The sequence below is a fragment of the Myotis yumanensis genome, unplaced genomic scaffold, assembly GCF_028538775.1.
Source record: "Myotis yumanensis isolate MYYU_CA2020_CCGP unplaced genomic scaffold, mMyoYum1.0.hap1 SCAF_15, whole genome shotgun sequence".
Taxonomy (NCBI): Eukaryota; Metazoa; Chordata; class Mammalia; order Chiroptera; family Vespertilionidae; genus Myotis; species Myotis yumanensis.
In genome coordinates this window covers 11,096,472-11,166,631 of record NW_027223766.1, presented here as the reverse complement: position 1 = coordinate 11,166,631, position 70,160 = coordinate 11,096,472, and the positions used below count along the sequence as shown (strand labels likewise).

The window sequence follows — 70,160 nt, the reverse complement described above, 5'->3', positions numbered from 1 at the left end:
AATCCAGTCCTGGAAGGTGTGCAGCTGGGGGTTCAGCAGAACTAGAAGCAAAGCCAGTGTCCAGGTTCTCCATCCCATGGCGGAGCTGGACCCGGTGCAGCATCAGACTAGTTACAGTCCATTAATCCACTGTGTGTGGGGTCCACATGGCTCTGTGGGTGAATGCAGGAGTGTGAGAGCCCCGAGGAACCAGGAGCAGAAGAGCACAAAACAGCAAACTCCTTCGTTTAGAAGCTTACATATCTCAAATCTTCTGGTGGTGCTTGCATTGGCCACGCCTACTTTGGCCAATGACCTGTTTCCAGGGGTGATTAACAAGCAAGTACCTTCCCTATGTCACCTAGACTTTACTGGACATGCGTCTGAACTGCAGCTTCCTGACATGCCTGTATGATTTGGCCTCCCCCGAGCTTGTCCGGTTCAGCATGTGGCCCCTTTTCGGCCACACCACTGACAGCCTCGCTAGACTCAGCCCTTACTGTACATGAGGCATAGTCATCAAAGTCACACTGCAAACTTCGTTGTGTAAACTTGTTTCTTGACTCGCTGGTCATGTTGTTTCGACCCTTGGTCTGCCTTTCATATCTACTATAGGTTGTTCTAGCCTTGGAATCAGAAGGCCTGAATTTAAGTCTTGATTCTGGCCTACCAATTTCTCTGTAAACTGTGGACAAGAATGCTCACTCTGCTAAGTTGGTTGAAAACTTGTCCTGTCAACTCTCCAAGGGTAATGGCCTTGCTCATCTCATTCATCACTGCTTCCCTAGTCTATACATATAAAAGGCTAATATAAGTATCCCTCCGCCTGTCTGACCAGTAGCTATGACACACACTGACCACCAGGGGGTAGACGCTCAACGCAGGAGTTGCCGAGCTACAGTGACTTGGCAGCGGTGGTTCTCGAGTGATGCACCCCTGAACCAGAGAGGAGGGAGCCTGATTCCTCACGGGGCCACACGATCCCACCTTCTGCCGTAGGTTATGTTGTTGCTGGGGCGCTGTCGGCCCAGCATCTGGTTTACTGCACACTTGCGTTTGCATTCCACACCCTGTACAACAGCAACTTTGCAGAGTGCCCTCTCGCACTCCGGGACCCCTAGGGGGATGTCCGAGAGTTGGTTTCGGCTCAATCCCCGCAGGCCAGGCCGAGGGACCCCACTCACTCTGCAGATGCCCTTTGAATCCTGGCACCACCCCACGTGCAGCCGCCTGGGAGGGACAGCAGGAGGTTGGCTCCAGGGCGTGTCCGGCGCATCTCGCCCAGTCCTGCCCTGGCGGCCACCTTCTAATTAATTTCCTTTCAATGTGCACAAATCCATGCACTGGGTCACTAGTGTCTTATAAAGAGCCAGAACATCCAAGTACTCAACAAATGTGGTTGTCCTGAATGAATGATTAAATGTCTATCAAGTTCATTATAAATTGTACAATGGCCTAGATATGTTAGGAGCTTTAACTACTGATCTAAAAATAGATGAAATGTTTATTGTTGATGGGAGTCGTGTTCTACCCCACAAGTGAAGACTACCCAGCACTTTCTGTTTTGCTCATGATGGAGCAGGAATCCCTTCTTAGTGCCTAGCAGAGTGTGGGCATGGTGAAACTGCCTTTCAATCTTGTTAAGCAATTTCTTTAAAATGCTAGGCAAAATAGTGGTTTGCTATTTTTGGTAGTAAATACTTTCTGACAGCTAATGACAACTTGAAAGCCAACATTGATCTTTCTTCAGATTTCTGTTGTCCTGGAGGGCTCATTTGCATTTTTATGTGCTGTGTTTTTTATCTTATTTCACGAGAAAAGGAAATGCTTATAAACAATGTATCTGCCTTTTGTTACGTTTTTCTTTTCTTTTTTTAAAAAATATATTTTATTGATTTTTTACAGAGAGGAAGGGAGCAGGATAGAGAGTTAGAAACATTGATGAGAGAGATAAACATCAATCAGCTGCCTCCTGCACAACCCCTACCGGTCATGTGCCCGCAACCAAGGTACATGCCCTTGGCCAGAATCGAACCTGGGACCATTCAGTCCACAGGCCAACACTCTATCCACTGAGCCAAACCAGTTAGGGCTTGTTACATTTGTCTGAAGGGCAAAAATACCTTCATCTAATGCCTTTCACCTGTAATGAGTTTTCTGTTTCATTTCTTAAAAAATATATTTTATTGATTTTTTACAGAGAGGAAGGGCGAGGGATAGAGAGTTAGAAACATCGATTCAGCTGCCTCTTGCACGCCCCCCACTGGGGATGTGCCCGCAACCCAGGTACATGCCCTTGACCAGAATCGAACCTGGGACCCTTCAGTCCACAGGCCGACGCTCTATCCGCTGAGCCAAACCAGCTAGGGCTCTGTTTCATTTTGATTTGATTTTCTTTCAGCTCTGCTACATCAATAGTCAGAGCTTGAAATATTATATTTAGGATCCCTTTGCTGGAAGAGCAAACTAAGCATTTCATTTCGTGCTATAGCCCCTGGAGGACCCTGGGGGACAATGTCACTATTTCCGTGCTCATGACTGTTAGGTGCAATAGTCCTTTGTTATTAGTAAATCTTCTGAATGTAATGTTTCTGGGGAAGAAGAGAAAGGTGTAAATATTTGAGTGTTCCCTGCATGTAACAATCCAACCATGTCACATCAGTTCAGTACCTCTATGCATCAATCCATTTGCACAGAGAATAAGGGTACTGGGAAGTAAAACTGCAAAAGTGTCAAGTCTGGGTAGAAGAATGATATTCGGAGTTTAAAAATATATATGCAAAAATGGAATTTACTCACATAGAGCCTCAAAGATCGCTCTGAATGCCACTAACGTTGTTATGCTGGGACGGACTTATGGAGTTTTATAATTGGAGGCTCTATTTTTACTCTCATGAAGAAATGGAGGCCCAGACAGGCTAGTCACCTGTCAAAGTTCAGGCAGCTAGCGAGTGGCAAAGGCAATGCAGAAACTAGGATGCCTTTTAAGGATTGTTGATTATTCAGTTTGGAAATTACCCAGGGCCACTGCTTTTCCTCCTAGGTCTCACCTCTATTTTATTTTATTTTATTTTTTTTTTAAATATATTTTATTGATTTTTTACAGAGAGGAAGGGAGAGAGATAGAGAGTTAGAAACATCGATGAGAGAGGAGCATCGATCAGCTGCCTCCTGCACATCTCCTAGTGGGGATGTGCCCGCAACCCAGGTACATGCCCTTGACCGGAATCGAACCTGGGACCTTTCAGTCCGCAAGCCGACACTCTATCCACTGAGCCAAACCGGTTTCGGCCTCACCTCTATTTTAAAACATTTACTAATTGTACCTGATAGGGCTGGCAGGTAACTCCTCAGCCAGTCAATTTTGTACTCTTTAGAGGATTTGGTAAAGTATTAATGGGAAGGAAGATAAAAATAAACTTTTTAGTCTATGTCTTCATGGTTTCTTCTTAATTAAAATATTTCAATGCATAGATGTCTCTTCTTTACCATATCAACATGGCCTCATATCAATGTATTCTCAGAAATCTGGTAATAATCTGGTTCCGGATAGCATTATTAATTAATGTGCTACATCCTATGACATAAACAGAAGAAATAGAAAATGGTATTTTGCAATCTGGTTAAGTAGTCATACATGGATTGCAATAAACAATGCATGTCAGCAAAAGTCATATCACATTCTTTGGAATAAAATTAGAACAAAGTTAAAATAAGAGATGGGTTAGAGATATTGTGACTTATGGCAGAGGTAAGACTGATGAAGAGAGATGTTTTAAAAGTATAATGTGAAAATGTTTCTGTTTGTTGAATAAAATTGTTTAAATTTTATTACATATGTTGTAGAGTAGAGGCAACAACAAGAATTTCTCTGGTTTTGCATAAGATATTTTCCTTCTTTTCTTTTTCTCAAGGCAGCCAGAGAAAAGAAGAAAACAACCTTTAAAGGAAAACCCAATAGGTTATCAGCAGAGTTCTCTGCATAAACTCTACCAGCTAGAAGATAGTGGAACCAAATATTCAAACTACTGAAAGGGAGAAACTACAAGCCAAGAATAATATCTCCATTGAAGTTATCCTTTAAATATGAAGGAGAAATAAAGACTTTCCCAGACATACAGAGGCTGAGGGAATTTGTCCCAGAAGACCTTCATTATAGGAAACACTCAAGGGGGTTATTCTACCTGAAACAAAGAACAGAAGATCACAAAACTATGAGTAAGATCACCAACAAACTTACAGCATAAACAGGGACAACAAAAACATAAAAGGAAGGAGGGAAAGTTCTGTTTGCAAAGGAGGACGGAAATCAGATGCATTCAAAAGAAAAAGAACTACTTTATATATGAAACTTTCTTTTTCCTAGCCTAATGGTATCCACAAACAAAAAAACAAAACAAACTGAGACATATAGCTAAAGAAAGAGAAAAGAAGTATGAAATACCATCAAATGAAAACAACAGACAGAACACAAAGGAAAAAATCCAATAGAGGCACAGAGCTACCAGAAAACAAAATATAAAATAGCTATAGGAAATCCTCATACAGCAATAATTACTTAAATGTAATGGACTGAATTAACCAATAAAGTGGCACAGAGTAGCAGATTGGATCAAAAAAACAAACCAAACCATATGTTGTCTTCAGGAGATACATCTAAGCTGCAAAGACAAAGTTAGACTCAAAGTGAAAGAGTGAAAAACAGCATTCATAGAAAAGCAGATGAAGACATACATATATCTGACAAAATAGATTTCAAGATAACAAAGGTAACGAGAGGTGATGATGGACATTTTATAATGATAAAGAGGACACTACATCTAGATATAGGCTAATTGTGGGTTCTTTTCTTGATAAACCTTATTAAAATTTTGTCAGCCTTACTGTTTCAACATACATTTTTTGGCTTGTTGATTTTCATTATTGTTTACTCCTCTCATCTCCAAGCACAGTTCTCACCAGGTACTCAGGGAATGTTTCTTGAAGAAATTTCTCCCTTTTGTAATACAGAGATACTTGTTTCCCCAGATGCTCTCTGCATTTTTATGGGGGACATGTACGTATTTCTTATCTTCTCCCATCGATTATAAGGTCTTTGAGAGCAGAGCTATTCACTCAGGGGGAGAAATAGGTATGAAGTAGGTGGGGGCCTGGGAGCCTGGTTGGTAAGAAGTTTCTTCCAAAGGGTGCTGCCTAACAATGAGTAAACTTCATCTGGATCTGGAGTGAGAAGATGGGATTTTTAGAAGAGTCCACTAGACTGTAACCTATGTAGACATTTAGTTCACCATCACATTTTCAGCCTTTCAAAGTAGGTAGCTTAATAAATAGGAAGGAAGGAAGGAAGGAAGGAAGGAAGGAAGGAAGGAAGGAAGGAAGGAAGGAAGGAAGGAAGGAAGGAAAAACAGCATGATTTGTACAGAAAACTACCAGTCTTTTGGCGGTGTGATGCTTGAAGTGAGCCTGGAAGCAGTTCCTGTCAAAGAGGCATTGCCTGCGGCTAAGCTGCCCTGACAGAGTAGCTGGTGCCACACCCTGGAAGGGTGGCTGAAGGACAGTGGCAATTATGCTGATGACTCTGGGACTCGTGTGAAGGCCAGAGCTGAGCAGGACAAGTCTGATGGCCGGAAGAAGGATAATAAAGCCTTTGTGGTAGATCAGGCCTGAGCGTAGGTAGTTTGGTTGGAGAGAAGACAAGGAATTTGAGAAAATCAGCCTGCCCTGGTAATTGATCAGATGTAGATGTTGGGGGGAGTAAAGGAAACAAGAATCATTTCCATGGTGGTTTCATTGAGTTGAAAATATAGAAAGAAGAGCACTTTTATGGGGGAAGATGACAAGATTGTCTGTTGGGATATGTTCATTATATCTAAATAAAATAAAGAGTGGGAGTTGGAGAAAGAGACCTACCTAGTCCAGCAACCACAGTATAGTGAGTGCTCAGTAAGTGATGGTGACTTCAATTAAGTTACAATGGAGAAGCCAGTTTTCCTCTACCTTTATTCATCTGTGACTCACTTGAAAACGGTTAAGTGACGGAGATGCTAAGGCCAAAATGTGCCCATTAAAATAAGAACTTTGAAGAAAGTTTTGATCAAATTAATGACAGGATGTTGTAGGTAACACCTTTAAAGTAAATGTCAAGATACGGGCTTACAAGTAGTGACCTAAAGGACGAGAGATGAAAATGCTGTTGGCCAGACCTCTCCCTGATTGTTTCCAAGCTGCTCGGAAGGTCAGTAGCTAACCAGTCAAAAGCCTGCGTGATGAGGAGGGCACGTTAGTTACCTTTAACTGTCTCTTTACAAGGCAGGTCGGTTGTCATTAAAACTGGCAAACAGTCTCACTTTCCTTTTGAGGGCTCATTAACTTTATTTTTAAGAACTTTTCACTCTGTAACCTTCAGAAAAATGCCAGCAATTATAGAAAAGGTGAACCCACAGACCAAATGATCTGAAAACTATTAAACACTTCACCTTCAAATCCTTTGGTGGCATAGAATTTATTGCAACTTAATATAATAATTTAAACATATTTCCATGTAAAGTGTAATGTATTTTGCTAAAAACTTTCAAAATCGAGGTGTCAATGTCACCTGCCTTCCTGCAAGAGTAAAATTTTTAAATATAAAATTGCTTTCCAAGTCTACAACTATCTATAATAATAAAAGCATAATATGCTAATTAGACCAGACAGCTGAACGACCTTTCAGACATCCTTCCAGGCGTCCTTCCGGATGACACTGGGGCTGCCAGGCTGTGAGGACTGAGCCCCTTGCACGATTTCAGGCATCGGGCCTCTAGTATGATCATAATTGAATACACAGAAACGAATATATTGCTGATCATTTCAACAACTATAAAATGAATGCTGCCTGGGCTGGTATGGCTCTATTGTTGAGCATTGACCTATGAACCAGGAGGTCACAGTTCACTTCCAGTCAGGCACAGGCCCGGGTTGCCCCCAATAGGGGGCGTGCAGGAGGTAGCCAATCTATCTCATCGATGTTTCTATCTCTCCATCCTCTTCCCTTCCTATCTCTCTAGAAATCAATAAAAACAAATTTTAAATAAATAAATTGGTTAAAGCAGTACAAATTGCAATTGGAAATATCTGTTTGGTAATGTGGGTAGACTTCAGAATATATAAGGTATGTTTTCTATGTAAATATATATTTTACCTATCTATGTATTCACTATTTTTTGTGATTATAATAATTTCACAAGTGCTGAAAGAACTAACATCCTTATCTATAGTTAATTTCTTTTCAGTAGTATTTCATGACCCTAGTTTTTAGAAAATTTTTTTAAAATATATTTTATTGATTTTTTACAGAGAGGAAGGGAGAGGGATAAAGAGTTAGAAACAATGATGAGAGAGAAACATTGATCAGCTGTCTCCTGCACACTCCCTACTGGGGATGTGCCCGCAACCAAGGTACATGCCCTTGACCGGAATCGAACCTGGGACCCTTGAGTCTGCAGGCTGATGCTCTATCCACTGAGCTAAACTGGTTAGGACTAGAAATGTTTTTTACTATTACAAAAGTAATATATCTTCATTATACAAAAGTTTTGGAAAGGCAGAAAAGTGCAAAGAAAATGAAATGGCCAAACCCATATCCTATTGAAATACATCTTGATGTATATCCTTTTATAATTATATACACTTGCATATAATTATGTCTGTGGAAACATACATATACACATATACTTTTTAATATGTTTGTATTGATTTTAGAGAGAGAGAGGCATAGACAGATACATTGTTGAGAGAGAAACATCAATCAGCTGCCTCCTGCATGCCCCCTTCTGGGGATCAAGTCCACAACCCGGGCATGTGCCCTAAACAGGAATTGAACCTGTAATCTCATGGTTCATGAGTTGACACTCAACCACTGAGCTATACGAGCCAGGCTACACATATATTTAAAATACATATATATATATATTAAAACATATATATATACTATATTTTTATTGTTGTTGTTGTTGTTGATTTCAGAGAGGAAGGGAAAGAGAGAGAAGTGGAAACATCAATGATGAGAGAGAACCATTGATCAGCAGCCTCCTACATGCCCCACACTGGGGATTGAGCCCTGACCAGGAATCCAACTGATACCTCCTGGTTCATAGGTCGACACTCAACCACTGAGCCAGGCCAGTTGGGCTATACTTTTTTTTTAATCTTCACCTGAGGATATTTTTATTTAAATTAAATTAAAATTTTTCATTGATTTTTAGAGAGAGGGAAAGACAGAGAGAAATATCGATATGAGAGAAACACATCAATTGGTTGCCTCCTGCACAAACCTCAACCAGGACCCCGGCAGGGTACGTGCCCTTGACTGGATTCGAATCTGGGACCCTTCGATCTGTAAGCCGACACTCTGTTCACTGAGCCAAACCAGCTAGGGCACTTTTTAATTTGGTATTGTACTGTACAGTAAGTCCTCAAGGACGTCAATAGGTTATGCAACTTTAAGTGAAACAAGGTATACCAATTTTATCATAGGTTAATTGATATAAATGGCATCTCATCAATATTGAATGAAACAGTGTTATTCAAGAACCCACTGGATAGAAAACTTTATATATTAACTTCTGCTCCTGATTATGAACTATGATTAAAACTGAGAAAAAGAGTGAAACAGCTATTTGAAGGTGCTGGGAAGCAACCAAAAAAGGCAGGATTTAGGGGATCAGATTGAAGTACAGAGAGAAAAAGGATGGGAAACACACAGAAAAGATAATGAAGGTCTAACACACATGTAATAGGACTCCCAGCAAGAAAGAAGAAAGAGAATGGGTCAGACCAAAACTTGATGAAAGAATACTGAAAATTTCCCAAAATTAAAATAAAATATAAGTCACAAACTTTAGAAGCTCTAAAATTCAAAACTGGATAAGCAGAAAGAAAATCTCCCCCTAGGCTGTCATAGTATAGCTTCTAAAAGACACAGTCAAAAACATGATTAAAGAACAATTACAGCCCTGGTGTGGCTCAGTTGGTTAGAGCATCCTCCGATACACAGAAAGGTAGCTAGTTCAATCCCCAGTCACGGCACATAGTTGCAGGTTTGATCCCAGGTTGGGATGCATGGGGTGGGGGAGAGGGGAGCAACCGATTGACGTTTCTCTCTCACTCAATGTTTCTAAAATAAACTCTTTTAAAAAGAACAATTATAGAAAAAAAGGCAAATTACTTTCAAAACAGCTACAGTAAGACAGAAAACCACATCTCCAATAAATAACAATGGAAGCAAAAAAGTAGAAAAATATTAGGACTGTTGCAATAAAACAACTGAAAGTTTTGAATTTCATATCCAGTGAAACATCCCTCAAAAAGTGAAGGGGAGCCCTGACCAGGTGGCTCAATTGGTTGGAGCATCGTCCCATACATCAAAAGATTGCCCGTTCTATTCCCAATGAGGGCACATACCTGGTTGCAGGTTCAATCCCTGGTGGGGGCACATAAGTGGGTAAAGGAAAGTTTGTATTTCCATCCCTAGAGGCTTCTTCTGCTGGCTACTTCCAGTCAGAAGCCCAGACCCTCTCCTCTAAAAATGCATCATAGTCCTAGCTGGTTTGGCTCAAGGGATAGAGCCTTGGCCTGCGGACTGAAGGGTCCCAGGTTCTATTCCAGTCAAGGGCACAAGCTCCAGTTGCAGCTCAATCCCCAGTGGAGGGCGCGCAGGAGGCAGCCAATCAATGATTCTCTCTCATCATTGATGTTTCTAATTAAAAATAAATAAATAAACCCTATCTAATAAAGAGGGGGTATGCTAATTGACCCTCACACCATCACAAAGATGGCAGCTCCCACAGCCAATAAGGAGGGAATATGCTAATTGGCTGCCCTGCCCTCAAAGAGGGCAGTGCCCACAGCCAATTAGGAGGGAATATGCTAATTGGCTGCCAGGCCCTCAAAGATGGTGGTGCCCACAGCCACAAAATGGTGGTGCCCAGTCCACTCAGCCCCGCCGGGGCAGCAGGCACATGGCAAGGCCAGGCCCACCCCCAGGCAGGCTCGGCTGCTCCCCGCCTGCCTCTGGAGTTCAACAGTCCCCTCAGCCCCCCAGCCACCCAGAGCCACCCGAGGCTCAGGTAACCAGGGCCTCCCGAGGCTTGTGCTGCCGGCAGTGGCAGCAGCAGAGGTGTGATGGGGCATCGCCTTCCCCTGATCGCCAGACTGTGTGCTCCCGCCCTGAGGGCTCCCAGACTGTGTGCTCCCGCCCTGAGGGCTCCCAGACTGTGAGAAGGGGCAGTCTGGGCTGAGGGACACCCCATCCAGTGCATGAATTTTCATGCACCGGGACTCTAGTAAATAAATAAAAATGCATCATAAATGACTAAAAATGCACTATATTGGAGCATTTGCCTGATCTTGTGAAAGGAAAATAAAAGGAAACTGGGTAGAATTCTGTGGTTTTAATTGCTGACTCTCCCAAAGGAAAGGTGGAGGAAGAAAATAGGAATTGGAGAGAACTATTATTTAGTTTATTTCACTCAGTCCCCAAGGGGGAGGTGCCTAGGCGAGTTCCGCTTAGAGAGTAAGAAGTCAAAGCTCCTGAGTCAGAGGTTGGAGCCCAGGCAGGCCCCTGCGCTGTCACTGAGCAACACCCCTGAGACTGCAGGGTGGTTCTCTTAGGGCAGCGGTTCTCAACCTTCCTCATGCCACAACCCTTTAATACAGTTCCTCATGTTGTGGTGACCCCCAACCATAAAATTATTTTCGTTGCTACTTCATAACTGTAATTTTGCTACTGTTATGAATCATAATGTAAATATCTGATATGCAGGATGTCTTTTCATTGTTACAAATTGAACATAATTAAAGCATAGTGATTAATCACAAAAACAATATGTAATTATATATGTGTTTTCCGATGGTCTTAAGCGACCCCTGTGAAAGGGTCGTTCGACCCCCAAAGGGGTCTCGACCCACAGGTTGGTGACCCACAGGTTGAGAACCGCTGCCTTAGGGGGAGGTTCAGGCAGTGTTTGAACTTGCAATGTTTTAGGAAACACACCCTCCAAGGCTATCAGAAGCAGTTTGCCTTTGTTAATCAAGTCCTTGCTTACGTATATTTCTAGAAAAGCCTAAAATATCTCAAATTGGGGACCATTCTTTGACACTAACAATCTTGTAATTTTGAGAAGACCAGAGTATTAGAAAAACAGGGAATTTGCATTTTACAATTGCGGTATGACATTTAAAAAATAGAATGGAAGCATCAACTGCATTGTTCTCCTTTCACAAAACACTCCAACTATGGCTTTCTTAAAATCTTAACAGGAGAGTTTTTACCAATTCAAATGGGATGAGATTACACTACTGGAAGAAAGAAAAGAATGCTGTGATTTTTTAGTAATCTTCTCTATTCCATAGCTGTTTCACTTGGGCTTGGGGTGGTAGGGGAGGTGGCGGTGATGGATGTGGTGGGGGTGATGGATGTGGTGGGGGTGATGGAGGAGGTGGGGGTGATGGAGGAGGTGGGGGTGATGGAGGTGGTGGGGGTGATGGAGGAGGTGGGGGTGATGGAGGAGGTGGGGGTGATGGAGGTGGTGGGGGTGATGGAGGAGGTGGGGGTGATGGAGGTGGTGGGGGTGATGGAGGAGGTGGGGGTGATGGAGGAGGCGGGGGTGCAGGGTGGCGGTCGGGTCAGCAGAGCGCATTGAGGCTGCGCCAATTCTAAGCTTCCAGGCGCACCGGCGGGAAGAGTTGCCGCCTCCCAGCAGCGCCAGGAGACTGACACTCAGCGGCCGGCCCCGCAGCCTCCGCACAGCCGTGGCCTCCGCTCCTGACCTCTCCAGACAACAGCGACCCGCAGGTGAGGCTGAGACTGGCTGAGCTTGCTGTGTCCCAGGCGCCCGGAAACCGGGGGACCGAAGCTTGCCATTGCGGACTTCACCCGGGTCTGCAGGGCGTCCCAAAACAGGGGAGATGGGTCTCTATTTTTCCCATGAAAATATTATTTTCGCTCTATCTCTATCACTTCCTCTCCTGTATTCAGCTGATTAGACTATGATTTCAACAGGTGGCAGAGAGCGATCACATGGAACAAGCAGGTTTGGGGAGCCGCCCCCCGACCCCGGCCCCGCACTTCTAACCTAAAGCCGCACGCCCAGGAGCCGCACCTGTGCTTCCATTTGGCTTTGCAGCCCCTGGAGTCCGCGGCGACCGCGGGCTAAGAAGGTGCCGCCCCGGAAGGACCAGAGCAGGGCTTGGAGTCCCGCGGGGCGGCGGTGGAGCAAACGGCATCAGCCGCACCCCTACCCTCGCCGAGATGCACAACGCGTCATCCTGGGAGCTGGAGCTCCCCAACGCGTCGTCCCCCGGCTTCGCGCTGGGCTGCCCCAACGCGTAGAGCCCGCCGCCGCCGCTGGCCGTGGCCGTGCCCATGGTCTACGCGCTGATCTGAGCCGTGGGGCTGGCGGGCAACTCGGCGGTGCTGTACGTGCTGCTGCGGACGCCCCGCAAGAATGTCACCAACCTGTTCATCCTCAACCTGGCCGTCGCCGACGAGCTCTTCACGCTCGTCCTGCCCGTCAACATCGCCGACCTGCTGCTGCGGCGGTGGCCCTTCGGGGGGCTCATGTGCAAGCTCGTCGTGGCCATCGACCAGTACAACACCTTCTCCAGCCTCTACTTCCTCGCCGTCATGAGCGCCGACCGCTACCGGGTGGTGCTGGCCACGGCGGGGTCGCGCCGGGTGGCGGGGCGCACGTACGGCGCGGCGCGCGCGGTGAGCCTGGCGGTGTGGGCGCTGGCGACGCTGGTGGTGCTGCCCTTCGCGCTCTTCGCCAGACGAGGAGCAGGGCCGGCGCCAGTGCGCGCTGGTCTTCCCGCAGCCCGAGGCCTTCTGGTGGCGGGCGAGCCGCCTCTACACGCTCGTGCTGGGCTTCGCCATCCCCGTGACCACCATCTGCTCCCTCTACCTCGCCCTGCTGTGCCGGCTGCGAGCCATGCGCCTCGACGGGCAGGCCAAGGCCCTGGGCCGCGCCAAGAGGCGGGTCACTCTTCTTGGTGGCGGCGATCCTGGCCGCGTGCCTCCTCTGCTGGACGCCCTACCACCTGAGCACCGTGGTGGCGCTCACCACCGACCTCCCGCAGACGCCGCTCGTCGTCGCGGTCTCCTACGGCATCACCAGCCTGAGCTACGCCAACAGCTGCCTCAACCCCTTCCTCTACGCCTCCCTAGACGCCGGCTTCCGCAGGCGCCTCCGCCAGCTGCTGGCCTGCCGCCCCGCCGCCTGACTCCCCCGCGCGCCCCCTCGGCACCGCCGGCCCTGACCTGCCACCTTCCAGCCCCCGCCTCTTCACACCTGCGAGATGCCGATGCTCGGGCCCGGACCTAGGCGCGCCCGTAAGTTGAACTTGCCTGGTCCCCTGGGTGATGCTGGAGCAAGCACACCCAGTGTCAGGGCAGCGGCGGCTGAGAACTCACACGCTGGCTTCCTAATGCCGAAGGGCACCCCCCTGAACTAGTTCGGGGAGGGGAGCGAGGGGAGGAAGAAGTGCTGGGAACTTCCTTCTCGTTCCGCAACTCGCTTTCCGGGCCCCCGCGTCGTGCGCAACCCCGGCTCTAGGTGGAGCCCGCGGCGCGACCTCTGGCGAGGTCCGGGCGAGGTCCGGGGACGCAGCGGCTCGTGGGCTGCGCACTTGCCTCTGCACTTCGCCGCTTTGGTTTCCAGCAGCGACTGGCTGTGCTTCGGCACAAGCGGCAAACAGCCTGCCCATCCCCCCTAATCCGCCCCAAAGTTCTAACAACAGGAGAAAAGGGTCAGGGCGCGTGCGCTCCGCGCCCACCTCTCCCAGGTGCGCGGTGATGGTGGACGAGGCCCCTTTGTCCTTTTCGGGGTAGCCTCGGGGACAGAGAGAGGGAAAGAGAGAGGAGAGAGAGGGAGAGAGGGAAACAGAAGAGAGAAGAGAGAGAGAGAGGAGGCGTATGGGGAAGGAGGCTGGAGCTTGGCTGTGACACTACAACAGGGCTGAGACTAGTAATAATCCCCCTTCCTGATCCAGCCCCTTCTTTCTTTACCAGTCCCCCAGCCCCGCCCCACCCTACTCTCACCTGAAAATGCTCCAGGACTCTTGGGCTCCGGGAGACTCCGCGGGCTCGGCTCAGGACAGGCCGGGAGCCGGAGTTGCCCAGGCGCGAGGCTGTGGCGCCCCCTGGCGGAACCAGCTGCCCAGCGCGCGGCGTCCTAAAATGGGTCGCGAGCCTGCTAACCTGCTACCTACGCCGTCTGTTCAGTAACTATCGCTTCTTTCTGCAGAGGACTTCATTTCCCTCACGCTGCTTTCTCCCCGGGGACCTCTCCTAAAACTCGGACCAGTTCATTGCAGTTTCTTGTGTACTGCTTTTCAGGATTGAGAACTTTATAAATATACTAGAGGCCCGATGCACGAAAATGGGTGCAGGAGTAGGCCTTCCTTCCACCGGCTGCCTGCAGGCACCCAGATCGGCTGGTGCGCTGGCTTCCCTCCAGCACCCCGGATGGGCTGCTTCCCCCCTCCGGCTGCCCCGAGGCACCCCTACCGGTCTGGCTTCCCTCTGCCCCAGCTTGGTCAGGAAGGATGTCCAGTCTAATTAGCACATTACCCTTTTATTATAGATAATGTCCCAACCTCATAAATGTCTGTGAGGAGCAAATGAGGTAAAAAGAAATGCAAAATTATTCTTTATTTTTGCTCATATTCTTCATCTCTTTCGCTTAGGGACCACCAGGAAGCTGAAATGAATCTGCCCTTATATTTCTCTCTAATGGATTTCTTTCCACTGGAAGCTATGGATTCCACGTGCTTTATTCCTTAGTCCCAGACAGCACCTGGTAGTTAGGTGAACCTGGTCAATACCTAGTTCTGGAATCACAAGAGAGTGGGGCCGGCAACCTTTATTTCATGTCCACGGAAGGGAGATGAAAGTGGAGTAGGAGAGAGGATGGACACTTTGTCCAACCATCTGCAGTGTGCCTCTCAGACAGGAGGGCAGAGCCTTCACCAGACCATGGTCATTGACTACTTTTTTTCTTTTTCTTTTTGTGGGGGAAGTTTATTATTTTTCATTAAAATACATTATTTGTGTTAATATATCATAGAGCTGTTATTTTTATTTATTTATTTTTTTGACTACTTTTTTAAAAAGGTTTGTTTTTTTTTTAATTTGGGATGAATTCAAAACAGGAATGAAATTTCTACAAATACTTGTTTCCTATGGCTTGGCGTTAAGTGTGAGGAAAAGTATTAGTGTCACCATCAGGTTTTGTTTACTTAATTTAATGGGCATTAATCAATTTCTCAATTACTTTGGTTCAAAATACATTTTTGAAAATATGTGGAAGGGGAAAACTCTCTCTTGGGTGGGGCTATGCAAACTCCCTCTCTGATTTTGGTGAATGAGAATTGCTTCTTTAGCTCTCAAAGTTATTAGGGGAAATGGGATAATACATAACTATAAGTTTAGAAAATGTAAATTTAGAAACCTACCTTGGTGACCAATAATAATACATTGTTCAAAATGCAGTTTTTCACCTCCAGTACATGTCAGATGATGGACATTGTGGCATTTGAACAGTCCTCTGCCAGTGGGCCTCAGAGGGCCTCTTGGAAATCATCGTAGTATTTCTCAGGTTTCTTGGAAACATTTTATTGATTTTTTTTATGACTCAAAAATTCTTTTATGAATTCTCAGTAATTTTTTAAAATATATTTTTATTGATTTCAGAGAGGAAGGGAGAGGGAGCGAGAGAGAGAGAAACATCAATGATGAGAGAGAATCATTGATCGGCTGCCTCCTGCACGCCCCCTATGGGGGATCGAGCCCACAACCTGGGCATGTGCCCTTGGCCAGAATCAAACCTGTGACCTTTTAGTCCACAGGCCTATGCTCTATCTACTGAGCCAAACCAGCCAGGGCTCTCAGTAATTCTTAAAAATTGAAGTTTTAAGCTTAGAATAGTTGCTAGACCATCTAAGGGGATGAACACAGAGTAAAGTGGTCACAAACAGACCCAGGTACAAGCATCTGGATTTGAAACTCATCTGCCTTCATAAACTCAGTAACTGTACTCTGACATCCTGTAGGCCCAGATGGGGAGAGCTGCGTGATCCATCTGTCCACTGTGTCAGCCCCGCACAGGCCGATCTGGAGCTGCCTTGGACCTCTGGGTAGGACTGCTGGACAAATATACAAACATCACTGTGTTGTGTTGCATCCTGTTATAGCTCGTGATTGATTGAACAGGACTCACTAGTTCCATTTCACCCTGGCTTTCTAAATCAGTGGCTAACTGTTGTATTGTTATTTCTAGGTTGTAGCCTTCAGATTAACATGTAGAAGTCCAGAATATATGTCTCAAACTTCCTTTTTATGCTGCATCTTCAGTAGAATAAAGATGCAGGTAGCCACATTAAAAGTAGAGTTTATTTACCTCATTGTATCACAGAGGTTTAACTCGGTATTGAATTCTTGCAATTTTCATGTAAACAGTTATTTGTTTAAAAATGTCTGTTTGGTCTTTAGTTAAGTTGGTCAAGTTATGTAAGACACATGTTTAGGCTTTCTCTTGTGCAATGCAGACTCTGTTAGTCCACCCTGAGAGAAGCGCAGTTTGAAATAAAAGCTGATGCATTCTGTGTCATACGTGAATACTCTATTGTCGGAGAACACTGGAATCCATATTCAATCACTTTAATGTATATGCATTCTTAATTTTTAAAATACTGCCTTCATGCCCTACCTCAATAGTTCTCAACCTTCTGGCCCTTTAAATACAGTTCCTCATGTTGTGACCCAACCATAAAATTATTTTCATTGTCACTTCATAACTGTAATGTTGCTACTGTTATGAATCATAATGTAAATATCTGATATGCAGGATGGTCTTAGGCGACCCCTGTGAAAGGGTCGTTCAACCGCCAAAGGGGTCCCGACCCACAGGTTCAGAACCGCTGCCCTAGCTGGTTTGTCTCAGTGGATAGAGTGTTGATGTTCAGACTGAAGGATTCCAGGTTCAATTCCAGTCAAGGGCACATACCTTGGTTGCAGGCTCAATCCCTGGCCCTGGTCTGTGTTCATGCAGGAGGCAACCAATCGATGTGTCTCTCTCACATTGATGTTTGTCTCTCTCTGTCTCTCCCCTTCCCTTCCACTCTCTCTAAAAATCAATGGAAAAATATCCTCGGGTGAGGATTAACAAAACAAAAATAAAATAAAACACTGTCTTCATGAACAAGTTACTCAATGGCCCTGTTGGTTTGGCTCAGTCGATAGAGTGTCGGCCTGCAGACTGAAGGGTCCCGGTTCAATTCCAGTCAAGGGCATATGCCTAGGTTGCAGGCTCGATCTCCAGTATGGGCTGTGCAGGAGGCAGCCAAACAGTGATTCTCTCTCATCATTGATGTTTCCATCTCTCTTTCTTTCTTCCTTTCAAAATCAATAAAAAAATATTTTTTTAAAAAAGTTATTCAATGGATAAGCAGTAAATAAATAGGAGTGATTTGACAGGACAAGGTTAAGAATTAAATACTCCCTCTTGGTTTTGGTTAATTGTGAAAATGATATATAACTGCTGACTAGCACAGAAATTCTAGAACATATGCTGGGGCAGTAAGAGGATGTTATGTTATCATATAATCACAAACCCCATTTCTTGAATATTTGAGCAGCTTGTGTGGTGAGTGATTGCGTATTAGCACCACTAATTGCATATTAGCAGACATGGCTCAGATGTATGCAAGGCAGAGACTCTAACTGACACCACAGCAATTTAACCTAGTGAGGAATAACTGGAAAGGAGCCAGGGGAAGACCAAATATTATAGTCACCAGTCTGTCCGCTGCTGGGGAAAGGGACTGGACAGGGGGAAGAACAGACCCATGCCCAGTAAAGTCTGGGTGACATGGGGAAGGTACTGGCCTGTCAGTCACCCCTGGGGACAGTCATTGGCCAGGGTAGATGTGGCCACTGCAAGCACGGGAAGATTTGAGATACTTAAGCTCCTAAACGAAGGAGTTTGCTCTCTTGAGTCCTGGCTTGCAGAGCTCTCACGCTCCTACATTAATGGACTAATGGACTACAACTAGTCTGATGCTGTACCCGACTCAATTCCCCCATGGAATGGAAACTTCGGATAATGGTTTTGCTGCTAGCTCTACTCACTCCCCAGCTACACATCTCCCAGGACTGGATTAAGGGAAATGGGACTTTGAAAACCCAGAGATGTAACTCCATGCAAATAAAAATCACTCACCTTCCCTCGATATCGTACGGCTCTGGCCCCCAGCACCCAGTGGGGAGAGGGATACCCCCCTTTCACCAATAACATAACCAGAAAAACCCTCCCACTTACTGAAAACTCTCCTTTCCTCAGCAACATGCTGGGAAAAAACAGCAAACAATATCCTACCACACACGGCAATCAGCTATGCTTGTCCACATTAAGGAAGAGATCAGAGAATGCTTCACATAATTGTCTTAGATTGAGCGGATTTGGGTCTGGCACTTTGGTCTCCACTGTATATACAGAGAAGTGAGACACAAGGAAGTGGATCGACTTGACCAGACCCACAAACACCAATCAGGACCAACCAGAGCCACCTGTTTCCTCTTCTAGAAATTGCTTCAACCTATTCCAGCGGAGAGGAAATTGGTTGCCAGGTATAATTTGATATTACTAGATCATAGAAATCATGGATGTCTTTGAAATATTTAATGGATCAGGCAATATATACTTAATACTATGTCATGTGGTACAAAGGGAGGAAAAGATTTGATAATAAAATGTCAGCCCTATCTCAGAGAAAGTGGATGGCATTGTTAAAGATCTTTTAAGAATAAAAATTCCTTGGCCAGGGCTGGCTGCACTCAGAGCTGAACTACAAAAGTACCACATTCATTATAATCTGCATGTTCTATGCACGTGGGGTTGTGCACCAGGGAGTACCGTTTATGTAGAACAGAGCTAAGGGTCTCTCTGTTTCCATAGAACAGAGTTTTGTCTTGGGTAACATTGTCCTTGAATTTAGGGCAAGATACATCTATTCATTTATACCATAAATCATAAAGTTACATGAAGATATATCAACTAAAATTTATTTTTTTTAAAAAAATATATTTTATTGATATTTTACAGAGAGGAAGGGAGAAGGATAGAGAGTCAGAAACATCGATGAGAGAGAAACATCGGTCAGCTGCCTCCTGCATACTCCCCACTGGGGATGTGCCCGCAACCAAGGTACATGCCCTTGGCCGGAATCGAACCTGGGACCCTTCAGTCCGCAGGCTGACGCTCTATCCACTAAGCCAAACCTGTTAGGGCTATCAACTAAAATTTAAAAAGGGAAGAAAAGTTAAAATGACATCTCTGAGAAGCTCTTAAAATGGGTGAACTGCATGTTCCCCACAAGCCAGAACTGGATTAAAGGATTTCTTCAAATACCTACTGGCAGTGAGAGTAGATTGCATTCCACAAAGGCCTCAAGTGAGTCCTGTACACACAGGTGCCCAGGGAGGCAGCTGTGCATCTTTCCGTGAAACCTGGATCATCTGAAGAAGACTGCACGGCCAGAAGTGGTGCCTGAGGGTGAGTCGATGACTGCACTAACCAGGCCGCTGCACCCCGCGGAGAGTGGGTAGAAGTTCACCGTTAAATTGCATGTGGTCAGCAATGTAGGAGAGATGGTTAGTGTTCCCCAAAACAGGGGCTTACCATTTGTGGATACTAAATAGTAACAAAAAATAGATGTAAGTGGCTCATCCATTTGACAAGTTATTTTGCTTCAAACAGCAGTGAATTATAAGAGACTATTGAGTATAGGTGATATGAATGAAGCAATCACATTAGAAAAGGTACCTTTACACCTGTAAAGGTACCAAATGTATTATCCATATTCTCCTACACCAGTGGTTCTCAACCTTGGCTGCACATCAGAATCACCTGGGAATCTTTTTTTAAAATCCTGATTTCTGGGCCTCATCCTCCGGAAATTCTGTTTCTTTGTTATGGGGTGAGGCCACAACATTAGTAACAAAGAAACAGAATTTCCGGAGAATGAGGCCCAGAAATCAGAATTTTAAAAAAAGATTCCCAGGTGATTCTTATGTGCAGCCAAGGTTGAGAACCACTGTCCTATAGGATGTTGTTTTTAAATCTGTAACTCCTGTCTTTCACACAACTGATATTCTTTAATATATATTAAAGAGAAACATAAAATTGGTGTCACTAATAAAAGAGAAACATGCAAATTGGTGTCACTCCGCTATGCCCACCAGCCGATCAGGAGGAGTTTGCAAATTAACCCAACAAAGATGGCGGTTAATATGCATACGCAGGCACAGAGGGAAGACTGAAGACAACTGAAGACTGAAGAGGCTTGGCTTCTCTGCTGTGGTCAGAGCGAAGGCCTGGATCCCAGGTGCCAGAGGAAAACTGGTGCCGGCAGCCAGGGAAAGGAAGGCCTATTGCATGAATCTCTTCATGCAACGGGCCTCTAATATTTATATATATTATATATATATATATATAATATATATATATATAACATATATATATTATATATTATATATATATATTATATATATATAATTACATATATAATTTTTATTGATTTCAGAGAGAGGAAGGGAAAGGGAAAGTTAGAAATATCAATGATGAGAGAGAATCATTGATTAGCTGCCTCCTGCACATTCCCTACTGGGGATCAAGACCATAACCTGGGCACATGCCCAGACCAGGAATCAAACTGTGACCTCCTGGTTCCTAGTAAACACTCAACCACTGAGCAACACCAACTGGGCGTAACTGACATTCTTATTGCTACATTTTTATTTGTTCTCTTTACTGGAGAATCCCAGGGACACTATTTTAAAGGGAATTTCTTACATACTTCTGAAAGAAATTGGATCTAAGCTTTATTATTACCATTTGTTATTATAGTTAAAATTTATAGTACACCTTTAAACGTATTTATTTATTTTATATATTTTTATTGATTTCAGAGAGGAAGGGAGAGGGAGAGATAGAAACATCAATGATGAGAGAGAACCATTGATTGGCTGCCTCCTGCACCCCCCACCCCCCTCACTGGGGATCAAGCCACAACTTGGCATGTGCCCTTGACCGGAATTGAACCCAGGACCTTCAGTCCGCAGGCCAACGCTCTATCGACTGAGCCCAACCAGCTAGGGCTAAACATATTTATTTAAAATGAAATGTATTTAAATGTACAAAGTATGTTAAATAATGAGATTTCTTGTGATTTTTTAAATACTACCAGTTTAAAGCAGGAATGCACTTGCTTCACTTTCAATTGAATGTTTCTGGAATTGTTATCAAATATCACATTATCTCACTTAGTTTTGGAATCTAATAGACGAAATGAATTGACCAACAAAATATGGCCTGAAGCACAGAGGCATGGAACAGACTGACACACCTTGCTGTGGGGGTGGAGGGATCAGGAGAGAGAAACCAAAGAGCTTATATACTTATATGCGTAGCCCATGGACACAGACAATAGGGGGTGAAAACCTGGGGTGGGGGGCAGTGGGGGCTATGTGGAGGCAGGTAAAGGGAAAATGGGAGACTTCTGCAATACTGTCAACAATAAAAAAAAATCTGTATATATTTAAAAAATAATTTTTTTCTTAGCCAGAATTTGGGTGAGACAATGTTAAAACTAATTAAAATGATAATTCTGGTTAAAAAAAATAAGTGAAGTATAAATTCAATGGTTTTGGTATATTATGGTATTATTATTTTTTAATTGTGGTAAAATATATATAATAAAATTTACCATTTTAAGTGCCCTATTGAGTGGTATTCAGTACATCTGTGGTGTTGTGCAACTATTGTAACTGTTCCCAAACCTTTTCATCCACCAAGCAGAAATTCTGTACCATGGAATAATCCCCAAGCCTCTGGTGGGCTCTAATAGACTGGGTATGAAATTGCTTATCTAGATAGTTCACAGAAATGGAAGCACGCAATATTTGTCCTTTTGTGTCTGGCTCATGTCACTCAACATGTTTTCAAGGTAAGCATGCATTTTTCTTGCTCAGGGGTGTGTGGGTCACTGAGCTAGCGCTAGGCTGAGGTTGGGTTCAGCTCTGCTCATCATGGCTTCACATTTCTCTGCAACCAGCCATTTCCCAGGGTCTATTCTTCTCACTGAAGGTCACAACAGCCCAAGAGACCAAACTATGCCAAGGAAGCACATTTAAGGCTTCCACTCTGTTACCTCCATCTAAATTCATTGGCCAGACCAAGTCACCTGGCCAAGCTCAACATCCATGGGGCAGGGAAATATACTTGGCCCACACTGGGAGAGGCTCAAAGCCAGGGCAAGGCAGAGAGTGAAGAATTGAGGATATTCCAATCTGCCACACATACAGACATACACAAGTAAATAAAGTCCCCGTCATCCCACCCTTGCCCCTCGTTCTTTGTAACCACAGCAGAGATACACAGAGGAACAGGGGAAGACGATGGCCATCTACAAGCCAAGGAGAGAGGCCTTGGAAGAACCCAACCCTTGCAACACCTGGATCTTGGGCATCCAGCCTCCAGAGTGGTGAGAGAATGCATTTCTGTTATTGAAGTCCTCGGTGCAGTCCTTTGTTATCTCAGCCCAAGCTGCTCCAGGTCTTCTTTAGAACATCTCATTCTCCCCAGTTAGGAATACATACTGTAGTGAACATTCTCGGGCATTTGTTTGACAGTGGAAGTCTGACGATCTGTAGGAAACCAGAAAACATGTGTCCTAGATTCTGGCAGATTTGCCGTTGCACCCCCAAAGGACATACATAGGGAACTTTCCATGTGCCTATGTGGAGACCAGAAGCTGCGGGATTTGTCTGTGCTGGGGCATTCACAGTTGCCGGAGCCAGGACTTCTCTTTTCACCCCTGACCTCTCCCTCCACTCCCATCCCGCCCACGGGTCATTGTCTCCATCTGCTTGCAGGGATCACAGCCAGATGGTGTACAGCCTGGGCTCTAACCACAGCCCACAGCCTGTCTTTCCTCAAAGGTTCCCAGCAATCACTGCTCCATTTAGAGGAAGTCAGGATGAGTGCGTTCCAGACCCAAAGCTCAGGAGCATGTGACCTGGCAGTGGAGCCCCCGGGGGAAGCTGTGCTGGCCAGGGCTGGGCTGGTGGCAGTTGTAAGAGTGGGGGCCCCAGCTAGGGCAGCCCCGGGCCTGGTGTGGTGGTGTCAACAATGCAGGGACCCCTGGAGGTTGGAGCCAATGAGGGAAGCCTGCTTGGCCGGGGGGGGGGGGGGGGGGGGTGGGGGGGTGGGGGAGGGCTGGACACGGACGAAAGGGGGGCGCACTGGGTCAGGAGCGGGTCGAGGAGAAGACTCCACAGTTGGCCCCAAGGATAGGTGCAGAAGGGGCAGGCTGGGAGCTGTCCTTGGAGGGCCTTGGGCGGTACCTGGGGGGAACCTGGGCAACACGCTTGGGCTGAGGCTGCCCCGAGGCTGCAGCGGCCTCCACAGTGCCCTGAGGCTCAGACTGTGGTTGGCGGAGCTAGAGCAGGTTCTGTGAGGAACTAGCCTGGTCCTCCAGAAGGGGGCTCAGCCCGGGCAGTGCCTGCTATGCCCCCAACTCACCTTTCTTGAGCTCCTGCCGTACAATCTGCCCCATTCTGTTGAGGAAGCCCTTCTGGTCATAGGGAATGAGGCCCATGAAGGTCTTCTTCTTGCGGGACAACAGGAGCATATATATGCGCAACTTGCTGTCATCCATGAAGAGAAAGTGCACAAAGCCCCCACAGCCGTTGCCTATCATGCGGTAGAGGCTTTTGTGGGACTCCAGGTCCAGGTTGGTGAAGGAGAACTGGACCCTCCTTGAGTTCCGGATATAATGGCCCAGTGGGATCAGCAGCTGCGAGGGGAACAAGTTCATGATCAGCTTCTGAGGCCACAGGTCTGTTTTCAGGTTCTCACCATGATCCACGTAGACCTGGCAAGGCAGTGACCGCATCAGCGGGATGTTGGTGCCTGGTTTGAACTTCTCCTTCCACTCGAGGACCCCGCTCCAGGCCAGGGATTTTTTGGAGATTGGCTGCTGCTCACTGAGGACCAAGACCCCTAGCTGGGCTGGTGAAGGGCCACTCTCCTCACCTTGGAATACCATGCCCACCATGGATGGTGACCCAGGCTGTGCCATGCGGGGCAGGCCCTGACCAGGGGTCACTGAGAACTGGTTCTTTTTTACGGTTTCTGTGTCCTTTTTTATGGTTTCCTTGTCTTCTTTTATGATTTCCATGTCCTCTGTTATGGTTTCCACGTCCCCTTTTATGGTTTCCCTGTCCCATTTTACGGTTTCCCTGTTCCCTTTCATGGTTTCCGTGTCCTTTTTCATGGTTTCCACGTCCCATTTTATGGTTTCCGTGTCCCCTTTCATGGTTTCTGTGTCCCATTTTATGGTTTCCACGTCCCCTTTCATGGTTTCTGTGTCCCATTTTATGGTTTCCACGTCCCCTTTCATGGTTTCCGTGTCCTTTTTCATGGTTTCCACGTCCCATTTTATGGTTTCCGTGTCCCCTTTCATGGTTTCTGTGTCCCATTTTATGGTTTCCACGTCCCCTTTCATGGTTTCCGTGTCCTTTTTCATGGTTTCCACGTCCCATTTTATGGCTTTCATGTCCCCTTTCATGGTTTCCACGTCCCCTTTCACGGTTTCCACGTCCCCTTTCACGGTTTCCGTGTCCTTTTTCATGGTTTCCACGTCCCATTTTATGGCTTTCATGTCCCCTTTCATGGTTTCCGTGTCCTTTTTTATGGTTTTCACATCCCCTTCTATGGTTTCCACGTCCCATTTTATGGTTTCCACGTCCCCTTTCATGGTTTCCGTGTCCTTTTTCATGGTTTCCACGTCCCATTTCATGGTTTTCATGTCCCCTTTCATGGTTTCCATGTCTTTTTTTATGGTTTTCACGTCCCATTCTATGGTTTCCACGTCCCCTTTCATGGTTTTCACGTTCCCTTCTATGGTTTCCACGTCCCATTTTATAGTTTTCATGTCCCCTTTCATGGTTTCCGTGTCCTTTTTTACGGTTTCCACGTCCCCTTCTATGGTTTCCACATCCCTTTTCATGGTTTTCATGTCTTTTTTCATGATTTCCATGTCCCCTTTCATGGTTTCTATGTACTTTTTTATGGTTTCCATGTACCCTTTTATGGTCTCCACGTCCCATTTTATGGTTTCCATATCTTTTTTCAATCCTCACCTGAGGATATATTTTTTATTGATTCTAGACTAAAAGGAAGGGAGAGGCAGAGAGAGATAGAGATAGAAACATCAATATGAGAAACATTGGTTCCCTCCCATATGCTCTCAACCAGTGTTCCATCCAACAACCTGGGTATGTGCCCTAACTGGGAATCGAACTAGTGACCCTTTGGAGATGGGACAATGCTCCAGACAACTGAGCCACTTTGGCCAGGGCTCCATGTCCTTTTTTATGCTGTTAAATTTTAAGTTCAACTATTGTTCCCCTAAGTTCACTGAGTACCATCATTATAAACAGTGTTTGGAACTAAGCATCTATTAGATTGCTTGTCTCCATTTTGTTTAGTTCTTTTTCTGGACTTTTGTTCTGTTCTTTCCTTTGGGACATGTTTATTTGTCTCCCCCTCTTTGGCATCTTCCCTGTGTCTGCTTCTGTGTACTAGGTAGAGCTGCTATGTGCCCTGGGCTTGGTAGAGTGGCCTAATATAGTAGGTGTCCTGTAGGGTCCAGTGGCACAGCCTCCCTGACCACCTAAGCTGGGCACTCCAGTTGTGCCCCCTACTTACACCATCATGTGCTCTGTACACCCTCCTACTGTAGTTGAGCCTCGATTGCTGTAGGCACCTCAATGGGAGTTATTTACCCCCAGGTCAATCAGCTGCAAGCACCAACCACTGTGGAAGGTCAACTGTTCAAGAGCGTACCCCACAGAGCTGGACTTACCTCAGTGGGGCAGTGGTGCCTGCTGAGTCCACCCCTTGAGTGTGGCCCCTGTGGAGGAAGTTGGTGGTGCTTCAACCTGGTCTGAAGCTGTCCACCAGGTGTGCTGGCTCTGGGGCCTCCTAGGAGGTGCTGGCCCAGGTCAACCACTACCTGTGTTCTGCCCAGGGCTACTGGGCTTAAGTTACAAAGCAATCTGCACAGGCTACTACTTGTGCTGGGCTTGGAGATGCCCAGGAGACGCCAAGCTGTGAACCAAGGCCAGATGCTGCTAGTGCTGAGCCTGGGGCCACTTTGTGAGAGGTACTGCATGCTGAGGCTAGATGCTGCTTATTTGAGTGATTTTAGAAAAGTCTGAAGCATGAGCCAAGACAGACCATCATATTAAAAGCCAGTTGGATGGGGCAGGGACTCAGATATGGCCCTTGCCTGTAGGCTCTTTGGAGAAGGGCTCATAAAAAAAAAAAAAAAAACCACACACACACACACACACACACACACACACACACAAAACACACCAAAAAAACAATGGCCCCGCCCTTGCCTATGATGCTCAGGGTAAGAGCTTCGGCCCATGCACTAAAAGGTTTCACTTCCCTGCACTGAATGGTTTCACTTCCCTGCCCCTAGTTGGGGCACATGTGGGAGGCAACCAGTTGATGTCTCTCTCCTCTCTCTCTCTCTCTCTCTCTCTCTTTCTCTCCCCCTTCTCCCTTCCTCCCTCTTTTCCATTCTCTCTGAAAAGCAGTAGAAATATCCTCAGGAGAGGATTAACAAAACAACAAAACAAACAATTCCATTTCCAGTTTCTTTCAAGCAGCTGCCTCAGCAATGGACTCAGAGGCAGTGAATCTGAATGAGTGCCCAGGCCCTGCTGGGACTCCAGGAGCCCTCCCTCCCTTTGGCCTCAATCCCCACTCATTCTACAGCTGGAAGTTATGGGGATTTCTCTTCCAGCCCTGGAACCCTGGGGTAGAAGGCCTGGTGTGAGGCTGGGACGGCCGAGATATCCCTCCCAATTTTCAGCCCGTTCCATGTCTGGGCCCCACATACCAGGCTCAATGTGGCTTCTTCTTTAAATCTCTAGTTGTAGGACTTCTCTTCAGTGAGATTTCAGGCAGTTCTGGATGATGGTTGTTCTGTAGTTTAGTTGTAATTTTGATGTGGTTGTGAGAGCCAGGCTGTGTTTTCGTGACTGGGTTCCCCCTTGCCTTTCTTCAGCTAAATGGATGGTTCCTTCCTGTGCCAGCCCTGATCACTACTTCCTACTTCCTACTTCCTTTTTTGCTGTTGCCCTCCTTCTGGGCGGGCAGATAAAGCCACTACTTCCTCCAGCTCAGTTACTTCCAGAACAACCAGAAGGGATCAGTATTTTTTTTTAATATATTTTATTGATTTTTTACAGAGAGGAAGGGAGAAGGAGAATTAGAAACATTGATGAGAGAGAAACATCAATCAGCTGCCTCTTGCACATCCCCTACTGGGGACGTGCCCACAACCAAGGTACATGCCCTTGACCGGAATCGAACCTGGGACCCTTGAGTCCGCAGGCCGATGCTCTATCCACTGAGCCAAACCGGTTAGGGCAGGGATCACTATTACAATTGCCCCTCATTTACAGACATGCAAACCCAAGGACAAGCAGTACCTGCCCACGTTCAAAGCTCTGGTAACAGGGGAGGCAGGATTCCATCCTAAGTCAGACGACTGTGCTGCATCTCACCCTCAGCAGCAGCTCCTGACAGTGTTTCCTCACTTCTGCACGCCTTCAAATAACTTTGAGAAATATCTAAGCATGTCCTTGCATGATGTTCAGTGGATATCTCAACTTTCTCATAAGCGCAAACAGTTACAAAGGATTTAATTTCTAATACATATATGCTGATTTAAATAAATAAATAAAACTGCATATATGATTTTTAACATGCATCCAATGAAGTCTAAATAGCCCATGGAGCCCGGCCAGCATGGCTCAGTGGTTGAGCACCAACCTATGGACCAGGAGGTCACAGTTCAATTCCCGATCAGGGCACATGTCCGGGTTGCAGGCTCGATCCCCAGTGCGGGGCGTGCAGGAGACAGCTGATCAATGATTCCCTCTCATCATTGATGTTTCTATCTCTCTCTCCCTCTCCCTTCCTCTCTGAAATCAAGAAAAAATATATTAAAAAATAAAAATAATAAAAAGTGTAGAGTAGGTCAAGAGGCTGGGTGAGTGACACAGTTCCCAGGGAAGGAAGCAGGCCAGGGAGCAGGGCCCCGTGTGGGGAGGGAGTCACCTGTGGTGCTTGGGAGGCGACACAGGTTCCCAGGCCTGGCCCCTTCCCCACCTGACTTGGTGATGTGGAAGGACTTGGCTGCGGGCCCACATGTCTCATCTCATTATTCTGGCTGTGACAAGCCAGAAGCCAGGGCGCAGCCAGCTGGGCAAGTCCAGGGAGGCTCAGAGAGGCCGACTGCAGGGAGGAGACTTCCCTCAGACACGCCCCATGGGAAGCAGCCAGTGATTCCTTGTCACCCGTCCAGGGCAGCGGAAGGCCAGCCTGCCCGCTCCACTTGGACTGGATATGTGGACGTGTGAGTCTGCCTGTTGTTGCTGGAAGCTTCTGAGTGTCGTTGCGCAGAATCGTACCAGTGGAGCTCTGAGAAGGAAGGGCTCACCCTGACAACTGGGATGTTCTTCAACGGGCTCTGTTCTTCCCCACCCTGCGGCCAGAGGGAGCCATCACAGACGCTCATCAGGCCGGTCTGGGTGCTGTGTAACAGCTTCAGTAGTTCCCACCATCGCTGAGATAAAGGCCAAAGTCCTCCTGTGCCCCCTGACATCTGACCTCTTGAGGTCACTCTTCCCACCCCTCAGAACCCCACACACAACCTCTACACTCCTGGGGCACCCATTCCCTCCCACCTCCCCCAGCGAATTCCTGCTGTGCCGACCTGTCATGACCTCAGAGAGGCCTCCTGACCCCTGGGCTAGGTCAGCGTCCCTGCTCTGTATTCTCATGGCTCTTGCTCCCCTGACCTTAATGCTCACCCAAGTTCAATGTCATGACTTCTCATTTGCTGCCTTTCCCACTGGACTGTAGGCACCACCACAGCACAGGCCACACTGTCGGCCGTGCATGGCCCGCGGTGGGCCCTGAGCATTTGATGATGGAGGAAATGCACTCAGCTCTACCCTAATTGCTTGTCTTTCTTGGAGGGTGGGGACTGCAGTTGGCTCATCACTATATCCCCAACTTTTAGTCTGATCCAAGTCCCATGCCCTAGTTCCAAAGATACACAGGCTCCGATTTCAGGAACCAAGTGGGCCTTTCCCTGAACTGGCCAGGAGTGGGCCTCAAGGTCCACACCCACGCTCCACATACAGGTGGGAGGGCGGCGAGGCCCCCTAACCAGAGGGGATGAAAGAGTCACAGCGCTCACCTCGCAGGCCTTCCCACTCTGTCCCCTCTGACAGGTGACACAGGTGGTGGTGGGTGTGGTCCCAGCAGCCCTGGGGCCCAAGGAGCGGGCCTGCCCCTGCCAGGTTCAGGCCTGGAACAGGAAGTGGTTTTGCCTGCAGTTCCAACAGGGGTCGTATCAGTGGCAGGTGGCATCAGTGTGTGCCCTGGCCCCCCAGGCTGTGTGAGACACAGCCATGAGGCCCCCCTCCTCACAGGGCTAATGGGCATCATGGTTCTTACCTGTGGAAGTCAGGCATCCGGGGGCTGGGCTGCTGACACATGCATCCTTTCGAATTTTATCACTAAAATCTACTCCCGCACCTGTACTTCAAACATAGCGTTTATGCCTGAAATTGCACAACCACATTGTGGCAAAGTTGCATCATCTGGCTCATAATTAAGGTTTAGAGCAGTGGTTCTCAACCTTCTGGCCCTTTAAATACAGTTCCTCATGTTGTGACCCAACCTTAAAATTATTTTCATTGCTACTTCATAACTGTAATGTTACTACTGCTATGAATTGTAATGTAAATATCTGATATACAGGATGGTCTTAGGCGACCCCTGTGAAAGGGTTGTTCGACCGCCAAAGGGGTCGCGACCCACAGGTTGAGAACCGCTGGTTTAGAGGCTTCAGCTAGTTTAGGTGACAGTCTGGTGGCTAAAGGGAAAAATTTAGTTACAAAGTGGCATTTACTGGGGGATCAGGGTCCCTCCAGCGCCTCGTACATATGTGCATAGGAGGCACTCCGTAAGTGTTTGTGGAATAAATGAATGCTATAAAGTCTGCTATCTTGAGTCTGTGGGTCTTTTTCTATTCATAAGTTTGGCCCTGATTAGAGAGAGAGGAAGGGGGGTTGGAGAGAGCCAGGGAAAGGAAGGGGGGGAGGTGAGAAAGAAACATCAATCGGTTGCCTCCCACAGGCGCCTCAACTGGGGATTAAACCCACAACCTCGGTATGAGCCCTGAGTGAGAATCGAACCTGCAAATTTTTGGTGTAAAGGACGATGCTCCAACCAACTGAGCAACTGGCCCAGGTCAGAGCAGGTCCTTGCTCCGTGAAGGGAAGCAGGAAGTGGCCACACTGAACTGATTCACCCTCACAACCTTTCGGTCCCTAGAGCAGGAGGGGTGCTCGTCAGTGAGCCACAGGGAGACAGTGTTGGTAGAACGTGCACATGTCAAGAAGTGGAACAAAACCATTGACTTAGTTTTGGGGGGCATTTCCACTTTCTGGTAAGAACGCAACACAAACGCGTGCGTAAACAAAGTACGTACAAAGTGTGTCATTTCAGCAATTCTGCCTACAAGTTCAATGCTCTCATATCTGCATTTAAAATGGCATTGCACAATATAAAGATGGCTGGTGAAATTCATGCTCATAATTTTGAACTTTACTTTTTTTTTTTTTACTTAAGACATTAAATGGCAAATTTAAAAAACACCATGAGAAATCAACGAAAAGACTGCAGCAGAAAAGAAAAAGCTTTGTGTCTTAATACCATTACTGGCACTTTTTTTCCTTTTGTTTTGAACAAGGGACCCCACGTTTTCATTTTGCACTGGGCCCCACAAATTATGCAAGCGGGCCCTGCTGTCACCGGCAATGCACATTATCATTTTTAAATATATGCACTGACAAGGATGCACTGACTGAGATCCATCCTTGGATCAGAGCCTGCAGACTGAAGGATCTCAGGCTCGATTCTGGTCAGGGACACATGGTCCGCAGTAGGGGGCATGCAGGAGGCAGGTGATCAGTGATTCTCATTATTGAGGTTTCTATCTCTCCTTCCTTCCTCTCTGAAATCGATTGGAAAAATCGGGGCCATTGTTTTTTTGGTGTGTTTTTTTTGTGTGTGTGTGGCCCTAATTAGTGTGTGTCACTAATCAGAGCTTTTGGCACCACCACCCCAACCAAGTCGGGTGGGGAAGGGGCCAGGCCTGGGAACCTGTGTCGCCTCCCAAGCACCACAGGTGACTCCCTCCCTCCCCACACGGGGCCCACACGGGGCTCGATTCTGGTCAGGGACCAACCAGTCACTCTGATTGGTCCCGGCCTCAGCCCCTCCCGGGGTGTCCGTCAACCTGTAAACTCCCAGTAGCTCCATACTCTTCACCCAACAAGCATTGATTGAATGCCTACTACCTGCCAGCTCCAAAAATTTTAAACACGTTATCTATACACCTATCATAAAACCCAGCAATCTCACTCCTAGGTATTTATCTAAGTGAAATGAGAACTTAAGTTCATACAAAAACCTATACATTAATATCTACAGTGGCTTTATTCATAAACTAGAGGCCCAATGCACGAAATTCACGCAACAGTAGACCTCCTTCCCCCAGCTGCCAGCACCAGCTTCCCTCTGGCACCCGGGATCCGGCTTCCCTCACAACCCCAGCTTCATCCGGGAGGTCATCCAGAAGGATGTCGGTCTAATTAGCATATTATACTTTTATTATTATAGGTACCCCAAACCAGAAACAACTCAGTGTCCTTCCGCTGGGAAATGGATAAACAAACTGTGGTACATCCCTGCAATAAAATACTCCTCGGCAATGAAAAGCAGCTGCCCATTGACACACAACCACCATATGGATGAACCCCAGGCGCATATGCTGAGTGAGAGAAGCCAGGCTCAAAATCACTACATGATTCCATTCTAGGACATCGGGAATGGCAAACTTCAGGGAGAAATAACAGATCAGTGGTTGCCAGGGGGTGGGGGGTAGGGGAAGCTCCAGAAGGGGCCAGAAATTTTTGCAATTCTGGAAATACTCTGTATCTTGATCATGACTGTATTCATTTCGACAAAACTCATAGAGCTGTACACTAACACGGGTAAACTTCACTGCACCTAAGTTATACCTTAATTTTCATTGTAATTTTTTAAAGCTTCTGCAAATTTGCTGGCCAAAAATGGAGCTGCCATGGTTTTCATGCATCAGAAATCGAGAACAATGGACTAGGAACTCAAAAGTAGATAACTTGGTGCCCTAGCCTAGTAGCTCAGTTGGTTAGAGCATCATCCCAGTATGCCAAGGGTGCAGGCTTAATCCCTGCTCAGGGCACATACAAGAAGTAATGAATGAATAAATAGAACAATAAATCAATGTTTTTTTCTCCCTTCCATCCCCCCCCCCCCTTTCTCTCTCTCTCTCATCAATAAATAAAACTAAAAATAAGAAAGTAGGGAGCTTGAGAGAGCAAAGGGGCTTTGCAGCGTGGGCCCTGTGAGTAAGCTGTGGTTTTGCTGGGTGCCAAGGATGAGCCGCTGAAGACCGCCGAGGGAACGCTGCTGGGGCTCCTGGCCTGCTGTGCTGAGCTGATTATATGCAGAATGGACTGATCAGTGTTGACAGCGAGCTATTTACCCATCTAGTGAATTATGCCAACTAATTTCCAACCTAATCGCATGTCTCAGGTCACTGGGTAATGAGTCTATACCATTTTCATGCCGCTGTAGGCCTTGATGGGGCAGTGGTAGGGAAAGGGTGACAGCTGCCCCATAAGGCCAAAGAGGCACCCTGCTCCTCCAGGCCCCTGGGCCCACAGCCCAGGCTCTCAGTGTGGCTGCCCCCAGACACCCTCTGGAATCCCATGTGTGTACATTCTACCTGGGTTAGCTGGCCTCTGCCCCATCTCTTCACCCAACAAGCATTGATTGAATGCCTACTACCTGCCAGTTCCAAATTGGGCCAGGCACTGGGGTGGTGGTGCCAAAAGCTAAGTCATGACTTGCCTGACCTCCTACCCCGTATGCCAAATTGCTCATAGTCTAAAGGAGGAGATTCCCACTTAAACCAGCAGATGGAAGTGAAGGCTTTGGAGGCAAATCCAAACCAGGCTCTGCTATTGGGTCCCAGAGGATTGTATTTCACCTCCCTCTGCCTCAGTTTCCTCACCTACAAACACGTTGCAGAGCTGATAGGATGCAGTGTGTACGTAAGGTGACTATCCACTCCCTCCCTGGTCCCCAGTGCTGTCCTCTCCCCTAGAACATCTCATAATCTGGATTGGCCTGATTGGCTCCTCCTTCTGGGGTCACTTGAAAAACACTTTAAAGAAACAGTCAATGCCCAGCTGGCGTGGCTCAGTGGTTGAGCGTCAACCTATAAACCAGGAGATCACTGCTTCAATTCCCAGTCAGGGCACATACTCAGGTTGCAGGCTTGACCCCCAGGGTGGAGCGTGCGAGGCAGCCAGTCAATAATTCTCTCTCATCATTGATGTTTCTATCTCTCTTTTCTTCTCCCTTCCTCTCTGAAATAAATTTTTAAAATTTAAAAAAATATTTAAAAAAACAAAACAGTAAAAATCCAGGTTGTGCACCTTTGGCAGGAATATCCCAGAAGTGATGGCGTGCTCTTCTCACCGCATCCTGTCAGGTGGCTCAAGCTTTGGTCCTACTTGTCCCATTATTGAGAAGGACCACTGTGATCGCTTGATTAGGGTGGGGTCTGACAGGCTTCTCAGTTGTAAAGTTTCAACTAGATCAACTATGTAAAAGGCTCAGGAAAATATTGTGCTGTCTTAGGCTAAAGAGTGGAGCAGTGGATAGAGTGTCAGCCTGAGGACTGAAGGGTCCCAGGTTCGATTCCAGTCGAGGGCGCATGCCTGGGTTGCGGGCTCGATCCCCAGTAGGGGGCGTGCAGGAGGCAGCTGATCAATGATTCTCTCATCATTGATGTTTCTTTCTCTCTCCCTCTCCCTTCCTCTCTGAAATCAATAAAAATATATTACAAATAAAAAGAGTGGAGCAGAAATGGGGCAAGGCCTTCTCCCGTAGGTCTCATGCCCTTTAGGGTTCATCCCGTGAAAGAGGCAGAAGGTCCAGTGGTTAACAGGTGGACCCTGGGACCAGACCACTCACATGTGGCGCCTGGCACTGCACTTCCAGGCCAGGTGACCTTGGGCAAGCTCGGTAGGTAACCTCTGTGTTTCAGTTTCCTTCATCCATGAGAGATGGGAATAGCACTGACTCCTAGGGCTGCTAGGAGGATCGAGTGAGTTAACACACGCACGGCACTTAGAAGAGCACCTGGTACACTGGACGTATTCCATAAATGTTAGCTGTGACCATATGGACAGAGAAAAGCGAAGCTCCGTGAGCTTAGCTACCCAAGGTCACCTAGTATCATCGGCACAATGAACCTGGCTGTGCCGATTCCGAAGGCACGGACGCTTTTGGCTGCTGTGCACGCTGGGAATGAAACGCAGGGCGAGGAGGCCGTGCACCCATAACTAGCGCGAGACTGACCGAGATGAGTGCTACCAGCCCCTTCGGGCGCAGAGGAGGAGCAAGTCCAGCTGCTTGGGGCTTGTCAAGAAAGGCCCCCTTGCATAGGTGGGAATCAAGACAGACCTTGAACGCTGAGAAAGATTCGAAGAAGTTGTCTAGGTGGAGGCACAGATTTCCTGATGAGGGGAGGGGCTGATAAAGGCAGGGGCTGGACGCACCTCCCACAGGGGTGAGGGTCAGTTGTCCCCTACGCCAGGGTTCCTCCAGGGTTCCTCGGCCTCAACACTATTGACCTTGGGCCAGAGAGCTCTTGTTGTCAGCTGTCAGCAGCATCGCCCCACCCCCAAGTTGCCACAACCAAAGATGTCTCCAGACATTGCCAGATGCCCCCTGGGTGGGAGGGTCCAAATCCCCGCCCCATTGAGAACCATTGTCCTAATAAAGGAAGCCCGGAAGCCACTCATAGGAGCCTGGCTTCTCATCGGCTTTTCATTCTTTCCCTCGTTGTCAGATGTCCTCAGGCCACAGGACAGAGAAGTAGGCCTTTCGCAATCCTCAGTTGCTGAACAGGCGGCTCTTTGATAAGGATGTCTCCGTGTAGGAAGGTGTGTCTCCACAGCTGGCCAGCCTTCCGGGTCCAGAAATGCAACCCCAGGTGGGGGGTTTATTCCAGCCAGTGGACCAGCAAGGATGATGGCACTTCACAGGGCTGGGGCTGCAGAGGGGAGGAGATGGGGACAACAATGGTGACAATCACTGGCCAGCTGTGTGACCAGTGTGGGCTGCAGTTTACCTATCAGTAAGCTGGAGCACTTGAAGTACATCCAAGCCCTAGCTGGTTTGGCTCAGTGGATAGAGCGTCAGCCTGTGGACCGAAGGGTCCAGGGTTCGATTCTGGTCAAGGACAGGTACCTTGGTGGGGTTGCAGGCTCCTCCCTGGCCCAGGCCGTGGTCAGGGCACATGCAGGAGGCAACCAATTGATGTGTTTCTCTCACATCAATATTTCTGTCTTTCCCTCTCTCTTCCACTCTCTCTAAAAATCAATGGAAAAAAGATCCTTGGGGGAGGATTTAAAAAAAGAAGAAGAAGAAATGAAGCACATCCAAGATTCCTTCCAGGTGAGGACTCCAATTTGAGTTCTCTAAGGAGCAGTGAGGGGGTAGTTCCCAGCTCCCAAGGAAAGAGTTCTGTGATTGACTAGTAATGTCTGCCAGGAGCACAGGAGTCGGGGGATTGGGTGTGACAGCACAGAGAGTGTATTTGCTGTCTATTCCAAAGGACCCAACCAGAGTCTTGGCATGGCACTGAGGAGGCCCCAGGGGGAGAAAGCTGATGAGGTCTGTCCTCTTCAAGGTTCCAGGAATTGATGAGGAGGTAAAATGGAATAAAGGAAGGGTTACTCAGGGTTGTGAGTTGAATTCCTTCAAATATCCTTCAAAAGAGGAGAAAAACTTCTTTTAAAATTCCTTTTCTCTTCTTTGGGCCGTGCTTTTGAAAATGCTGCTCTACCACTGGACTGAGCCACTTGGACCACAGCTCTGAGGAGTTACAGATGCTTCTAGCAAGTTTCCTCAAAAGAGTAGCCCTGCCACCGAGGGGCCTCTGGCTCCTGCTGTACTAGTTGATTGAAGGCCACGCCATCCTGGGCTTCTGGCACAGTTCTCTTGGCAGATATTGGCAGTGCCCTGCTGGCACCCCATTGGCGCTCGCTGCTCCCAGTCTCCTCCTGTGCGCACTTGTGCCTGCCTGAAGGCCTTCTCTGGCGCCACAGCTGTGCTGGCGAGCACACAGGGCAGCCAGCGGTGGGGACTAGTGTGGCCCTGGGAGCAGCCCGTGACCGCTGACAAGTGGAGGTTGGAAGGAAAATTCTGCAGCTTTCTCGCCCTTTGGGTAGGAATCATCTGAGATGTGTTCTATGACCAGGACAATCACAATGCGGAGAGAGCTGGGCAGAAGAGCTTTTGCAGAGCAATGGGAGGACTGGGAGCTGGGGTGTCACCAGGAGAGAGGGGGAGCACTGGCATGTGCCCAGCTTCCCTGCTCACCCGGTGGGAAGGCGGGTCTGGGGGGCAGCATGTGTCCCACCGGGAGATCCTGGTCTTTGAATCCTGGGTGTTGAACTGAGGAGCACAGTAGGGGCCCGCAGAGGTGATGGGCTGGGAGAGGCTCCCGGCTTTGTAACAGGACCCGAGGGTCTCGGGGAGATTGTGCAACAAGCAAGCGGGAAACCGGCTCACCGGCTCACCGTGGCTGCCGCTGCGCTGGGAGGAGGGAGTCTCCCAGGCTGAGTGCCAGGGCATGATGGAGCAGCGCCCCTGGCTGGCGGGCGGGCGGGGCAGGTGTCGCTGAGAGATGAGCCCCGCCCGCGCAGCTGGTGAGCTCTGCAGGTGAGCATTGCTCAGAACAGCGGCAGGCAGCCCGGACCCTGGCGCACAGCAGTCCCGGGAACTGGGTGTTAGGAGCTCCACTCCCCGCCGTGGACATCAGGAACAGCTGGAGTGCCGCTTCCCAGCCACCACCAGGGTCGGGGCAGCATGAGCCGGGCAAGGCATGTGGGCAAGATCCGGAGACGCCTGGAGGATGTCAAGAGCCAGTGGGTCCGGCTGGCCAGGGCCGACTTCAGCGACCACGAGAGCGCCCGGCTGGCCACAGATGCCCTCCTGGATGGCGGGCCCGAGGCCTACCGGCAGGTGCTCAGCCAGGAAGGTGAGGTGGACTTCTTGTCCTCCGCGGAGACCCAGTATATCCAGGCCCAGGCCAAGGAGCCCCCTTGTACCCCAGACACCCTGGGAGGGGCCGAGGCCGGGACCAAGGGCCTGGACTCCTGCTCCCTGCAGTCAGGGACCTACTACCCTGTGGCCTCGGAGGACAGTGAGCCGGCCCTGCTGCACACCTGGGCCTCGGCGGAGAAGCCCTACCTGAAGGAACGGTCCAGCACCACCGTGTACTTCCAGACGGACAAGCACAGCAACATCAGGGACCTCATCCGCCGCTGCATCACCCGCACCAGCCAGGTAGCGATGGCCGAGCCTGGCTCCTTGGCCGGGGCGGGCGGGGAGGGACGGGGCCTGGTGGAGAAGGCAGAGGGGTGCGTCCCGCCCTAAGGGATGGAGTCAGGGATGCCACCCCCTGCCTTACCTGGACCCATCACTGACTTCCTGAACCCATCTGTCACAGCCTGGGCCCCAGGCGCCACCCCATCACTGAGCTCCTGCAATAGTCCTGCGCGGGCCTCGGCTTCCCTCCCCGTCCCCACCACCCAGGCTCCGTGCTGCTGGAGACACTTTTCTGCACGTCAGCTCTAACCTGGCCCCCTTTCTGCCCGACCACCAGTGGAGGCAGGCGCTGCACGCACACTTGTGTGCAGACAGGTCTAGGCCAGTCAGAGAGGACGAGGGACCAGCATGTGCCCCGTGGAGTGGCTCCTTCCTCTGGAAGCACAGAGGCGAGGGCCTGGCCCAGCCTGGGAATACAGGAGAGGCTTCGGGCTGGTCCTAAGGAAGTGTAGGCGCTAGTCAGGCACAAAGCAGGGAGGGTGAGGGGGCCCAGGCAGAGGGATCAGCATAGGGAAGGCCTGAACACAGAGCATGGTGGGCTTGAGAGTCTGCCCGTCACTCAGTGTTGAGTGGCAGGAGGTGGGACAGGACCTGGAGAGGTCGTGAGCCGTGCTAAGGAGTTTGCTCTCCCCACTGTGGGCAGTTGGGAGCCATTGGAGGCTTTGAGCAGGGATCACAGCCCACCTGCAGTGACAGCCTGTAGCTGGGGGTCCAGCCCCTCTGGCATCTCTGCGGGAGCAGCCCATTCATCCTTAAGCTCGTGTGTGTGTGTGTGTGTGTGTGTGTGTGTGTGTGTGTAGATCACAAACTCTGCCTGCAAAGGCCTGACAGGCAACAAAATGGGTGAAGTTCGTGGGAACCTGAGGCAAGAGGGAGTGGTGGGGTCTGTGGCAAAGAAGGTGGCACCAACTCAGCACCAACAGAGCCAGTCTTCCTACCTGCTAAGAGGAGCTGAAAAGTCTTACTTTTAGGTGAAATCTTCTGATCTGTGTTGTTTTAAATTCCTAACGGGCTGTGCTGGTGAAAGAAAGGACATTAGCAGGCCTCGGGCCACAGAGGCAGGAGGGGAAGCCTTGCTGGGTGGGAAAGGGGGAAGGGGGGGGACTCAGCCAGGGGATTATGCTTCACAAGCCCTAACCTGGCTTCTTTCCAGGGGGTGTTGCTCACCCTGTGAGCGGCAGCTTCAGTTAAGAATTCCCACCAGTGGTGCCCATCCCTGGGGGAGCACTGAGCTCATGCACAGGGACCAGAGCCAGCACACCAAGGAACGGGCCCTGGGTGCTGGGAGGGACCCTCGTCCAGCGTGGGATCCGAGGCCTGGGGAGGTGAGGGACTTGCCCAGGTCACACAGCCAGTGCCACCACGGCCCACACTCCTGGCAGCCTGCCTGGGACCATCTGCCAAACCCTAGTGCCGTCTGTCACGGAACTTGAGATACTGCTCGGAAGCAGCCCAGTAACATGAAAAGCTGGTGCTCCACCCATTGTTCCCTTCAATTTAAATTTTCCATAACTCTGCTCCCTCCCTCCTGCCCACCCCCACACAGCCTGCCCACCCCCACACAGCCTGACCACCCCCCACACAGCCTCCCCACCCCCCACACAGCCTGACCACCCCCCACACAGCCTCCCCACCCCCCGCACAGCCTGCCCACCCCCACACAGCCTGCCCACCCCCCACACAGCCTCCCCACCCCCCACACAGCCTGACCACCCCCCACACAGCCTCCCCACCCCCCGCACAGCCTGCCCACCCCCACACAGCCTGACCACCCCCCACACAGCCTCCCCACCCCCCACACAGCCTGACCACCCCCCACACAGCCTCCCCACCCCCCACACAGCCTGCCCACCCCCACACAGCCTCCCCACCCCCACACAGCCTGCCCACCCCCAGACAGCCTCCCCACCCCCACACAGCCTCCCCACCCCCACACAGCCTCCCCACCCCCACACAGCCTGCCCACCCCCACACAGCCTCCCCACCCCCACACAGCCTGCCCACCCCCACACAGCCTCCCCACCCCCACACAGCCTGCCCACCCCCACACAGCCTCCCCACCCCCACACAGCCTGCCCACCCCCAGACAGCCTCCCCACCCCCACACAGCCTCCCCACCCCCCACACAGCCTCCCCACCCCCACACAGCCTCCCCACCCCCACACAGCCTCCCCACCCCCCACACAGCCTCCCCACCCCCACACAGCCTGCCCACCCCCACACAGCCTCCCCACCCCCACACAGCCTCCCCACCCCCACACAGCCTGCCCACCCCCACACAGCCTCCCCACCCCACACAGCCTGCCCACCCCTGGGGGCTTTTCCTGGAGCCTTTGGATTTCACACAGCATTAAACTTGGAACCCCAACAAAAACGTGAGCTTAAATATCAGCTCATTCTTTTTTGAGTTCTTTTCAGCGTAACCCAAATTTAACTTCTAAGTGATCGGAGACAGAGGGAGAATGTTTGCAGGTGACACATTTCTTCCCTTGGAGTCCATTCTCACCCCTCTGGGCTTTGGGAGGGCGCAGTGGGCATCTACAGCCTGTGCTTGAGAGTCACCTTGTGCACCTGGGGCAGGAGGAGCCTCAGCTGACAGTGGCAGCCACTATGGCCCTGATCTAGGACACAGAACTGGCCACATGCCAGCAGGTGCCTGCAATTCTGTCAGCCAAGCCAGGATGGCAGAGCACACGGAGCCTCCTTCCCTTTGGGGAGCTCAGCTGTCCCAGGAGGAAGGAGAGGAGAGGAGAGGAGAACGGGGTTGGGGCGGGGGGTGAGGAATCCATTGGTGGGTGGCAGCCTGAGCTTGAGCAACCTCTGTGCCTGGAAGTAGACAGGAAGGTGACTAAGGCAGGCTTCACGAAGAGGTGGCCTCTGAGTTGAGTCTCAAAGGCTGAGTAAGAGTTTGCCAGGCAGAGAGGGGAGGGAAAGGCATTCCAGGCCTAGGGAGTGTCAGGCACAAAGGCCAGGTCTGAGAGAGCTGAGGGTCCGGGAGGTGGGGAGACACGCCATCCCACTGGTGAGCCATCATCGGGGAGTGATGAGGGTGGGAACAAGGATCAGAGGCTAGCGGGCCACAGCAGCTCTGCCTTACACTTTGGGCCAAAGAGTGAGCAACAGTCCTGTGTAGGATGCCAGGTATGAGAGGGAGAAGGCATGAGGAGTCATAGGCACATCCAGGAGAGATTTCATTGTAGACCAAGTAGCCATTGCTGCTGCAGGAGCCACCAGACAAAGTAGTTCTTCCAAGTAGCCCCACAAAAGCAGCCCCACAAAGCAGCCAGCCCAGCTGGCTGGTCAGTGGCAACTTATATACACGCTCAAACAAAAGAGGCCTCGTGCCAATGAGTGATACACGCTTGTGCTACGTTAACATGAACAGGTTACATCCTCTCCTGCACGCGAGCGTATGGCAAATTGGCCTTAACCGTTTGGCATACTCTGATTAGGGTTCCCACCTGAGGTTTGCTCGGACCAGGTGCAGAAGGCCACGCAGACCGGGAGGAAGAAGTTTGTGGCAGCGCTTCCGGGCCACGCAGGAAACACCGGGGCGGTCAGGAGGCAGGGCGGCACGGGACAGCACGGACACGAGCCTGGATTGTGCTCCTGCAGGAGAGACAAGGAGGGCGCAGTGAACAGTTTGAGGTTGGCCAGTCTGGGTCAGGTTGGCAGGCTCAGGGCTACAGAGGGTCCCTCGTGGCCCCGGCCCCGGCCCGGGTGATTAAGGGCAGGGGCTTTTTAGGGGGTTATCGTGTGTGAATTAAAGAAAAGCGTGGGCCCTAACGGGTTTGGCTCAGTGGATAGAGCGTCGGCCTGTGGACTGAAAGATCTCAGGTTCGATTCCAGTCAAGGGCATGTACCTTGATTGTGGGCACATTCCCAGTAGGAGGTGTGCAGGACGCAGCTGATGGATGTTTCTCTCTCATCGATGTCTCTAACTCTCTATCCCTCTCCCTCCCTTTTTGTAAGAAATCAATAAAATATATTTTTTAAAAAAAGAAGAAGAGAGTGGTTGGGTGCCGGCTCTGGATAGCGTTGTTTGCACATCAAAGACATGCTCACAGGCCAGGTGTTTGCTATCTCTAGGAATCAGCAGCTCTGGGATGTCAACGCATCATAACACACAAAAACCACAAACCGTGATCAATACATCCTCCCAGTGTGGCCAAGGACCCTTCCAAGCGGGTCTGTGCGGCCCTTCCCTTTTTAGCCACTTATCTGTGTGAGGCAGTTTCTCTTCACATACTTCCACCCAAACAACACACCACAGCAGATTGCTGCGGAAGCAGACACGCAAGGCCAGCTGTCTCCTGTGCAGCCAGACGCCACAGAGATTGACAACACTCCGCTCACTACATTCTGTTGTTGTTTTGGAAGATATAGCTATTTTTTATTAAAATGGTTATTTATATTAACGTACTGGGTTTAATATTGTTTTCAGCAACTAATATTAGTTATTTTAAAGTAACTAATAAATAAATGCTTTAAAATGTCCTCACATTTAGTTTCTAACATGATAAATATCAATAGCTATAATTCACATAAACCAAAGCTCTTTGGAATCCTCAAATTTTTTTTTTTTTTTAATCTTCACCCAAGGATATTTTTCCATTGATTTTTAGAGAGTGGAAGGGAGGGGGAGAGACAAAAAGAAAAAAACATCAATGTGAGAGGGACACTTTGACTGGTTGCCTCCCACACAAGCCCTGACTAGGGTGGGGGATCGAGCCTGCAACCGAGGTATGTACCCTTGACCGGAATCGAACCCCAGACCTTTCAGGCCGCAGGCCAATGCTCTATCCACTGAGCCAAACCGGCGAGAAGTTCTGGAAGCTGGAAGTCCAAAACCAAGGCAGTGTCCGGTGAGAGCCCACATCCTGGTTCACAGACAGCATCTCGCTGTGTCCTCACATGGACAAGAGCTCGCTCAGGAAATCTCACGGGCTTGTGAGCACCTCCCTTCCCTCTGACAGCGCCGTGGGACCAGCTCTCCCAGGCCCACGGGACTAAGTTCCGCTGAAACCAGTTAGCACTGGATCTGACCCTCCTGGTATTTGCCCCCTCGCCCGGCCCAGGTCCTGGCCATCCTGATGGACGTGTTCACGGACGTGGAGATCTTCTGTGACATCCTGGAGGCGGCCAACAAGCGCGGGGTGCTGGTCTGCGTGCTCCTGGACCAGGGAGGCGTGCCGCTCTTCCAGGAGATGTGTGACAAAGTGCAGGTCTCTGACCGGCACCTCAAGGTAGGGCCCTGAGGGGAGTCTCAAAGGCGCCTTGGACTGGAACAAGGCAGGCCAGGGCACGGCAATAGGTACCCACTGTGCCCGTGGCCTCACACAATAAGGTTTATTTCTTGCTCAAAGTGAAGGTCAGACAGCCCTCCCTCATCTTGTAGCTCCATGAGGTAGATGTGCCTTCAGGATTGCAGTGGCCGGAGAAAGGGGGTAGGGGGTCCAACGGGATGAACTTGGAAGAGATTTTCACTTCCACTCATAGCCTTTCTTTAAAAAATACATTTTTAGCCGAAACCGGTTTGGCTCAGTGGATAGAGCGTCGGCCTGCGGACTGAAAGGTCCCAGGTTCGATTCCAGTCAAGGGCATGTACCTGGGTTGCAGGCACATCCCCAGTGGGGAGTGTGCAGGAGGCAGCTGATCAATGTTTCTCTCTCATCGATGTTTCTGGCTCTCTATCTCTCTCCCTTCCTCTCTGTAAAAAATCAATAAAATATATTTTTTTAAAAAAATTAAAAAAATAAATAAAAAATACATTTTTATTGATTTCAGAGAGGAAGGGAGAGGGAGAGGGAGATAGAAACATCAATGCTGAGAGAGAATCATTGATCAGCTGCCTCCTGCACGCCCCACACTGGGGATGGAGCCCACAACCCGGGCATGTGCCCTAAATGGGAATCGAACGGTGACCTCCTGGTTCATGGGTAGATGCTCAACCACTGAGCCACGCCAGCCGGGCCCACTCATAGCCCTTTGACCTCCCCGAGCTGCCCGGGGCAGGAGGCGGCGGGGCAGCTGCTGAACATCCGTCTCTGGTGCCTCTGCCTTCACTGCGTTCAGCTGAGGGAGCCCGTGGGTGCTCCGCCGCCTCACGGTCAGGGCAACCTCGGCACCTGTGTGGTTCCCGCCAGGAGGGAGGACAGCACCCTGTAGCCCCAACAGGAAGCTCATCCCCTGGGGCTTAACCAACCTCCCCACCTCCTTCTTCTGGCAATGAGCAAAGAAACCGGGATAAGGTTCCCTCAGTGTTGACTCTGGGCAGCTAATTCAAGGTCAAATGTCCACGCACCTGTGGTTCTGCAGCAGGCCCAGCTCAACAGCTGATGGCGCTCCCTTGGTGACTCCCCTGTAGCTCAGGCAGGGCCGCCTCCTGGAGGCCTGTCCTCCACCCGTCCCCCTGCCTGTCCTCCTCCTGTCCCCTCCACGCTGACCGGCAGGCAGCTGAGTTCAGGCACCCCTGGTGTCACAGGCCCCGGGCCTCTGATGGCTGGGTCTGCTTGATCTTACCTGGATTCCACCTGCTCAGCATGAGGCCATAGAAACAGGAGAGTCAGCACAGGCCTTGTCTTCATGGCTCACACAGGCCACACTCACAGCTCTCTGCCCACCAAGGGACAGTGGGAGGTGGCCCTCCTGCCGCAACCTCAGAGCTTACAGGAGGCCGGAGGAGCTGCGGGAGGCATTGGGCGTCCCCTCCCAGAGCCCGCCCAGCACAGCAGGCGTGCGCCTGGGCTGAGCAGTGCTCCGCCTTTCGCTCTGCCTTCATCTCTCCAGCCTTCCCAGGCTGCCATGCCCGCTGGCAGCAGGCGCTGCTGGGGAGGAAGGGGACAAACAGGACCAGGATTTGGGCGTGGACACAGCTTTTTAAACTTATTTTTATTTATTTTTTTAAAAATTTTTAATTTTTTAAAAATATATTTGTACTGATTTCAGAGAGGAAGGGAGAGGGAGATAGAAACATCAACGAAGAGAGAGAATCATTGATTGGCTGCCTCCTGCACACCCCCTACCAGGGATTAAGGCCACAACCTGGTCATGTGCCCTTGACTGGAATCGAACCCGGAGCCCTTCAGTCCTCAGGCCGAGCCAAACCAGCTAGGCTAGGGCGACACACCTTTTTTTAGACAAAACAATGGAGGGTCCAGTGAGGTCTCCACACAGCTGCCTCCTCTGGCTGCACTGAGCCTTCGCACTGACCAGCTTGGGGTCAGGCACTCATGTCACTAAAGTCACTCGCAAGGCAAGCCTGCCCCTGCCAGACCTCCGTGGTCCATGGGAGCTGAGACTGACGGCTCCGGAGCACCGACCCTCGGCTTCTATTTTCTGCTTTCTACCATCCCCCCTCCCTTTTGTTTCTTCTGTTACTTTGAGTATTGTCAGGACAATGAAGGCCATTTAGAGAATTCAGCCAAGGATAAAATAAAAATGGCCCATAGTCCCACCAGCTAGACATAACCCTGCTTCCGTGTTGGTGAGCACCCTTCCAGACTTTGTCCTGGGCAGATGTGTATCTATAAATACGTGATTGGCGAGCGACACCTCGACCTCCCTTCCAACAGAACATTTCCATCCGGAGTGTGGAAGCAGAGGTGTACTGCGCCAAATCAGGCAGGAAGTTCGCCGGCCAAGTCCAGGAGAAGTTCATCATCTCGGACTGGAGATACGTCCTTTCTGGATCGTACAGGTGAGCGCTGGGTCTCACCCATTGAGGCTTCGTGGAGACCAAGGCTGAGCGTGGTGCCCACCAGCCTCAGGCGCTCGGGCACACCCCTGCCCCCCATCAGTAGCTCCCAGGAGGGAGGACAGGCCTGAACAAACGGGGATGGGGCGGAGGGGAAATGGGCCCTTCCTTGGAGGACTTCAGGGTAGAGAGTCACTTTCTGGTGCCTCAGTTTCCCTTGATATTGCAACAGGATATAGAATCCCTTTATTGCCTCCTCAGCTGTCTCAGATAGGATTATAAACCATGTAATTTGTTTTAGCATGTGTGTGTTCCTAGTTCCAATTTTTTTTTTATTTTGTAAAAAATTTACTGAGGCCCTAGCCAGTTAGTTGCTCAGTGGATAGAGCTTCGGCCTGCAGACTGAAAGATCTCAGGTTTGATTTCGTCAAGGGCACATGCCCCGGTTGTGGGCCAACCCCCAGTAGGGGGCGTGCAGGAGGCAGCCAATCAATGATTCTCTCTCATCATTGATGTTTCTATCTCTCTCTCCCTCTCCCTTCCTCTCTGAAATCAATAATATATATATATTAAACATTTTATTGAGATACAATTAATATGCTATATAATTCACCCATTTAGAGTAATTGCAATTCAATTCTTTTTGTCATTGCTTTTTTCATCTGTAAAATGAGGGATAACAATATCTTCCCTTGCAGATAAAGTTTGCAAAACATGTGGCATAGCTCTAGCACATAGTAGGTGCTCAATAAATGATTGCTATTAGCCTGCCAGTACCCTGGCAAGGCCCCGGGGGAGGGAGACATGGAATAGGCAGGATCTGAAAGCGTGAGGACTGAGAGGAGGCTGGTTCTGAGGGCCGCCAGGCCCCTGGAGGATGTCACGTTGGCTGGGGAGGGGACGTGGTCCGGAGAAGACTGGAGGGCACCAAGACAGCCCTCTCTCACTCAGAATTGCCAGGGCTCGCTGAACGTCAGTGTCCTCAATAAACGACAAGCACCACCCTCTGTGGCCCCCAACCACCAGCATCCGGCCCCTTCTCCCCTCCGTGCCAGAGCATCTCCAAATTCCCCGGGACCTACGGCTGGCGCCAGGGACTAGAAGCAGCAGCGGCCCAGCCAGGAGTCAGACAGTTTAAGTTCGGTTCCCAGCTCTGTTTCTCAGGTTCCCTCAGTGCAAGCTGTTTCTTGTGTCAGAGAGACGTCTACTTTGAGATGGTATGGCCACACCCCTTCACCAGTCACTCCCATGTCTCCTCTCAGCCCCTAGCAACCAGCCATGAGACTGACAAGAGGCTTATTCAATCATTAAAAAGATTTCCAGACAGTTACAGAGGACAGAGGAAGGAATTCTGGGAGAGAAAACCAAGAGGGGGAACCTTACTTTCAGCAGGAGAACTAGCCTTCATTGTCCTTACAGAGCTCCTCTCGGGGTGGCCCTGCCCTTGGGGCCAGCAGGAAGCAGTTAACCCTGGCAGCTTTGTGCCAGGCCCCGGGGCAGGTGCGATCAGAGATCAGACCTGTAAGGGTTCAGAAAGGATTTAATCCTCCTCACGCCCCCGAGGGAGGCAACACTCTTCCCATTGACAGATGGGGCCCTAAGGAGCAGAGGGGACAGGTGATTGGTCCCCAGTCCCCCGTGTCCTTGACTAGCATCTCCAGCTCTCGGTGCCCACCAAGGCCCAGCTGGGCGTGCCATCCTGACCCAGGCGGTGCCAGGAGGAGCGGCAGTGGGCTTCAAGATGCAGGGCCATCCCTGAGAACCTGGAGAATCGGCTCCGGGAGAGAGGGCAGGGCAATGTTCAAGGGTCATCTGTTAGCCTTTCAGGATCCTGTCTCCTGGGACCTTAGAGCTGTAGCCAATGAACACAAACAGGAAAGCCTTCACCTCATGTTTCAGCCTGGCTGTCCCTGGGCTCCAGTAGTCTGGCCCTTCTCTCTGGTTGTATTAGTTCTTCCGAACTGAAGAGCTCTGTCTGCCTCTATGGCCGAGGGGTGAGGGACCAGCACAAAGGCCTAGGGGGGCAGCGCAGGGCCTCTGGGTGCGTGGGAACCTGGTCAGTTGCCAGGGCACCTTCAGACGTGTTTTACTGAGCAAAGCAGGTAGTTGTTGACCTCATCCAGCCCATCTCCAAACACAGGGCGTTAGAGTTCTTAGTGTAGCCAGGAGCCCCACTGTGCCTGCCTTTGCACCTCCCCTGCCACCTGGCTGGCCCTAGGCTCAGCCTCACCTGCTCATCAACCTGGGGCTGAGTGGGCGGCTCCTGGGCGGGAGGTGAGGCTAAAACAAAGCCTCCTTGTTCTTCCCAGGATTGCCCAGCCTCTGTGGGCCCGCCCTGCCTTCTGTTGGCAAGGCCACGTGCTGGGGGCTGGAGGCTGAGGCCCCTGGTGGGCACCGTCCCTCAGGGTGCCCTGCCCTCTGACCACCCAGCCCCCAGCGAGTCCACGCCCCGTTCACATGATTAGGGACGCAGGGATCTCTGACCTGATGCTCTTGGTGGGTCTTCTGTGCTGTCACCATTTTCAAGGGCTGTTTTTTTGGGGGCGGGATATAGGAGGAAGGACGTGATGAGGGGAGTTTTCATCAAAAATAGAAAGGAATTTCGCCTGGCCTATGTGGCTCAGCAGTTGAGCATCGACCTATAAACCAGGAGGTCACGGTCTGATTCCTGGTCAGGGTTCATGCCCAGGTTGGGTTCTCTCTCATCATTGATGTTTCTATCTCTCTCTCCCTCTCCTTTCCTCTCTGAAATCTATAAAAAGATATTTTTTAAAATAGAAAGGAATTTGGTTAAATCAGGGAATCATAAAAAGTCATACCTAAATGCCTTGAGCATTTTGTTTTCTCCTAAAACCTGTAATGGACGGAGGGCCAAGACCTTTGCTTGAGGGTGTCCTGTCCTGGGTGTCCCAGCAAACCCCCCGGACGCCTGGTTCCTGCGGGCTCGCCCTGGGTTCCCCTTTCCATCTGCCAAGGGGCCCAGGGTTCCCTCTCCCCTCCCACCCCTCTGGGTCCACCTGCCTAAAAATGGGCCTACACCCTCTAGATCAGTGGTTCTCAACCTTGGCTGCACATTAGAATCACCTGGGAATCTTTTTAAAATCCTGATTTCTGGGCCTCATCCTCCGGAAATTCTGTTTCTTTATTACTAATGTTGTGGCCCCACCCCATAACAAAGAAATGGAATTTCCAGAGGATGAGGCGCAGAAATCAGGATTTTTTTAAAAAATATTTTATTGATTTTTTACAGAGGAAGGAAGAGGGATACAGAGTTAGAAATATCAATGAGAGAGAAACATCGACCAGCTGCCTCCTGCACACTCCCCACTGGGGATGTGCCCGCAACCAAGGTACATGCCCTTGACCGGAATCGAACCCGGGACCCTTCAGTCCGAAGGTCGATGCTCTATCCACTGAGCCAAACCGATCAGGGCCAGAAATCAGGATTTTAAAAAGATTCCCAGGTGATTCTAATGTGCAGGCAAGGTTGAGAACCACTGCTCTAGATTGTCATGATCATACAGCCGCTGCCTTCCGAGGATCTGCCTTCTCAGCCCCGCACCCCCTCCGCGGGGATCCGGGGATCCGCTAAGGGGCCATAATCTGAGCAGCAGGAGGCACCCTGACCCGAGGCCAGAAAGTCACTCTGGCAACTTCCTCACTAGCCAGCCCACATTCGACATTCGCTGGCCCGGAGCTCCAGTTTTGCCTTTTGTGAAAGGGGCACCACTGTCCCTCCAGGGCTTCCGCAGGGTGACACGAGGCAGCACAGGGGGCAGAGGGCGGGATCCCCTCCTTCCAGTCCTGATGTTGCCCCCACATCCCCCGAGGAAGGTCCCGGTGGCCCCATTCCCACCCTCCCCCTCTCTCCTCCCCGCAGCTTCACCTGGCTCTGCGGACACGTCCACCGGAACATCCTCTCCAAGTTCACGGGCCAGGCTGTGGCGCTGTTTGACCAGGAGTTCCGCCACCTCTACGCCGCCTCCCAGCCCGTGATGGGCCTGAAGTGCCCCAGGCTGGTTGCGCCCCTGCAACCCAGAGCGGGACGCAGCCCCCCGCCCGGCCGCCTCAGCGGCAGCAGCTGCTCTGCCAGTGGCCGCCTGTCCTCCAACCCCTTCAGCAGCCCCTCGACGGGGAGCAACCCCCAGAACCGGAGTCTGTCCGTGTCCTCAGGGCCCAGCAGCCCGCCGGCCCCCAACCCGCCTCCGCCCCCCAGGTTTCAGCTCTACCAGGGCCTCTGGGGGGCCCTGGCCCCGCAGGCCCACTTCTGCCTGAGGCCCCACGACAGCCCACTCGCTCTGTACAGCAAACTCGGCGCCTGCAGGCCCCCGCGGCTGCAGCTGGAGCAGCTGGGGCTGCTGCCCAGGGCGTCCCATGTCTGGAGGCCGTTCCTGCAGGCCTCCCCTCGTTTCTGAAGGCCCCCCCACCCCCAGGCTGCCCTCCCAGGACCCCTGGGGACCCGCCTCAATGACGGGCAGCTTTGCTTCCCGTAGAACTAACGGCACCTGGACAACACCGGTGCCTGTTCGAATGTTCTCAGGCCTGAGAGCGTTCACTTGCCAACCCCACCCAGTCCCTGGGGTCCCCTCTCTAGTTTGGGCTACGCAGCACATTCCAGAAGGTTCCAGGGTGACGGGGTGGGGAACTAGAGGACAAGATGGTCAAAGTAGGGCCCTTTCCTCCAAAGAGCAGCCAGTGCTTCCACATGACCGTTCTTTGACTCGCTGGGATGCGAGAAGGGCAGATGCAGCCACGTTTCATAGATGGGTAAATGGCACCGAGCAGCAGAGGGTGGGTGTGGCCAAGGTACTCGTTTCCCGGTTCGCAGGAACAGTCTTCTCCCCAGAGATTCGGGAGAGAGATCCGGGAGAAAGCCTGGGAACATTCTGGGTGTTTCTGGGAGGGGGGACAACTCCTGCTCCCTGGAAGGCGGAAGACTGGGTATCCCTGGGCCCGATGACGTAGGACGAGGCCCCACAACTGCCGCTGTAAGCCATGTGGGGCCGGTGGAGACTGTAGCGGCAGAGATGGGGCAGGCTGGGCGTCCCGGGGATCGCGGTGGGCAAGGCAGCTTGGCAGCTCCGTGCTGAGTCACTTCCAGGCTGACGCTCCCAGAGCATCCAGAGCAGGTGCAGTTGGCTTCAAGGTGGAGGTTCCTCCAGGGGGCCAGGTTCCTAAGAGACTATGATGAGCAGCCTCCCACTCCTCCCCACTCACCCGCAGTGGATAAGCAATATGAGCAAGAAATAAACCTTTGTAGTTCAAGCACTGAGACTGGGGTTGTTTGTTACTGCACCATGACCCAGCTTCGCCTGACAGATACAGCCTTGGGAGTCAAGGCTGGGCATTCCCTGGTGGGACTGGATTCCCAAGGGTCCCCAGCCTTGGGCCCTCGTCCAGTCGGTATTTCCACTAGGAGACCGGGAGGGTTTTACACACCAGGCGAGGAGGTGGCTGAAGGCCAGAGCACATCCTTTTCCAAGTTTCCAGTCCTCCCAAACCTGTAGTTCCGCTCAGGCTAGAGTCACCGCTGCACCTGCCCTGGCAGCCTGCTCGCTGGGGGCCATCCTGAGACACCCACCGTCTCTACTGCGAGTGAAATTAAACAACAGCAATGGGCTGCCCACCGAGTTCCAGTCACAGCAACAGGTGGAGACCCAGACTCAGATGTGCCTGGGAGCGTTGGCAAGTCAACGCTCTCAGGCCTTCTAAAATGTCAGCTGCAGGGGACACCCACGTGAACCAGCACCATGCAACATGAGGAAAGAAATCTGTGATCGTCCTGTGTGGGGCCAGGGAGATAGGGGGCTTTATGTATGGCCAAACACATACCCCACGCCAGGGATTAGGGATCACATTACCCACCTGGAGGACTGCTGAAGGAAGTGTTGACTGCTAATGAGCCACCCTGCCCCAAAGCCTCTCTCCTAGAAATTACCTGCAGTATTCATTTGGTCCTCATCAGATACCATTTTTAAAAATCTCTGTATCAAAAAATAAAAATCTCTATCTGCACTGCAAGAGCCCAGAGGCCAAGGGTATCTTGCAGGCTCCGAGGGACCCTAACAACAGGGCCTTGGACGTCCCAGGGCAGTGAACGCTACCTGACTGCTCCTGCAGCGGGGGGGGCTAACATTCGGACACCCCAGCACCTTTACTACCCCCACCCCCTGCCCACACTCCCTGACTCCAGCTTGCTCCCCTGCTGGCTATCACAGGAGTGCAGAGTCAATGAGAAAACTAAAAAGCTGGGACAATATTTGATGAAGCTTTCGGTTTATTAAATTCCACTTCTCTGAGGGAGCTCATACACCCCAGGTAGGTCGAGTGAGGTAACGGCCCCTCTGCTGAAGGTGATGTGTAGAGTGTGATTGTAATTTGTGTGGCTGGAAGGACAGGACCATGTCCCTATGAGACAGTGCTTCACGGGCCCATATGTGTCACCCCCTTGGGACGGGGAGGCAAGAGAAGTGATGTAAATGGGCTGAAGCTTATACTGCTGGCTGGGCCACCAACAATAAACTCTTCTGCAGCATCCATTAAACTGACCTTGACATGCCCTTCAACAACCTTGGTCATCCCTGATGAATTTACCGAAACAAAGTGAATACTTACGCTACTGTTTTTAAAAGACTGTAAAATCTAGCCCAGCCTGCGTGGCTTAGTGGTTGAGCATTGATCTATGAACCAGAAGGTTCAATTCCCGGTCAGGGCACATGGCCAGGTTGCAGGCTCGATCCCCAGTGTAGGGTGTGCAGGAGGCAGCTGATCAATGATTCTCTCATCATTGATGTTTCTCTCTCTCTCTCCCTTCCTCTCTAAATTAATAAAAATATATTTTAAAAGATTAAAAGACTATAAAATCTAAAAGCCTCTTTTACACACTCTCCCAACAGATAACTTCTAAAGGGGTAGAGGCTAAGATAGGTGAATGGCAAAAATCCAAGAAACAGAACGCAGTAGAAAGAACCTGGGAGATAAGCCATTTTTATAAAACAAATAATCATGTTTGATTCACTCTATTTCATGGTTAGCAGTGGATTCTCTCTGAAGTAAAGGACAGTTAACACAGGGCCAGATGTCTTTTTAAAAAATATTTTTATTGATTTCAGAGAGGGAGAGGGAGAGAGATAGAAATATCAATGATGAAAGAGAATTACTGATCAGCTGCCTCCTGCACGCCTCACGCTGGGGATCAAGCCTACAACCCAGGCACGTGCCCCTGACTGGAATCAAACCCGGGACCCTTCAGTCTGCAGGCTGACGCTCGATCCACTGAGCCAAACCAGCTAGGGCCAGATGTTTTGTTTTTAAGCAGAGATTTGCATCTGTGTATGGAACTGGTTTTCAAAGGAGCAGAAGTGGTCTTTGATCTTTCGGAACCACTTGTCTTCAAATTCTTCTGAAGATGCAATCACCAAGGCGGCCAGGGCTGCAGGGCCCACACACTTCACCTCACTGTGAACCTCGTCTTTTATTTTTTCTGGAACGATATCTTCTCCCATAACCTGAAGGAGGGAAAGAAACCAATAAAAGGGGCACTAGCCGTGGCATGCAGGACCACGCCAGTCTGTGGCATAAAGGATTTCATGCAAGCAGGACTCCTTCAGCAGTGCGGGGACGATTCCAACCGTTCCAACATTTCGGAAAGATGTCTGGCCAGAAGCAGCAATTGAGGACCCCATGGGTAAAATATCACCCCGTTTCTGGTCTCATCCTTCCCGAGTGAACCAGTCGCAGAAGTGCTAATGTGGCAGCGGAACTGGTCAAGACACAGGAAGCCGAGTCACCTCCTCATAGCTGAGAGCATCTTCTCTGCGAGGGACCCTCCCTCCTTGTACAATGACTGAAGAGCAGGGCTTGGGCAAGATATAACTGCTGGGGGGACCACACAGATTCTTTCTCTTAGAAGTTCTCCAAAGAAGTCAAAGCAAGTAGCTTGGCCCACCCTTTCCTGACCCAGAGAGACTCAATCCTTCCAGAAATGGTACCACAGCAACCTCTGAGATTTAAGAAGCGGCTGGCCCTCTGAAGGCACAATACTGCTCCCTACTGGTCAGAATCAGGTTCAGATTCTGCATTAGTTTCTCTTTGATAAAACACCAGGAAGATTAAGATATGTTCTTGCTTGGGGGCGGGGGCGGGGGGGCGGGGGGGGGGGAGGATAAAGAGCTATCTATTCAAGCCATCATTCTATCTGAGCTCAGATGAGGGAGAAGGTGCCACAGAACAGGACGTGTTGGGGAAGGTGCCTAGAGGACGTGGACTCTGGCTGGGTCTTTGAGGACAGGAACAGCGAGGAGGTGGAGATGGGAAACCATGGCAGATCAGTCTAGTGCAGCGGTTCTCAACCTGTGGGTCGCGACCCCTTTGGGGGTCGAACGACCCTTTCACAGGGGTTGATTAAGACCATCAGAAAACACATATATAATTACATATTGTTTTTGTGATTAATCACTATGCTTTAATTATGTTCAATTTGTAGCAATGAAATTGGGGGTCACCACAACATGAGGAACTGTATTAAAGGGTCGCGGCATTAGGAAGGTTGAGAACCACTGGTCTAGTGAAAGCAAAGACTTGTGTAAGGAATCACTAGGTCAGAAGTTTGGGGTTACTCTCTGTAAGGCCTTGGACATCATTATCAAGGCTGTAAACTAGACCTAATACATTTTCGTTTTAAACAAGCAGGTAACATGGTCAAAGCAATGTTTGTTTTTTTCAATCTTATTTTTCAATTATACTTGACATTCAGTATTATTTTACACTAGTTTCAGGTGTACAGCATAGTGGTTAGACAAGTACATAATTTATGAAGTGATCCCCCAATAAGTCTAGTACCAACCAGCACCATACATAGTTCTTGCATATTATTGACTCCATTTCCTGTGCTGTACTCACAAACCAGTGACTATTCTGTAACTACCAGTCTGCACTTCTCAATCTCTCCCCCCTTTTCACCCAGTCCTCCAAGCACTGTTTTAAGATGAACTCAGGAGCAACGTTCAAGACAGATCTGAGGGGAGAAGGTAAGAAAGCAAGGCAGGATGAGCCGGAGGTCGCTGTGAGAGTCAACCTTGAGTTGGTAAGGACTGCGGCCGAGTGGTGAAGAGAAATGAAAGGCGGACCCTGAAGAAAGGGTGGGCTTGGTGCCTGGCTAGAGGTGAGAACAGAGGCTGCGGTTGTGAGGTTCCAGGTCTGGATAAACAAAGAATGACAGACGGGATCAATGGAAAAAATTAAGTCTAAGGAAGAGATGGTTCTCTCCAACTCCCCTGTGATTCTTCTCCACAAATACTTGCTGACGGCCAAGGCTGGGAAAGGCACTCCGTATGCTAGGCACTGGTGGAAGGTGGGAAGTGTTTTGGTGAACAGTTCCATTTTAGACATCCTGTAGCTGAAGTGGCAGCAGAATAATCAATAACCATCTCTTATTAACTGCTCAGTAGGTAATTACTCTGAGATGTGAGACATGCGCTCCAGAGCAGGGAGCAGAGACCCACCAGGCTGGAGGGTCAGCAGCCCCGAGACAACCACTGAGCTATGGTGTGGTTATGAGGTTATGACTGCTGGGGGAGGAAGGCAGAGGGAACGGAGAACCTAAGTGACACCTGGGAGAATGCATTACTTAGGCCTCGGTGGAAGCTAGTGGTATCTCAAGAGGCAGAGGGATAGTAAAAAATACAGGAGAAAAGCAGACAAGTGCAGCCTCTCAGAGCAAAGGGAAGAGGAAACCGAAAGTGACTGGTCCACAGCTACGTATCTATGGCAGTCAGACGGAGGAAAGGCTACGGTCGGCTCAGGAGGGACAGGGTGCCTGGCATGTCTGTGGGCTCAAGGGAAAGAGCCCAGAGGAGGGGGAAGGTTGAAAAAGACTCAGAGACAAGACAGGAGAGTGTGATCCCAGAATAGGGAAAAGGAGTCAAGGGGGAGCTTAGTTTGGGGAAGGGAGAAAGGAGCCAGGCAATCATAGATTAGCAATAAGCATTTTTTTTTAAATATACTTTTATTGATTTCAGAGAGGAAGGGAGAGGGAGAGGAGATAGAAACATCAATGATGAGAGAGAATCACTGATTGGCTGCCTCCTGCATGCCCCCACTGGGGACCAAGCCCACAACTCAGGCATGTGCCCTTGACGGGAATCGATCCCAGGACCTTTCCATCCATAGGCCCATGCTCTACCCACTGAGCCAAACCAACCAGGGCATGCAGTACGCATTTCTTTTTCTTTTTTTATTTAATATATTTTATTCACTTTTTACAGAGAGGAAGAGAGAGAGAGATGGTTAGAAACATCGATGAGAGAGAAACATCGATCAGCTGCCTCCTGCACACCTCCTACTGGGGATGGGCCCACAACCAAGGTACATGCCCTGGACCGGAATCGAACCTGGGACCTTTCAGGCGGCAGGCCGCTCCATCCAGTGAGCCAAACCAGTCAGGGCAGTAAGCATTTCTTGAAAGCATGACATTAGGACTTATACGAACAGGGTTATTCTCATGGGAAAAGTCCCTGGGCTGTCAAGTTCCAATGAAATACAAAGAGGAGTCACGTAAGTACATGGATAATCTCCAAATGCCATCAGAAGTTATTTCAACAGCATATAATTTTGTTTGTTTGTTAATCCTCACCTGAGGATATTTTCCCATTGATTTTTAGAGAGAAGAGAAGGGAGGGGGAGAGACAGAGAGAGAGAAACATCGATGTGAGAGAGACACATCGATTGGTTGTGAGCCTGCAACCAAGGTAAGTGCCCTTGACCGGAATTGAACTCGGGACCCTTCAGTCCACGGGCCGACACTCTATCCACTGAACCAAAGCGCCTAGGGCCAGCATATTTTTAAAGCTAACAAATGTTTAAAAAGATTGTCATCTGACCGTCTCCATAACATCAAAGCAGTAACGGCGGGGCAGACGGACAATGACTTGAAACTGGACGGGTTCCAGCGCGGTCTGCCCCTTACATCCTGACCTTGGCAAGTCACAGCGTCTGTGCGCCTCACTCGGCCCACCTGCCCCGCAGGCTGTTATGCTGATGAATGAAGGAGAAAACACACAAGCGCCCAGCACAAATGTCAACGTCATTCCTTCCCCCACTCAGCACTCCGCAGCCAGCGGCTGGGCATGCTGGTGCGCAGGCAGGCAGCGACCCAAGCAGCGACCTGGAATGGGCAGAGCCCCTGCCTCCAGCTGCTGCAGCAGAAAGACGAGGAAGAGGCACTTTCGGGATGAAGTGACCCAAGGCACGTAAAGGAAGGACACGGAAGTCCTTTGGCGGATGAGATCTGACCTCGTTTTTGAAAAAAGAGTGTGGGCGCCAGGAAAAATATCCATGGTGCCTCGCTTCACATAAAGCCCAGGGGTCACTCACCTCGGTCATCAGCTGCACAGTGTCTTCTTTGAAGCCAAAGCCTTTCATTTTATCTTCAATTTCCTGCTGGGTCCTGAGGTTCCTCTCCAAAGCAAACGACGTCTGCTGAGACTGGGTGAGCTGAAGCAAGAGCCTGAAAAACACAAACGTCCAGACATGCAGGTTCCCAGAAAGGAAAGCAATGAGATGTCCAGATATAGCACAGGGTTCGGCTGGATGCGAGTCCCACTGGGCCCAACCGCAGGCGCTCACCTCATCCGAATCCCTAAAGCTTCTTATCCTGAACAAAGGGCCAGCTCCACTGGAGAGTCGTCTTCTGGAAAATGCATTGGCCAAGCTTCTCAAGGAAACTCAGAGAGCAAGCTCTCGGAGGGCGTCCTGCAGAAGTCACGTGATCAGAAGCACACGTGCCATGGAGTAAAGCACAGGCCTCCGCCCCCAGAATCCTGGGATGTGTTCTTCCGCGGTCAGTGCTCTGTGACCCTCCAGGTCCCTGAACCCACAGCAGCTGACCTCAAGGACTAATTAGACTCTCCAGCTCACTTCCATTCCCCGAAGCAGGCCCAAGTCTTTGAGGAGTCCCTGATGACCACTTTGTAACTGCCTCCCCAAGAACTCCCCCATCGTGATCTCCTGGCCCCCCCTTCCTCCTGGCCCGCTCATGTGTGTTTATGAAATACTGACTGTGCAGACACCACTCACTACTGCAGGCCCTGGGAGACACCGGTGAGCAAAAGAGACAGGCTCCTGCTTCATGGGATGGAAGGAGAGAGATTACAAACAACAAGACAATCTCAGGTAGTGATGAGTGCCATGAAAAGGAATCCAAGACAGGGTGGATGCAGTGACTACTTCGATGGGACAGCAGAGGCAGCTCCTCTGAGACACCCTAAGCCAAGACCAACAGGACGAGGAGCCAGCCACACGGCCATCTGGGGAAAGAGGGTTGCTGAGGGGAAGAGGCTCTAACACACGAACTAACTTGATGTTTGTGCAAATCGCAAAGATCCCTGTAGGCAGAACACACCAGGAAGAGAGAGATTGCAGTAAAGGAGGAGGAAAGGAGAGGGAGGGCAGCTCACATCAGCCCTCGCAGGCGGTGGAAAGCAACCTGGAGTTTGTGTAAGTGCGAGGGGGAGTCCCTGGGGAGTTCATGACAGAACCCAACCAGATGCACCCCCGTTTCACTCTGACCCGTCTGCATGACGTACTGGCCTCTGGAAGCACGAACGCCTAGACCACAGGAAACATCTCAAAAACATATTCCAAGGCTAGCCTGGAACTTGTTGGAACTTAAAATTAGAAAAAGGACACCTGTACTCTGAGCTTAGCACCCTGCACATGGTTTAATCCACTGCCCGTTTACCTGGTCCGTACAAAGGAGGCGCACGCTTTCATCCGAGCCTCCAGCGACAGAGAGTCCCGAAAGTTCTTCAGAGCTTCCTCCTTCTTCGGGCTCTTACTGCTGCTCGTTTCCACAGAACACACGGAGCACTCGGGCAACGTCTCAGGGAAACACAAATGACAGTCTTTTCCTGAGAGTGGACAGGCGGAGGTGACAGCTTTGTCCCTGGAGGTGGAATGGCTCTGTCTGTGAGATGACTCGGCCGATGCGGACAGCGCTGGCCCGGCGGCCAGGTAGGCCTCTGCCAGCCTGCCCCAGGTCCAAGGACTGAAAGGATGCAGAGAGACCAGCTTCTGAAGGCAAAAGGTGGTGCGCTGCACGTCCTGTGAGCTTGAACAAATGGCAAGCTGGAGGCAGAGCACAGTGGTTAAATGGTCTGTGTTCGTTGCTTTCATTTCCTAAGGAGAAAAAAAGGTCAAAAAATTACACTGCAGAACGTTTTCTATATACAAATGGAGGTTCCTAACAACCCAGGCTGTATATGTTATAAATCAGAAGTATCTTGCCCTAACCGGTTTGGCTCAGTGGATAGAGCGTCAGCCTGCGGACTGAGGGGTCCCAGGTTCGATTTCGGTCAAGGGCATGTACCATGGTTGCGGGCACATCCCCAGTGGGGAGTGTGCAGGAGGCAGCTGATCGATGTTTCTCTCTCATCGATGTTTCTAATTCTCTATCCCTCTCCCTTCCTCTCTGTAAAAAAATCAATAAAATATATATTAAAAAAAAAAAAGAAGTATCTTTCAGCAGTTACACAAGTAGAGTGAACGAAATATTTTTCAATAGATCTGTTTGAAACCCTAAACCCAGAGAAATATATGCTATCCAGTAAAGTAAGCACCGATCACTCTCACGATCCTAATGTCATAACAATAACACAAAGTTCAGCACCAAAGACATCACTGCCAGTTTATTTTCAAGTTTATTATCATCTTTATTGCCTTCAGCCACAGAGCTAAGAGACCCAAGCTAACGTTTTGATACCCGGGGCTAACAGTTCCATTTTACTAGTAAGATTCCAGGCTTTCTAAAAACCCAAATGGTCATATCCTTGAGGATTCGAATGAACTCTATGTCCGATGTCCCTTGGCTTAGATCTTAAGCAGGACAGCCCTGAAGCTCATGCTGCATCGTAATTGAATCCAAATGCCTTCCCTGCTCTGACCAAGGGCAGTGTTTTTGGCTCCAGGGGGTTGCTCGGTGTCCTTCTGATCAGAAAATCCTCTGCAGTGTCCTTAGCTGAGCCACCACCGCTTGCCTAACTTGCCATATGGCAAAAGCCCTGTGGGTTACAGAAAACAAACCTTCTTTTCTAAGTTCAAGTCTGGAGAGCAGACAGCAGACTAAATAGCCTTTCAGTTGATTTTAAGTCACAGGAAAACCTGGCTGTCTAGTATGCAAATCGAGAGGCCACAGAAAACTGCACTGAGTAAAACTACCCAGGCCGCTGCCCGAAGACCTGGTGCTCCAGTGAGCGGAGGCTTGGGCGGCCTCTCAACAGTCACGTACGGAGAGAAAAGATGGAAAGAAAGCCCAACCGACCTGGTCACACTGTGTCTTCCAAGAGACAGAACCTGTCTGGTGTTCCTATTACTCTTATCGAGTATTCTGCCCTTCCCGACAGTCCAGGAAGTCCTAGAGCAGCGGTTCTCAACCTGTGGGTCGCAACCCCTTTGGGGGTCGAATGACCCTTTCACAGGGGTCGCCTAAGACCATCGGAAAACACATATATAATTATATATTGTTTTTGTGATTAATCACTATGCTTTAATTATGTTCAATTTGTAACAATGAAAAGACATCCTGCATATCAGATATTTACATTACGATTCATAACAGTAGCAAAATTACAGTTATGAAGTAGCAACGAAAATAATTTTATGGTTGGGGGTCACCACAACATGAGGAACTGTATTAAAGGGTCGCGGCATTAGGAAGGTTGAGAACCACTGCCCTAGAGGGCTTCCGTTCAAGGCTGAACCCCGAGCACAGAGCACAGCACTTCGGACACATCAGAGGCTTAATAACTGCTGAGTCATGCCTCCTCGTGTCCTTCACGTACAATAAGGAAAGCACCTGGTGTCTGGACCACCTAAACCAAATACTACCGTTCCACAGCCACTCTGTGGGCTTCACTCTGTGCAGAAACATTTTCATATGGAGAAAGCAAGTGTGTGGGGTAGAGGTTGTTACATACAAACTACGATTCTGATGGGAGGGTTCTGAGAGCATCACCAGTAAATAGCTCTGTGGATGTTAAATTCCATGCAGATGACTTGGTGTGAATTTTCCAGAACATTGCACCTCCTCTGGGATGCGATGATGACGTTAATATTTACTGAGAGCTTACCATGTGGCAGGCGTAGCTCATTTCAGTGCTTTACTCCCTTAATGCTCATGACAATCCCTTAGAACAGATTCTATTTTCATCCCCATTTTATAGATGAGACCAACGAGTCACAACAAAGAAGTTAGATAACCTGCATGACCTCACACAGCTAGGAAGTAGCAGAGCCAGGCAGTCATACTAGGAGTAAAGAAGAATGTCACAGAAGAGCTGACACATTAGCTGGCTTAGGGTTCTCCCACTGGACTCCCGATGAGCAATGTATGTGCAGGGGATAGACGTCCTATCTGTCGCCTCAGCACGAACCCCAGAACGAGGGACATGTGGGATTGACATATCGGGGGAGAACATAAATGAAAAAGAGAGTCCTTTACTGTCAGAAAGCAATTCTTTACACAGTTCATCACACACCACTATGAGATGTGTAAATTGTTAAGAAATAGGTTCTTGCAACAATATGCATCCAATTAGCCCACAATCACTAGAGGGGAGAAAAAGAAAGAAGAAAATGCAGCTATTTTCCATGTTCTGAAGACAATCGCCCCAAGGTTTCCTCTCACTGCAAGAGGCGGAGATCCTATGCGGTGAACCCCTCAGCAAGCAAATTCAGGGATTCCCCTTCGTTAACCAGAAAGAGGGCAGTTCAGATGCGCCCACACTCGAGGCTGACCTTGGTTGACTAGGTCCACAGGGGTCAAGATCAGTGACATGCGCCTCATTGGTTCCCTTTGAGGAAGAACACTGGCCATCTACACTGAGTGGCCAGATTATTTTGACCACCTGATGTTTGTAGGCAAATTAGCCGAACACTGCATCGTATGGGATATGGAAGCCGAAGGCCTGTTAGAACACCTTTGCTGTCTGCAGTTACCAAGATAAACCGTCTGCAATTCGCACAGGAACACAAGGATTGGACAGTTGAGCATTGGAAAAAAGTCATGTGGTCCGATGAATCACGTTTCCAGCTGCATCATGCAGATGGCAGAGTGAGAATTTGGTGGAAACAGCATGAAAGCATGCACCCCACATGCATGAGTACAACCCTTCAAGCTGGTGGGGGCAGTGTTATGGTTTGGGGCATGTTTTCCTGGCATGATTTGAGCCCTTTAATTCGTGTGGAACAACGAATAGCACAACATACCTAAGTATAGTGGCTGATCAAGTTCATACTATCATGTTGATGGCCTATCCCAATGGAGATGGCTTCTTCCAACAAGACACTGAGCCATGCCACGGTGCTCATATTGTGCAGGAGTGGTTTCAAGAACATGAGGGAGACTTTACCTTGCTTAGGTGGCCCCACAATCACCAGATCTCAATCCAATTAAGCATGTGTGGGGCGAAGTTAAAAGAGCCATTAGGCAGCTGGTTCCACAACCATAAAATTTCACAGAACTGGACATGCTATTCATCAGGCATGGTGTCAGATTCCTCACATCACCTTTCAACATCTCGTGGAGTCAATGCCAAGAAGAATCACCACAGTACTGAAGGCAAAAGGTGGCCCAACGATGTACTGTAGGGGTGGTCATAATAATCTGGCCACTCAGTATATATATATCCCATGTTCAAAGGCTGTTAAATAGTGTTGTTTACCCATATCTTCAGAAAAAAATCACTTCTACTATCGTGGTAAACAACCTGCTTCTGTATTTATAATGGCCTGGCCCTCTAGCAACTTCAGCGTGAAATTATAGCTAATCTGCCTATAAACATCAGGTGGTCATAATAATATGGCCACTCAGTGTATAAACTAGGACTGTTTACTTGAGACCAACCCCCTATAAAATTTACACAAATAACCAGAAGTAAACCATAGATGCCTTAACCTGAAGACAAAAACAAGCAGAATATAGAACTGCAAAGAGTTGCTTGTCTTTATCCCTTAAAAAAAATTCTGCAAATTCCATTTAAGAAAAAAAGGATTTTTTTTTCCAATTAGCAATAATCACGCCTCGGATAAACCTCATTGGCTACAATACTGCCACTGCGCAAAGCTAAAAAAAAAAAAAAAAGGATTATTAAAGCTTGGCGTAGTATGATCTTTAGTCATTTTTTGGTAACTCCCCCCCCCCCCGCCCGCCCCTTTACAAAAGTAATGCATGTTCATTGTAGAAATTGAAAAATAAAACCTAAAGAAGGAAACAGATCACTGATAATCCTTCCATCAAATGAGATTTTCAGGCAATGAAGAATTTTTATCATAATCAAGAAAAAACATGACAAGAAAATGATTATGTCCAGAGCTCCAAAATGTTCACCATCATACAGTTCTTACACCATTGGCGATTTTCCTCTGCTCCTCCGAATTCACAGACCTTGCTGTGAGCAAGAAGCTGGTTTTTGTTTTGTTTTGTTTTTCAGAAAATATTCAACTACCTTAGGGAAACAAGTGAAAAAAGCAATGAGACCACTCACCAAGTTCGTCGCAATCGCCAGTGCTTCTGCATGCCTTCCCAGGTGAGCCAGACACCGAGCCTGGCCTTCCTGGACATCCCTTTTCATGGCGACATTTGTAGATGATAATTTCTCAGAGATACTGGAATATTCCTGCAGTGCTTTCTGGCAATTATTTGTTCAGTTGAGGAAATGAAGAGAAGGGATGAAAAGAAAGGCGGGAAACACGGAAGAAAGGACTCGGTTACGGGGACGATTTTTTCCCTAGGCAGAAGGTAATGTCATAACTGACCCCAACCATGAGCTAAGGGAGAATTGAGGATGTCAGTCAGTAGTATTCTAAAAGGCAGAACACAAATGGCTGGAGAATAAAATCATTACTACCATGGGAAACATCATAGTATAGTAGCAAGAACATTCTGGAGCCAAATAGACCAGGGTTTGAATGTTGGTTCTGCCACTAACTTGTAATATAACCTTTTCATAGGCAAATTAACAACAGGACTCTTATGAAGATGAAATGAGATCTACATGTAAAGCTGGTACCTAGCTGTTAGTTTCTCCCTTTTCTTACACACTTTGGGGTGCTTTGCTTCTGGGGCACTAGCAGGTGTCTGTGATAGAGGCTCCCGCATAATGAGGAGATACAGAGCCTGGGGAATCAGAATTACAAGGATCCCCAAAAGATTCCTATACTGGAGTTACAAGAAACAAAACAAATTATATAGAACCTCATAGAAAAGGACAGACCAGCCCTAGCTCGTTTAGCTCAGTGGATAGAGCGTTGGCCTGCGGACTGAAGGGTCTCGGGTTGGATTCCAGTCAAGGGCACATGCCTGGTTGAGGGCTTGATCCCCAATAAGGGGTGTGCAGGAGGCAGCCGATCAATGATTCTCTCCCATCATTGATGTTTCTATCTCTCCCTCTCTCTTCCTCTCTGAAATCAATAAAAATATATTAAAAAACAAAACAAAAACAGACCATGGACACAGACAATAGGGTGCTGAAGGCACCCTGTTGGGGAGTGGGGGGGGGGGTCAATGGGGGGAAAAAGGTACATATGTAATACTTTCAACAATAAAGAATTCTTTAAAAAAGAAAAGGACAGAGACTTGGGGTTCTAAGATTACAAATACATGTCGCAAACGATTAAACTCATCTTCACAAACAACACTCCTAACTTAGCCTGTTATTGAACTATGCCTAACTTAGGGAACAAGAGCCCATTTCAAGTAGCGCGACCTCATACATGTGGAATTCTACCTGATACTCCTGCCGTCTGTAGGCCAGGTCCCCTCGGAATTTCCTGATGGTTAGAGCTTCCACATCATCACTGCTCTCCGTTTCCCCATAAAACCACTAGAAATTGTGAAAAGAGCGTATTACGGAGAAAAGCTGTGCTTCCCAACACATACCCAGAAGCGATTTTCCATAAATAAACGATTAAGTCTCAGAAAAGACAAACTTCTTTAGGATGGACTCAGAGGAAGACACCCTGGCATAGAAGAGTGACGATTTTAACGACGTCTCCCTTTCCCCCCCCACTAACCCCCGCCCCAGTTTTTATGAAAATGATCATAATTAATAAACATACTAACAATAGGATCCTCTCAACTCTGAAAGGCATCCAGTGACGCGCCCACTGCCAGGCGATCATTTAGCATTCAGGGTCGCAAAGAGCTTTATGGGACACTGGCCGGTGTTCTGGGCTTTAACAGAAGCTAAAAGGGGCGGGCGGTGGTGGAGGGAGTCAAAGACGAACATTTGGGGTCTGAAAGGGAAGTCAGCGGCTCCGTGGTTGGGCGCCGACCTATGAACAGGAGGCCAGGTTCCCTCCTGGTCAGGGCATCTGCCCGCTCCTGGGCTGATCCCGGGGCGGGGCGGGGCGTGCAGGAGGCACCGCCAATGATTCTCTCCCATCATTGATGTTTCTCTCCCTCTCCCTCCCCCGCTAAAACAATAAAAAAATATGAGAAAACACTTTTTGGAGGAGGCAGCATTTACGATGTGACTTGAGCAATAGACACAAGGGAGGGATTCTGAGCGTCAGAGCGGGGTTACCGCGGGCAGGGAGGGGGGTTACTGACCGAGGGCGCTGGCGGGGGGTGAGGGCCGTCGCCTTCTGGGGGGGCGGACACCCTAAGGTGTGAGCAGTGGCGGCGGCTGGATGTCGGGGCGCTGCCTGCCCGCCGGCTGCAGTCAGTGCCGGCTTGTCCCGCGGGCTTCTGCAGAGCTCAGAGCCGGGCCGGGCAGACAGGACGGCACAGCGACGCCCGCCAAACGCCTGCTGCCGGCTCATCGCGACAGCGCGGGGGTTCCCGTGCGCCCTCTGGGCCCGCGTGGGCCGGGCCACCCGGAGGGGCTCGGGAGGCATCCGATCCTCGCGGTGGTTAGAGACGGCGGGAGGCCAGGTGGGCGCAGGGGCAGCGGGGGCGGCGGTGGGCACTGGTGCCGGGGCCCGCGGAGGCCGGGGCCCGGGAACCCAGGCGAGGACCGGGGGCCGGGACGGGGGAAGGGGCCCCGCCCTCTTACCTGCGGCTCGCAGAGCCTGGCGCGGTAGGACGCGGGCGGTCCCGGGCGCCGCTCCCGCCGCTCTTCGAACACCGAGTCCTCGAACTCGCCGCCCAGCAGCCAGCACCCGGCCTCCATCGCGCGCCCACGGTGGGGGCATCGAGAGGAGGCGGTGCCTAGAGCGGTGCACACGCGCGGGCCAACGCGAAGGGGCGGGGCCGCCAGGCCCAGAGCGCAGCATCCTGGGATTTGTAGTCTCTGGAAGCCCACTGCAGGTTGGGAGTCGTAGCTGAGCTGAGATTTTTATCTGACTCACAAACTGACGGGGACAGAGTTCGACTTCTCGGTTTCAGGAGATGGGCAGAGCGTTCCTTATATGTTCGCATTAAAAAGCACCAGCCACCGGGTAGCTGTTTAAAATCGGTAGGTACCATTTTTTCACCACTGACGACATTCTTGACACTGTGTTAAGCACTTTTTTTTGCACTTTATATCCTTTCCTTATGAAAGATACAGTGATTCCTGTTTTGCAAATGAAGATATTGGGCTTATAGAGGTTAAATAACTTGCTCAGGATCAATTATCAAGTGGCTACGAGCATCGAAAGAAATGAGTCAGTATTCCCCAAGTCTCCAGAGAAGAGACACCACCAATAACAAAGACCAGAATAAAAACCAGAGGATATAGAGATTTACTCTGGGGCTCCATTCGGGAGCACTCATTCTGCCTGGAGAAAATACTAAATCCCAGAATCCTAAGACTAATATTTACTAGCATTTTTATACTTTCAAGGTGTTCGTTCCTTAAGAGTAGGAAGCAGAGAGTGTTGACAAAGTACCATCCGATATTGCACAGCACAGTATTACTGTGCCATATTACACAGCAGGCAACAGGCTTTTCCTTCCTATTGGTCCTCATCTCGCCAGTGCCTCTTCCACCATTTGTCTTCCAGGGTTCTTTCTTCGACACAGTTTTCTATTCCACACACTCGCCCTAGGGGAACCTAATCCACTACCCACCCCCTAACTGAATTAGTGCTCTCCAGCCAAGCTGGTCCTCTCTGGAATTGACCTCGCTGAATTTTTTCCCTCATCCTGAAACCTTCCCTGCCCTTACAGGTGCCACCTCACCATTTCTTTTGTCAAGAGGACCCCACCCAGTGTGCTCCATCTTGCTGCCTCCCATAAACCTTTCCTGATCCCCAAGTCTGGGTTACATATCCCTTGTCTGGGCTCACATAACACCATGTGATTCTCTCAGACAGGGCATTTCTCGTTTCATACAGCTCTTGTCCAAGCTTTTTGTCCCTCACCCCCAGGAGACCATGAGCTCATTCTAGGCAGGGACATCTCTCCATCTAGCACAGTGATGGTGAACCTTTTGAGCTCGGTGTGTCAGCATTTTGAAAAACCCTAACTTAACTCTGGTGCCGTGTCACATATAGAAATTTCTTTATATTTGCAACCATAGTAAAACAAAGATTTATATTTTTGATATTTATTTTATATTTAAATGCCATTTAACAAAGAAAAATCAACCAAAAAAATGAGTTCGCGTGTCACCTCTGACATGCTGTCATAGGTTTGCCATCACTGGTCTAGCACCAAGCATAGTGTCTGGCACCCAGTAGGCCTTCACTCCTTGTTGAATGGGTTAATTGTTACACTGTTTGCATGTGAATCCTCTCCCCTCTACACACTATGCTCCTCTAGGGCAGCGCTGGCTACACAGTATTCATTAAGCATTCTGTGCATAACCCACTGTATTCTTGAGGGCCTTCTGTGCCAGGTGATGAGGATATACCTATCACTCATGGTCCTTGCTCTCAAGGAGCTTAAATTAAGGTGGAGAAGACATATGATATGCAGTGAGCAAGCAAATTACTTAATTTTAGATTGTGGCAAAGTGATAGGATAGAGAATAATGGGGCTTGGCAACCAGTAGAACACCTTCCAGAATGAAATCACATCTCTTCCTTTCCTTTTCTTACCCAGGCTGTTTTCCTCTGAGGCCCCTTTCTCTGCTTCCTCAGATATTTGTAAATATTGCTTTTTCTCCTTTTCCATCTTTTCCTGTCTTTTTTGTTTTGTTTTGTTTTAGCAAAGCATGCCCTTCCATTATTGGCATGCATCACCCACTAATTCTCCTGGGTAATTATTAACTTACTAGAGGCCCAGTGCACAGATTCGTGCACCGGTGGGGTGCCTCGGTCTAGCCTGCGTCCTCTCGCAATCCAGAATGGCAGCCTGTCATCCCCCAAGGGATGTAGCAGTGCAAGAAGCAGCAGGCAGCCAGGGAGGGGCCTGAGCCCAGGCGGGGTGCCACTCCCACTCATCCTGCCCCGCTGCGCCTACTGCTGCTGCTGCTCAGTAGCACTGCAGCAGAGGTGGGAGAGGCTCAAGGTGGGAGAAGCTGTGCTTGCCAGCCATGAGCCCAACTCTGGGAGCACACTGACCACCGGACACAGCTCCTGCGTTGAGTGTTTTCCCCCTGGTGGTCAGTGCACATCATAGCGACTGGTCGTTCCATTGATCAGTCATTCGGTCGTTCAGTCGCTTAGGCTTTTATATATATAGATCTTAGTATACTGAGCTCTCTCATTTATTTCCCATAGTCTGTACATTTTCATAATAGGTACATTCATTGATTCAACTAACACTTCTTGAGACTTGCTCTAAGCCAGTGTGTTCTCAACCTTCCTAATGCCGCGACCCTTTAATACAGTTCCTCATGTTGTGGTGACCCCCAACCATAAAATTATTTTTGTTGCTACTTCATCACTGTAATTTTGCTACTGTTATGAATCGTAATGTAAATATCTGATATGCAGGCTGTCTTTTCATTGTTACAAATTGAATATAATTAAAGCATAGTGATTAATCACAAAAACATAATGTAATTATATATGTGTTTTCCGATGGTCTTAGGCAACTCCTGCGAAAGGGTCGTTTGACCCCCAAAGGGGTTGTGACCCACAGGTTGAGAACCACTGCTCTAAGCCAAGAACTGTATCCTCAGAGTGGAGGACAGTGATAAATAAGACAGACAAGATCCTTGCTCCATGGAACTTAAGTTCTAGTGGGCAAATAACAAGTAAATAAATGAACAAAGTAGTTTGAGACTGTGGTTAAGTGCTGTACATAAAAGTGAAAGAGTGATGTGAGAAAGAGACTGCTTCAGGGAGGGTGGCCACAGAAGGCCCCTCTGAAGAGGTGATCTTTGAGCTGAGCCCAGAGTGAAGAGGAGCTGGCCAAGAGGATATCTGGAGGTAGCCTTGCAGGTGGAAGCAAGAACTTCTGAAAAGCTGCAAGAATGAGGAGCAGAAAACAAGCTGTGGTGCTGAGGCTGAGCAAGCAAAAAGGAGAGCTAGCTGCATGGCCTGAGACAGGAGAGCGAGGCAGAGTGTATTGTGTGCTCAGTACGCGTTTATTGAGTGAATGAATGATCTAAGGATACAAAACTCCATGTGTATCTTACTAGCATCTGGGCTGTACTTTCTTGCATTGACTGTGCATGGTGCCCATGGTGTCAGGTTATTTTCCTGTCACCCCTTGGCTGTCATATGATCTGTGTAGCTGAGTTTTAGCCTCTCTCCGTCTCCCCCATCCCACTCCCACTACAAATCTCAATTTAATGCCCTTTTATTCAGGCTGGCAAGTCTTGAGCCAAACGAAATTTTCTCAGGGCTTGCTCAGTTAATTTCATTCCAGTATCACAGGCTGTTGTCCAAAGACAGACACTGTCTGCCAACACCAGATATGTGCACAACCAGTCTGGCATTGTGTTTCTTCCCTCCTGGCTCCCAAACTCACAATCTCTAGTTCAGTTTGATGAACATTTATTGAGTAACAATATTGTGAAGACACTGGCTAAGCAATGGTTAAGGGTGAGAGCTCTGGAGATGGTTCAGGTTTGACACTCTGTGTGTGAATCTGATCCTTTGTGACCCTCAGTTTCACCAACAATACAATGGGAATAATAATAGCATCTACCTCATGGACTGTGCATTGGGATTGAGATTAATCAAGTAACCCTCTCAACCTAGTGCTTGGCACATAGTTAAGTGTTCAGTTAATGCTAGCTTAAATAAAGATTTTTAAAATGTAGTTTCTGCCTTGAAAGTGCTCTAAGCTAGTGAAATAGATGTACTTACAAAGCCAATTTGACAGATACTGAATAGAGTATAAAGCAAGACCTGTTAGCTGGACATAGGGGAAGCAGTTAGTACTGACCAAATCAGAAAGAGATGCCGGAGGCCTCTAGGGGAGGCAACTACTGTGATGGTGACAACATCAGACTAAGGACAAGCCAGACTGAAGGAATAAAATTCATTGTTACTTCAATCAAAGCAACTGTGTACCTACTGTGTAAAAAGCAGTTAATGATCAAGGGATTAAAAATCCTATATAATAAAAGCTTAATATGCAAATCGACTGAATGGTGAAAAGACAGGTGGAACGACTGGTTGCTATGATGTGCACTGACCACCAGGGGGCAGATGCTCAACGCAGGAGCTGCCCCCTGCCAGCAGGCCCCAGGCCAGCCAGGGGGGGGGGAGGGGGCGGTTCCTGTCTCCCTCCCCGCACCCCTCCCCCCGCCCCCCATCATCCCACAGATCAGCCCTGATTGCAGGCCAGGCCTAGGGATCCTACCCATGCACGAATTTTGTGTATCGGGCCTCTAGTAGTAATATAAAATAGAAAGTAATAAACACCTTAAGAGGTATATAACGTACAAAGAATG

The 70,160-nt window shown here is 49.5% G+C and overlaps 3 protein-coding genes, 1 non-coding gene and 1 pseudogene across 4 annotated transcripts; 2 read left to right on the top strand and 3 right to left on the bottom strand.

Moving 5' to 3' along the window:
- Window positions 1-12,199: 12,199 nt before the first annotated feature.
- LOC138993222 (neuropeptides B/W receptor type 1-like) lies at window positions 12,200-13,239 on the top strand (annotated as a pseudogene).
- A 7,662-nt stretch (window positions 13,240-20,901) lies between these two features.
- LOC138993147 (uncharacterized protein PF3D7_1120000-like) lies at window positions 20,902-27,169 on the bottom strand. The gene is made up of 3 exons (XM_070392258.1): window positions 26,995-27,169; window positions 23,598-25,248; window positions 20,902-22,720 (listed from the first exon to the last, which is right to left on the bottom strand). The coding sequence occupies exons 2-3, from the start codon at window positions 25,198-25,200 to the stop codon at window positions 22,659-22,661; spliced, it is 1,665 nt and encodes a 554-aa protein (XP_070248359.1). The 5' UTR covers window positions 25,201-25,248; window positions 26,995-27,169; the 3' UTR covers window positions 20,902-22,658.
- A 9,929-nt stretch (window positions 27,170-37,098) lies between these two features.
- Window positions 37,099-50,652, top strand: FAM83A (family with sequence similarity 83 member A). The gene is made up of 4 exons (XM_070392078.1): window positions 37,099-37,649; window positions 42,770-42,937; window positions 45,266-45,390; window positions 49,268-50,652. The coding sequence occupies exons 1-4, from the start codon at window positions 37,170-37,172 to the stop codon at window positions 49,800-49,802; spliced, it is 1,308 nt and encodes a 435-aa protein (XP_070248179.1). The 5' UTR covers window positions 37,099-37,169; the 3' UTR covers window positions 49,803-50,652.
- A 1,816-nt stretch (window positions 50,653-52,468) lies between these two features.
- Window positions 52,469-65,604, bottom strand: CUNH8orf76 (chromosome unknown C8orf76 homolog). Its single transcript, XM_070392115.1, has 6 exons — window positions 65,439-65,604; window positions 64,170-64,265; window positions 62,928-63,071; window positions 58,127-58,563; window positions 56,761-56,893; window positions 52,469-52,895 (listed from the first exon to the last, which is right to left on the bottom strand). Exons 1-6 carry the CDS (start codon window positions 65,553-65,555, stop codon window positions 52,698-52,700), a joined length of 1,125 nt encoding a protein of 374 aa, XP_070248216.1. The 5' UTR covers window positions 65,556-65,604; the 3' UTR covers window positions 52,469-52,697.
- Window positions 62,370-62,508, bottom strand: LOC138993580 (U4 spliceosomal RNA). Its single transcript, XR_011468299.1, has one exon. It is a non-coding gene; the product is annotated as a U4 spliceosomal RNA (small nuclear RNA).
- Window positions 65,605-70,160: the final 4,556 nt, after the last annotated feature.

What these genes read in the sequence shown, in the direction of transcription:
- FAM83A (XM_070392078.1), top strand. Translation starts at nt 37,170, where the DNA reads ATGAGCCGGGCAAGGCATGTGGGCAAGATCCGGAGACGCCTGGAGGAT. An exon ending in TCTCTGACCGGCACCTCAAG is followed by an intron (nt 42,938 to 45,265) that starts GTAGGGCCCTGA and finishes CCCTTCCAACAG; the next exon opens with AACATTTCCATCCGGAGTGT. An exon ending in GTCCTTTCTGGATCGTACAG is followed by an intron (nt 45,391 to 49,267) that starts GTGAGCGCTGGG and finishes TCCTCCCCGCAG; the next exon opens with CTTCACCTGGCTCTGCGGAC.
- CUNH8orf76 (XM_070392115.1), bottom strand. Translation starts at nt 65,555, where the DNA reads ATGGAGGCCGGGTGCTGGCTGCTGGGCGGCGAGTTCGAGGACTCGGTG. An exon ending in CCAGGCTCTGCGAGCCGCAG is followed by an intron (nt 64,266 to 65,438) that starts GTAAGAGGGCGG and finishes CACAATTTCTAG; the next exon opens with TGGTTTTATGGGGAAACGGA. An exon ending in CTGTGCAGCTGATGACCGAG is followed by an intron (nt 52,896 to 56,760) that starts GTGAGTGACCCC and finishes TCCCTCCTTCAG; the next exon opens with GTTATGGGAGAAGATATCGT.
- LOC138993147 (XM_070392258.1), bottom strand. Translation starts at nt 25,200, where the DNA reads ATGGAAACCATAAAATGGGACGTGGAGACCATAAAAGGGTACATGGAA. An exon ending in ACGGCAGGAGCTCAAGAAAG is followed by an intron (nt 22,721 to 23,597) that starts GTGAGTTGGGGG and finishes GGTTTCCTACAG; the next exon opens with ATCGTCAGACTTCCACTGTC.